We start from the raw sequence: 72089 nt of genomic DNA, 5'->3' as shown, positions 1-72089 counted from the left end.
CCTATTATATGCTTCGGTTCTGTCCTATGTACAGATAGACAGGAAATGCATCTGAAAAGGGAATTTAGAGCCGAAGATTTAAGAAGTCCTTGCAGAAAGTTTTGTAGGCTAACTATTCCAGGCAGAGGGGTAATAAGTAGGTGCAGAAACTGAGTTGGGAAAGTTTAGCATCTTGGAGGAACTACAGAAAAATGAAGTGTGAGTGGTGGACTAGGAGGAGTGTGTGTGAAGAGGTGAGTGCAGAATGGAATGATAGATGGACCAGAACAGGACCATGGTTTGAATTTTATTCTATGAGATTCATTGAGGACTTTGAGCTGGTGAGTTATATACTGTTTATGATTTTTTAAAGCTCATTCTAAGTTGTGTGAAGGTGATGGGTTGGTGGATAGTATAGGGACTAGTTATAAGGCAAGAATTTGGCTCAAAACAACTTGAGAATAACTGGTATTATGAATTACTGTGACTGGACGATCCCTGGTGTAGTTAGGTGATGCCAGCCCTCTAATATAAGCATGGTAAAAGGCAGGAAAAGATTCAAAAGTTTAACTTCTTGTTTTTTACACATGGTTTAGTCCATACTCAATCTGTAAGACTCATTTAGAAAATGTGATACTGAGTACTAAGGTTTTAAAGAAAAAACTTAAGTCTTTATTTGTAGAGCCTAAGGATAAATGCTAACATGAAGAAAAATCCCCCAATGGAAGTCGTTTGGAGGGAGGTGGCCATCTACTGTTGTGAGGGAAAGGTGGCATTCAAACTAGGTCTTGAAGGATTGCTTGGATTTGAACAATTTGGAAAAAGAGGAAAGACTTGGAAAACAGTATAGAGTTATGTGAATAAAAGTAAAGAATAGAGATAACATAATTTCAGGCTAACATGTAAAGGTCCTTGAATACCACATTAGGGATACACATTTTCTCTAGGAATTGGAGTGCCTTTGATTTTTTAGCTGCAATTTTGCACTCCATACATCTTCAGGAAGTACTCAAAATTTGTATTGGCCGTACTAGAGACTGCCACTGTTTTTCCTCGTCAATATTAATTTGGTGATATGGAGGGATATTAGGATCCAGAACCATAATTGGTCCCGATTGCTCTTCGATTTGTTAAAATCGAAGTTAAAACCAGAATTTGTTAAAATCAAGTTAAAACCAGAATTCTTTCTGTTCACCAGGGCTAGCTTAAAATATTTTTGAAAACCCTCTATCTCAGACCTTTATTTTCCTTGGTCACCTTCCTGTAAATATCTCAATATTTTCTATTTTCTCCCAATTGTAAGACATTGCTCCTCTCCCTCAAAAACTTGTTATGCCCATGTTTTCATGTCACTGAATTCTGTATTCATCAAGACTTAAAACCTGATTCTCCACAAAGGTAGTTTCTGTAGTTGTCCGAAGTGAGTGTGGTGTTCATTCTTCCAGATTATTTGTACCTGGAGTTTGAATCAGTTTGAGAGCTGTTCATTAAAAAGCAATTTGTAAATACTTTTGCTACATTTGGCCTCATGATATCTTTTACCCCTCTGCTTTAATCTATTGACTCCTGGAAGTTCTCTTCATGAAAGTCTTTGGCACATTACTTAAGTAGTAGGTGCTAAATAAATTGAGTGATTATTTTTTCTCTCTGAAAAATAATGGTTTTAGAGCCATACTACTAAAGACAGTTATACAACCTTGCAAATTGGTATCTCTAACTGTAATCATACCCTGTAGATGTATAACATTTCCATGTTTCAGCCCTTGTTGGGTTCATGATGTTGCAACGCAGATCTTAAGTATAGTCACCCTTTCCACTCATTTGTTCCAAATCTCTTCAAATCTTTGTTCACTTTCATCACTCCCTGCTACCACTACACATGCACTTGTCTTGATGTCTGCTTTCTAATTTATGAAGATAGTAAAAGCCAAGGCCTTTAACTTTCAGATACCATATCTACAAACCTGTATTTACACTCCTACTTTGGATCTAACCCCTTTTACTACGTTCTGGAATCCCACCAATTCCTACCTTTTTTTTTTTTTTTGGAGTTTAAGAGCATACAGCAAATCAAGATGAAAGAATAGGGATTTTTCACATACTCTACCCCCACACAGGTATAGTCTCCTTGTATCAACATTCACCATAAAGGTTTTTTTTTTTAAACCAAGAATGAACATATATTGATATAATCACCCAAAGTCCATAGTTTATCTTAGTGTTCATTCTTGGTGGTGAATGTTCTACGGGTTTGGATAGAAGTATAATCACATAGTCATCACTATACAGAGTGTTTTCACTACCTTAAGAATCCTCTCTGTTCTACCTATTCATCTCCCACTCATGGCAAACACTATTTTCTCCATGGTATTAACTTTTCCAGAGTGCCACATTGTTGGAATCAGATAGTATATAACCTTTTCAGATTTGCTTTTTTTCACTTAGTAATATGCATTTAAATTTCCTCCAATGTCTTTTTATGTCTTGATAGCTTTTTTTTTTTAAACACTGGATAACATTCCATTGGATGTACCACAGTTTACCCATTCATCTACTAAAGGACATCTTGGTCATTTCCAGGTTTTGTTAATTATGAATAAAGTTCCTATAAACATCTGTGTGTAGATTTCTGTGTGGACACAAGTTTTAAACTCCTTTGAGTAAGTGCTGAGGAGTGTGATTGCTGGATTGTATGGTAAAAATATGTTTAATGTAAGAAATTGCCAGGCTGTCTTCCAAAATGGCTGTATCATTTTGAATTTCCACCAGTAACATGAGAGTTCTTGATACTCTACATCTTACCAGCATTTGGTGATGTTGGATTTTGGTCATTCTAATAGATGTGTAGTGGTGCCTTGTTTTAATTTGTTATTTCCCTGGGAACATAATATGGAGCATATTTTTATATATTTTCTTTGATAAAATATTAAGGTCTTTGGCCCAGTTTTTAATTGGGTTATTGTCTTGTTGAGCTTTAAGAGTTCTTTGTGTGTTTTGAGTATACAAAGTCTTATCAGATGTGTCTTGCAAGTATTTTCTCCTAATCTGTAGCTTGGCTTCTAATTTTCTTGATATCATTTTTATGAGAGCAACTCTTGGCCGCCTTATTGGTCTCTGGATTATTCCTTTTGGTGTTTCTTCAATTTCTTTTCCTGTTTCTTTCTTTTAATGACTCCTTTTCCCTCAGGATAAAACCTGAACGATTAGAAGTGGCATAAGGATTAGGAGTCAAGAATGACGATTTGGCTTCACTTCTCTATTTTGCTCAGAAGACCTTTCATAATCTGACCTTTTATTCACCCAGTTTCATTTCTTGCTGTTCCCTCATGGTCCTCAGCTCAAGCTCAAGCTCTCACATCTCTACCTGAACACCATATCTCCTTACTTTACCACTTTGATTTTGTTAACTTTTGCTGCTTCACGCTTAACAAATTTTAGTGTAGAGGTTATTTTCTTATACACACCCTTGAGCCTTCCACAATGACCTTCATATGTGCTTTCATTGCAGCAGATATTTAACCATTAATGTTACCTGTTTGTACTGGACTGCATCTTTGAAGGCAGGAGTGTGTGTTCAGTGCATTCCTGTAATGTAGCCTGCTACTGCATGGTAATTAAAAAGAGGCACTCAATAATTGCTGAATTCAGCTAATAATTTGTGAGTAGTAGGTTAATTGATTTCATCAAAACAGACTGAAGGTCTAGATAGGACATGTACCTTTATTTGAACGTGTGCAATTTAAATTTGATGCAATCATGCTGTTCTTTTGAGCATGATCTTTAGAAGGTACTTACTGATAAGCTAAAGAATAACCCTTTCCAACAGCAAAGATCTCCTGGGCAGAACCATTCTGAAAAACAAAGTAATTTGTGTTTTTCTAGGAAGATCAGAAGGATTTCTAAGAACTAGCTTTTCCTATGGGATGTCTGCCAGAATAAAAAGCTGTTTTATTCTGGAAGTTTAGCTCTCATGGTAAAAGATTAGCTCCAGTTAAGAATAGAAGTAGGCTAGACTAAGGATTTCAAACTAAAATACCTACAAGAATCAGATAGGCAATGGAAATGAGTGAAACAAGCCAATGGAGAGTGGTGAACTCATGACCCTTATAAACTAGGTTTATGCCATATGTAATGTTTGGTCAGGGTTGCCAGGTTTCATTTTTCTAGAGAAGTTGGAAATATTTACAAATTTGGTACAACAGTAGTTCTGTTTAAAAATTTAAGTTGGGACATTATGGGCCAACATATCTGCAGGCCAATTCTCCTGTGGGTTACTAGTTACCAACTTCTTGAATGGAAGCTGATATTAGTGGGAATTTTTCTAGCAGTTGTCAATAGCAGAAAACTGACATTCCCAGAGAGGAAGATTGCATACTAGACAAGAGGCAAATGATCTGTCATTGTGATGAAACATGATGTTGAGAAACAAGACTGCAGTTGAAGCAGCAATTGGCCACTATGATCTAGCTGCAGGTTGTAGGTTAGAATAAATACAGGAATTAGTGTCCAGCATCAGGATTTCAGTTCCCAGAAAGATTTTGGGGCAATTTAGTACACCAAGAGGATCGAGATCACAAAAGTAAAACTTTAGAACACAATGTGTTTGGGTGGGAAGAGCACATCTTGGAAATATTCAAAATAGGTGACTAAATTTATTATTCTGGTGCTTGAAACAGGTTATTCTACCTCTGATTCATAGTGCCTAGCACATAGTGGGCAATAAATGTTTGTTATAGTGAGTAGGTTCACCTCTATGATGTTAACCTCAAATCAAAAAAGGCTGTGATAACTGCCAAGATATTGACAAAGCATACCTCAATCCTGATTTTCATTTAGCAAATAGACAAAAAGGCAAAGTATTTAACCCCAGTAGTTCATAATTACTAAGAGCACATAATCTTTAACCTGGTACCTGGAAATTGCACAAAGTTTATATTCTTTGTTTTGTAAAAAGTAGATTTTTGTTTCAAATATTGCATATTGCCTTTAAAAATCTAATGTGGATCAAAAAAGCCATAGTCCCTCCTACCCTCATAGTCCCAAGGAAGAACTTTTTGTTTTTCGTTTGTTTCATTTTAAACAAGTTTGTTTAAACAGCAAAATGCATGACCTGAAGGGAAAACTAAGATTCATTTCTTTTAATTTATCCCTACTTAAAGATAGGTTGCCCTACATCTAATAGCTACATACAAAACAGTTATGAAATTGTCCTTGGATTTACAATGATAAATGAAAAACATTAAAATTCTCCAATGGAACAAAGTATGCAAGGATTTTTATGTTCTTTTTTAGGTTAAACAGTGAGCAAAATAACACTGGAATATAAAGATAAGAGCTGAATGAGCATACTGTTAATGGAGAAAAGGTTCTTCATAGAACCAGTATTTCCCCCATCCCATCTCCATTGGATATTGATGAAAACATATTATTGGCCATTTAGTTTAAAAAATGTAAATGCTCGTGCACATACATCAGTTAACTGTATAATAAAGGAACGAGGAAAGAATATGAAAGAATAGAGAAAAATAGAGTAAGTAGTCGGGGTGCGGTGGAACCAAATTGTGGTTTTCTAATTGAGAACATCTTGGTCTGGAGGAACACGTTCTAGAGTAAAGTAGCAGGTTCTCTTTTTAGTAGGCACCTCCTGTCTGCTGCTGGTACACATCAATTGTATTGTCCTCCTCCATGTCCAGCTATGCAGGTGTGCCTGTTTCATCGATTAAGCCTTGTCTATTAAATTGGAATCTGATCTGCCTCATTGACAAACTCTGCCATTCACAACAGGCTTTCATTAGTTTACTATTAATCTTAAACTCCACCATAGAGCCATCCTGCTCTGCCACTTTCACAATCGTTCTCAGTCTTGACTGGGCCTCTTTCCTTGAATTTTTCGTTGGCCATGGTGAGCACTGGAGTCTCCTCAACTGCCATTTCATAAAAGAGAGACGAGGTCTGCACCAAATAAGCACAAGGAAGAATTTTTAACAGTCTTTTCTTTGGGCTTCACTTCACTGTATTTAAATAGTATCCTTCCATTATTATAAATATTAACATCTACTGATTTCCACTATCTTAGGTAAGGATTTAACTTACTCCATTTTTATGAGTCCGTCCTTCTTTATTTAATTATATTTTTCCTCACTGTGTGTTACCTCTGTAAGTTATATTTTTATTCCTTGTTCCATCAGTTAAAGATAGTATTTCAACTCCTCACTTGATAAATTAAAGATGGCATTCATTACTCTGTACTACTTTCTCCACTTTTTCACTTTCTGCTTTGGACATTAATATTTTTTCAGTGTTGTGCCTGGGACATTTGCATTCTTTTTAGTAAACATGTTTATATATAGATTGATTTTAAAATTGGAAATTGACAGATTTCTTATGACTGTAAATATTACTCAGAAGGCTGAGAAGTGTGATGTGATTATATTTCCTTTCCAGTAAAGCTTTTTGTTTTTTCCTGGAGTTAGTCTCTTTCTCTCCTCTATCTTTCTCTCTTTGCATAGTTTATTACATCCTTTAGTTCTGATAACAAAAATCCATCATGTAATGTTACAGAAGTTTGTTTGTGAATCCTAGGTGCTTTCAGAAAGATGTCTCCATATTCAGAACTGAGAATTATGTTCCCAGTTTCCTCTCACATGACAGATACTGTAAAAAACATGTTAACCTCCTAGTTTGGCAGTTAAGAAAACAGATTAGCCCACAATGGTAAGGTTAAGTCAGAAAGAAATTTGCAGTGTGTGTGTGTGTATATATATATATGTGTGTGTATATACATCCAGAATATTTACAGCTTTTAGTTGACCAGAGAAGTACAGTCCAGTGGGAAAATGGGCAAAGGGTATCATCTGGCAATTCACAAAAAAGACTAGAATGGTTAATAAATATGAAATGAAAAGATGACTCAGTTTCACATAGGAACATGCAAGTTAAAACAATGGGATACCATTCCAAAAGCCTATCAATTTGGCAGAAATTAAAGTGATGATAAAACACCTTGGCAAAGTTGTGGAACAACATACACATACACTGTCAGTGGGGTTGTGTTTTTGTTAGGATACATGTTCTGGCTGTTAAAAACTCAACTATGGTTTAATGAGGTGGAAGTTTTTCTCGTAGCAGTCCAAACATAGGGCCAAAGCCATGTTTGTGACACAAATTTCTTTTAATTTTTTGATCTGTCAACTTTAATAGTCACTTTATTCTCTAGTTTCATAACAACTATTCCATCTACCATCATATCCACATACAAACCAAGAGGAAGGGGAGGATCCATCTTAGGTTTTAAAGGTATAACCTAAAAGTGGCCCGATTATTTCTACATGTACCATTGGCCAGAACTTAGGCACGCGGCTATAAATAGTTACAAGAAATGATGATAAATGGTATTATATATTCTAGTTAGCTATGTGCCCATCTAAAATTTGGAGGATCTATTATTAATGACAGAAGGAGAGAATATTTTGGAACTCAGCAGATACTGCCACATAGAGTAAATCAGTTCAATCACTTGGGAGAGCAGTTTGGCAAAATTCAGTAAAGTTGGAGGTACGTATATCTCTAAACACACCAGTTCCACTTCTGGAAATAGAGAAACCAGATATGTGCACATTGTGGCATTAGTTTTGACCAGAAAATTGGAAACAACCAAAATGTTCATTCAGATATGTATAGATAAAATACAGAAAAATACAGCAATTAAAATGAATACAGTTACATGTATCAACTTGGATACAAGCAAATAACATTGTACAATAAAAGCAAGTTGTGTAAAGGTATGTATATTGCATTTAAAGAATGTTGGACAATATGCAACACAGTAGTTATATGCATAAATGTGTATATAACAAAAGTATGAAGACTTAAATGGGGATGATACCAAATTTAGGTTAGTAGCTAAATTTGAGATACATTAATATTTTTTCAGTGTTTATCAGCCCCCTCTTTGGCGGGGGTGATAAAGTGCTTCAGTTGTATCTCATGTTTTATTTCTTAAATATCTATAACAAATACAGCAAACTGTTAAAGCTCGGTGTTGGGTATATGGATATACTATATATGTTTGCAATATTTTATAATTAAGAAAATACCACATATTCCTATGGAGCATACAGTCCACTGGAAAAGACAGACAAAGGTTTAACAATGTAAAATGGAGTATAATAGAGGGGTGTGCAAAGGGATGTGAAAGTAGAAGCGGGGCACTTCTTAACTCTGGTGATGATAGATTGAAGAGAGAAGACTTTAGAAGTGATTACATGAGTCTTGGAGAGTGAGTTGGAGTTTGTTGAGCAGGCAGGTAGTGGATGGAATGCGAGAAAGGTAATCCATTTCAGAGAGAACAGCATATAGTAAAGGCCAGTGTTTGCACGGCAAACATCCTCTGTCCAAATGAATAAAGCCAACCGATCTAATCAAGTTGCAGCTGTCTGTCTAGATAATCCAGTCAACCATCTAGCATGAAAGGTGAACTTGAGAAATACTAAAATTTCAGAGGCAGGAGTCTCCCTCTTAATAGAAAGCATTGGGCAAACAGATACCAGAATTAACTGTTAGATACAGAGTCCTTTGGGATTTAGCCTAGTTTCAAACCTAAGAGTAAAGAAAGGATAACAGGTCTCACTGGATTCTTATCCAGTTTGTTTTTATAAGCGGGGCGTGTCTAAAGTATAGCTAATCCACCAAAACTAGAGATATCAGATTGACTTGTAGGTGCTGCTTCTGCTTATGTGTTTCTTGATTAGAACACCAGTAGAACACGCTGGGACTGTGCAGTCTTGATTAGCACCTGGGTTATATCTTAACCGGAATAATATAGCACATTATAAATGCTGAAATATTTTAAAGTAAATTAAAGATATTTTTTCTTAACTTCATCTCGGCATCTTCAATTTTTTAAAGTTAAGTGTAAGGTACCAAGAATATCAATAACTGAATTTATTATTGATCAGTATCAATAATATATTACCAAGTATATTTCAATACTCTAAGTGCTTCCTTGAGAAATTCATTCTGGTTAAATGAGTGAATGGATAAAGAATATTGGTACTTGTCTCATATCTTCTAGTTTTTTCAGTCATTAAAAATTTGAATTTTTGCTGGAAAGTGTTCTTAAGAAATATGAGACAGTCTCACTCTGGAGTTGAAACTCGGTGAAAAAATTACGTAACAATTTATTATATTAATATAGTACAAGTAGTGAAGCTTTGCCTTGACACAAGATATTTTTGAAATTTAGGATTTTATTTTCAGTGTACATATCTATTCCCAAAAGCACATCACAAATTGAAATTGAAATATATTGTGTATAGTTGACTTAAAAATGTAGTATGCTCATCAAATTGGTGATACAGAAAGATACTTCCTCTGTAATAGATACCATGTATCACCTCATTCATATAAATATCATCAAACATGTTTTTAGATAAAAATCCGTATAAATTCTAGACCAGTATATCATTGGTCAACTGCCTTCAGGCCGCTTGTCTTACTGAAATTTTTTTTTTTTTTTAAAGATCTCCATTTTAGGAATATAGGCAGAATTCTGATTTTCATTTAAAAATATTTAAGATCTTTTTTTATGCAGTTTAAAAACAATTTGAAATGTTTCATTTTCACTTAAAGACACTGAGCAGGAAATATTTTAAAAGGATAAAAATATTAGGAGACTTGATATCTACAATATAAAATCTTTGTTAGAGAATTTACTTGGATGTTTTTCCAGATTGCCTTTGTTTTGCTCTTGTCTCTCTGGTCCTCTTCGCTCATGACCTGCTTGGATTGCTTCTCTGATTCAGCCTTGAGATTTTCTCTCTCCAATGAGGCACTGCTAAGAAGCACTATACTAGTGGTGGGAAAACCCTAGTCCTGGGGAAAACCATAACACCTGAACTGATTCTTTCCAACTCTCCACCAGGTGAGAGAGACATGTGTAGCTTGTATTTTTGGTTTTACCCTAGCAGGGTTAAAGGTTTTATGTTTGAGATCAGAACTACTGTATCTGGTTTGAAGACTGGAATTTTTATTATCCTACTTAGAATTACTGTCTGATACCATTAGGGATTAGAACTAGAAGGCACCTTAAAGATCTAATCTAACCTCATTTTACAGAGACTCAGAGATTAACTGCTTGAAGCAGCTGCTTGAAACAGGTGTGGGATATAAGGCAAATTAGGACCTGTAACTCCAATTAGCAGCAAATGCTTAGTTCTTTAAAATTTGACATTTAAGGCTAGCATTCTTCAATTGTATGACTTTTCCCCCTGACTTGTAAACATAAAGATATATTTTATGTCTCTCAATTTTTGGTCTTGTTTACTTAATTCTTTTTAGAATTGATGGATATGGGGTCCCCATGGTGATATGACATTTTTCATCTTTATACTGGAAATTAGTAATGCAAATTCTAAAATATTTAATCACAAAGACTTGATAATCCCCATTTCATTTTAGAAAGTCTTCCTAAAATTTTTGCGCATTAGAATTTTATCAAGAATTTTCTGCCTTCCTGAAAATAAACTCTTACTTTGCCGATTTATTATGCTGTTTCACATACCTTCAACTCTTTCACTAGTAAGCTTTATGTGCAACTAACTGGCATTGAGTAACTCCTTTTTTTCTCTCCCAATTCAATATGATCCATATCTTCTCCAACACTTAGGGTTCTCACATTTTTACTTTTTTTTGCCAGTTAAGTGTGCATTAAATGATATTATGGTCTCATCTTTCACTTTTTCAACTTATTTTCTTTTCTCAAATGAAAATGGCTTTTTTTGTGTGTTCTGATTACAGAACATGCATGTTCATTTTTTCAACAAATATTATTTGCCAAGGTGAGCTTCAATGTTGTTCTAGTGTGGGAGAATAACAATATGCAAAGAAAAAAATCAGGATAATTTTCAACTTCACATACTGATAAAATGCAATGAACACAGTAAAAAAGTAAAATGGTAGTGGTTGGTGGGATGGGACTGCTCTAGATTAGATGATAAAAGATCTTTTTGAGGAAATGAATTGTATGTGAGCTCTAAGTAATGGGAAGGAAATAGCCATCTGGAGAAGGAGGTAGCCATGTGAGGAAGAGAGGCTAACTGTTTCAGGCAGTAGGAGCAGCAAGTTCTAAGGCCATGAAGTGGGGAACAAACTCTGGCAACTTAAAGAATAAGAAGAAAGCAGAACTTACCCTCATTCCAATCAATCATTCAGAGATAATGTGTTAACATTTTGATGTATTTTTTTCTGATATTTCTTTATGTATTTTTGGTATTTCCCCATCTTCTGGTAAATGGTAGACCCTCTTTTTATTGGTGGTTACTTTTTTGTGTCTTTAAATAATATTCATATATATATTTCTTGATTCATCAAGAATGAAATTGATTGATTTATTATATTAAATGTGAGGAAATATTTCTTTCCATTCTACTACCTAACCTCTGTTGTTGCTTTCCATTTTTTTAGTGTTCACATTTTACTTAAAATTATTGCAACTTTATTCGTGAATTGTAGCATATTTACATTCTGCTTTTTGTGAGCCATAATTACTAATTTAAGTTTAATTATTAACTGTTAGTCCTTTTATATCACAGATTCCAAATCAAAAGTGTTTTCTCATTATTGGTTGGCTGGATGATATCTTAAGGTGCTTTTTTGAGAAGAGGTGTATATAGTTGCTATATTTCTTGACTCTGCATATTTCAGAATACTTTTCTGTCTTCAGACTTGATCACCAATTAGGCTCAATAAAAAATTCCCGTAAATATTCTGTAATTTTTTTCCCTACTGATATCTAATGTTACTAAGAAGGAGACCAAAGCCAGCTCTTCACCCCCTTTTATAGATAAACTGACTTTTGTCTATATTTTTATGATTTATTTTTAATCTTTGAAGTTCACTCCCTTAAACAGGAACTACTTTCTTCTTTGTCAGTTTTTTTTCCCCCCTTGGTATAAGAAGACCTGTGACATACTTAAACACATACAAAAGGAAGTTAAAATGATCAGAGTTCTGTATAAACCTTGAAGCACTTTTAAAATTTTTTTAAATTAGTTTCAAGTGTACAGTACATTGGTTAGATATCTATATAGTTCATAAAACAATCCCCTTAATTGCTTCCTCCCTCCCCTGACCCTCCATCTAGCCAACATATTAATGCTAACTGCATTCCCTATGCTGTGCTCCCCATCCCTGTGACCATCCATCAGCTACTAATTTGTACTTCTTTAACCCTTCACCTCATTCTCCTATCCTTCCCAACCCCCTTCCCCTCTGTCCGTCACCAAATTGTCCACTATATTTGTGTCTGTTTTTGATTAGTTCGTTCTTTTTATTCCTTAGATTCCTCAAATAAGTGAAATAGTGTTTATCTTTCTCTATCTGACTTAAATACCTTCTAGGTCCATCAAAACAATATCTTTTTCCATCCCTTTCCTTTTCATATGTAGGGGTCTTGTTTTCTTATCCTTTCAACCACTCTATGTTTTGGTTGGAGCACTTAATTCTTTTCCATTTAAGGTACTTATTGATAAGAATGTAGTTGTTACCATTCTTTATTTCTGGTTTGATACATGTTTTTTCTTCTTAAAGAAGTCCCTCCAACATTTCCTGTAATACTGGCTTGGTGGTGATAAATTCCTTTAGCTTATTTTTGTCTGGGAAGCTCTTTATCTGTCCTTCAGCTCTAAATGATAGCTTCGTTGGATAAAATATCCTTGGTCGTAGATCCTGTATCTTCATCACATTGAATATTTTGTGCCAAGCTCTTCTGTTCTGCATAGTATCTTTTAAGAAATCAGCTGCAAGTTTTATGGATGCTCCCTTGTAGGTAACTACCTGCTTTTCTCTTGCTGCTTTTAATATTCTTCCTTTGTATTTAACCTTTGACATTTTAATTATGATGTGTCTTGGTGTGGACCTCTTTTTTTTTTTTTTTTTAACGCACAGCACCTTGTATTCCAAGGTTCCAAGGTGGTCTCCCATCTAAGAACTAACCAGGCTCGACCCTGCTTACCTTCTGAGATCAGATGATATCGGGCACGTTCATGGTGGCATGGCTGTAGGCTATGTGGGCCTCTTTAGATCCCTGTTTTTTGGGATTCTCTGAGCTTCCTGGGGTTTTATGTCCATTTCCTTCACCATGTTACAAAAGTTTTCCATCATTATTTCTTCAAATAGCTGTTCAACATCTTGTTTTCCTTCAGGTACGCCAATCAGACGGCTATTTTGACCTTTAATAGTGTCTCATATGCTCCTTAAGTTATCTTTATAGTCTTGGCATCTTATCTCTTGCCATTCTGATTGAGTGTCCTTGGCTTTCCTGCCCTCTAGATAGGACATTTGATCCTTTTTTTTTATTCACTTTGTTTAATCTTTTGTTTATTCCATTTAATATACCTCTCATCTCAGATAATGCTTTCTTTATTTTAGACTGGTTCCCTTTAATAATTTCCATTTCCATTTTTCTGTTTTTTTTTTTTATTTTTTATTTTTTATATCTTTATTGAAGTTCTCACTGAATTTAATCAAAAGTTCATCGAGCACCTTTATAACCAGTATTTTGAACTCTGCATCTGTTAGATTGATTACTTGACTCCATTATATCTGGATCTCTGTTCTGTTCTCTCATATGGTTTCTTCTACTTTGTCTTCCCTTTTTGGCTGCCTTTCTATGCTTGTTTCTATGTATTAAGCAAAGCTCCTAAGTCTCCCGGTTTTATTAGTGTGGATTTGTGAAGTAGGTGTCCAGTGGCACAGTCCTGAGAGGGGTTCAGCTGCAGGCCAAACTTAGCCCAAGCCTCTACCCCTCTGGGGCCACCTGTTAAGATTCAGCAAGCAATCCACAGATGCTGTGCTTATAGTTGCCTCAAAAAACCACACCAGAAACTGAGGCCAGATGCCTCCAGTGTGAGTCTAGGCGCTGCTCGGCAAGGAGCACTTGACTTGCCGAGGACACACATGGATGTGGCTTGGGTGGGAGACAGGGTTTCAGGGAATCCTATGGGCAGAGTGGCCTCTGTTATCCAGTTTGATGATGTCATGGCTATGGTGGCGCTGTATCCTCACACTGGAAGTGGGGAGGGCTCAACAGCGAACAATGGATATCGCCAGCACCTCTGTACAGAGTGAGTCTCGCCTAAGTCCTCATTCCAACAATGTCTCCCTGTAAGTCCCCGGTCCCCCCTACACGGAGCCGAACCAGCACTAGTGCTCAGAGGGAGCAGGTCCGTCACCGTGAAAATCTGCTTGCTGACAGGCCCCTTTAAGAGGAGTCTGCCTCTGCTGCAGCCTCCATCTTATTCAGCCCCTCGAGACTGGGCAGCCCTGCATCCTTGCCTTGTCCTACCTTCTGCTATTGCAGGGCGATTTCTTGGATTTCTCCCTAGTTGTATGACTTGTTCATCTAGATCTTTGCTGCTTGCTCCTTGTTTCCATCACAACTTTGATTTGGTCGCCAGAGGGATGAACAGAGCCTCTATCATCTACGCCATTTTTCCCCCCAATCTCTGGAGCACTTTTTAGCTAGATTGAAGAGGTGGGTCCTGGTCCTAAGACTCAAGAGTAGGGAGAATGGCAAATCTCTGCAGTTAGGGTCTGCTTGTTTCCTGGAGGGCTATGTTGAGAAGTATTTTGAGACCAACTAGGCTTATTGGGAAAGACTACTGTAATCGATTAGTGATGTCTGCCTCAGCTGAGGGAGAGAGTATAGTAGTATCTAATATGCCAGGTAACTGACATCTCTGCTATCCCCTAAAGGTTACCTTACATTGTCCTCATGAGATGATTAGGAGCATAACTGGAGACCAGTGAGGGTCCTTTACATCCAGTGATGCCAGCCAAAAGCAGCAGAAGCCTCAAGGCTGCTAAGACCCCAGAGAGCTGGTGGTGCTCTCGCTATGTTACTTTAGCTCAGAAGCCATAGATAACCCCAGTGGCCTACAACATAATGTTTAAACCCCTCCTTAGCCTGTGATGGCCTTCTTGCTCTCTTTGATATATCCTAAGGTGCAGTTGGCCCAAACTAATTGCTATTTCTTGTTCATTTCTATAATCTTTTCTTAGCATTTGTCTACTTTGCCATGGTATGTGAAATGCATTTAAGGAATCAGAATGTTAAATTGGAAAGAAATCTTAGCTATCTTGTCAGTGATTCCCAATCCTGGGTATACTTGAGTGTCACTTGGAAAGCTGTTAAAAATACATATTTTCAGGTCTCATCCCTAGAGATTTTTACTTCAAGAGGTCTGGGGAACAGATTTGGCATGTATATTTTTTTTTATTTTTCAAATTTTATTTCTTCCTTTGCTCATATTTATATTTGTGTATAATAGTGCACAGGTTTATAATTGGCTGTTACATTTTCTATGTTGCTACAGAAAGGCTGCATAACAATTTGAGTTATTGATAACTTGTTTCCTAGATTTTGCTTTTATAAATGATTATACTGTGACTATCTTCCTGCATATAGCATATGTATATTTTTTTTAAAAATGAACCAAACTGGACATTTTACATAAGTATAAACTGAAGCCTAGAGAGGTAAGTGGCTTGCTTCATGGAGGAGTAAAGCTTGATCTCGATCTTCCAACTACTGATGCAATGCACTTCCACCACTTATCCTTCTCACACCTGGCCTTCATATCCTTTCTACAACCAGCTCCTACCCATCCTATAATAATTCATGTGAGTATAACTTGCTTTACAAAGCCATTCCTCACTCATTCACTTGGAAGAAATTTATCTTCTTGAATGTCCTCACGTATCTCCAGCTCTTTTTTTCCTTTTTCACTTTTGACCTTATATGATAATTACACTTTTATGTCTTGGCTCCCTTACTAGAGTCAGTATGCATAGTGATTAGGATTTTGGGCTCTGGAACAGTTTGGAGTTCTAATTTCAGCATCACATCCCAGCTCTGTGAACTAGGGTGTGTTACTCAACCTCTTAGGCTGAGTTTTCTCACCTTTAAAATGGGATTAAGTGAGATACTAAGTGTAAAGCACAGCACAATGTCTGGCACACAGCATGCAATTTATAATTGTTTTTATTAATGTAACTTTTGGCATACTTCTTGAGAGCTTGATACAATGTTTGGGTACGTGGTAGGGGCTCAATAAATATTTGATGAACAATAAAATTAATATTTAAGATATGCAATCTCCCCGGATACTTAAAATAATGATTGGTTTATAAGTGACCTTGGGTAAATGTTTATTATGACACTGCTTGTACTTCCATCAGGTACAAACTCACTTCGCTGGCAGCCATCCTAACTGGTATCTTGTCCATAGAGCTGAACCGCTCAGAACCCAGCAGTTTGGGATTATGTATATTCTAATTGGGCATTTCTGGTCCAGATGTAGGCTTTGTGAGGCCAACCTATGAAAATTTTATTTTTTGGAGTTGGAAGGAAGAAACTTATTTAAAAGTTGAGATTATTATACATGGAATTGTATTTGTAATTTAGTGACCAATCTTTTAGTTTTACTTGACCAAGAAATTTGGATCTGAAGTAAATTTTTCTGCTGTTTTTTGAAAAATTAATAGCTTTACCATTGAGTCTAGGGTACATACACTGTTTTAAAGTTTTAATATTTTAAAGATAATGACAACTAGGAGAGAAAGAAATTAATTTGTCTTTAATAATATCTTGAATTTATATTCATATCTCTATGTAAATTGCTCCTTTCTTGACGAATTAGGCAGGTTTCTATAGTTTGCTGTTTGTGAATTAATAATGTCCACTTCTAATATTAAAAAATAGACCTAGAGCATAGTGCTAAAACCTCTAGTTTTAAATTCATGGATCTTCATCCATGTTGGTGGTAGGGTCTAATGCTCTGAATGTACGGGTTTATGTGTGTGGCTTCCTATCTGGCCTGGGTCCCTAATCTCCACTGCTAACCTCAGGCTTAGGACTTTCTCCTTTTCCTTAGCTGTCGAACTCATTCTGACTTGAGTGTAATTTTGGTGTCTGAGCCATGTTTTATTTCCACCTTCTCTGTCATATTCCAGCTTTCAGAAGTGACCCTCTTTCTGATGTCAAGTACATTGGGGACTGCTGTGTTCTCACTGGTGCTGTCACTGAGCACCCAGGCCAGCTGTTGCCTCCGCATCTGCTGCCAGATCTGTCTTATAATTCTTAACGAACTGCTAAACTGCCTCAGTTCCATCTAAGACAAAAGACAGGGCAGACCAAAGAGACATAGACTGAAGCAAACTAAAGTTGGTATTTGTGCATCTCCCCAACAGGACTGCCCCCACTGTACTACTTCAGGAGAACAGATGCCCTTTCATCTGTGATGAGACCTTTCTACCAAGTATTGCATCACTGATCTTTTCTCACAAGCTCATTAGATGTGACCAAATATTTGTTTCACTTCCCTTCCAGTTCCAGTGGATCCATAGAATATTTTAGGATGCTGGGTAATAAGAGATTAAAATGTGAAGTGTTTTCCAGTTCCCTCTGTCAGAATGTGGCTCTTTCTCCTCTTTTATCCATATCCCATTATTTATTTGTCTCTATTATAGTAAATATATAGGAAATGTTAAATATAGAGTAAATGTTAAAATTTTCTTTAAACTTGATTTTTTCTGATTACATGATACATTCTCACTTTTAAAAATGTAAAAATAAGGTATAACTTCTGATTGAGATATTAAAGTGAGTTTATGCTTCAATTCCTCTTTCTTAAATATGTAGCAATAACAGATAAAATGGTTAAAGGAAAAGCAGATGTATTTATGTGACTAAAAATGGAAAAGAAAGCCATAGTGGTGAGTGGGGCTCTCAGGATCTGGGTCTAGAGCCAAGGTGGCTGGAACTATGGCTTCCATTGGTAAAACAGACTTCCTTGAGAGCTCCATGACTGAGGCAGATGAGCTTAGGAATAGGCATGGGATGAGTGTCAGCTTCTGAAAGTAGGCTGATAAAATTGTTGACTCTCTGCTTGGGACTGTTGCTTTGTGAAAAACTGGGCCCGGTGAGTGTGAATGAGAAAAACATGGCTTTCCTTTTTTTTTTTTCTTTTAACCAAAAGCAGCCAATTAGTCTGTTGGCTCAGTGACTGGATCTGTGATAAAAGGATATTGGTAGGCTCTAAACACTATTTAAGACCTAGTTCTAGATTGGGGTTCTGGGAGAACAGGACAACTGCAAACCTTCCAGGTAGAGTAGGGTAAGAAAAAGAAAGAGAGATTTTAAAAACAAGCACTTAAAACCTTAACCTTAAGATAAACTTTTCATTCAAAGATACTGAGAAATTTAATGCTAAGGGCAGCACCCTCACCCAAATAAATAATGATAATCTGGTACCGGTTCATGGCCTGTTAGGAACTGAGCTGCACAGCAGGGGAGATCGGCAGGAGAGTGAGCGAAGCTTTATCTGTATGTGCATCCGCTCCCCAGCGCTAGCATCACTGCCTCAGCTCCACCTCAGATCATCTGGGATTAGATTCTCATAGGAGCACCAGTCCCTGGTACCAAAAAGGTTGGGAACTGCTGATTTAGAACATGATTTATACCAGCTGAAAATAATTTATAGGATAATACAATGTATGCCCAAAGAGTTAAAGAATAACATCCATTTAAAATGAATAAAAATTATGAAGCAAAATAGGCAGTAATAAAATAAATGCTTACAAAAAAGCCTAACAGGAATTTTGGATATGGGAAATGTGATTATTGAAATAGAGCAGAGAAACTTTTAACATGGCATGTTGTAAAGAAAATCAGTAAATTGGGAGATACTAAAGAATTTTCCAGAGGACAAAGTTATGAAGTGCTAGAGGATTAATTGAAAAGCCTCCAGCATGTACCTAATGGGATTTCTAGAGCAGGATTTCTGAGTCTCAATTATAAAAATTGACATTTTGGGCCAAATAATTCTTCGTCGTGGCAACCTGCCAATTCTGACCACCAAAAGTGTCTCCAGACATGTTTTTCATCCCTGGTTGAAAACCACTATTCTAGAGGAATAGTGTGGAGCAAATGACAGACAAGTAATATTTGAGAAGACAACCACTGAAAATCTAGAATTTAAAAAAATACATTAGTTTTCAGATTAGGTGTGCATCCTGAGGACCAGGAAGGATAAACGATAAATCCATCACCAGACACATCATTGTGAAACTGTGGGACCTCTGGATAAAGATAACAAGAGAGAAGACATTATCTACAAAGGGCCACCAATTACACTGTCAGCTGACTTCTCACCAGCAACAACGGAGGCCAAAAAACAAGGAGGTAATCTCTCTCAAATGCTAAGGGAAAATATGTCAACCTAGAACTTTATCTACAAACTAACATTAAAGAATGAATGCAAATTATAAACATTTTTAGGCATGAGTTTAATACCCTCACTTAAAAGTTATTAAAAGATATACCTTGGGGGTGGCTCCATAGTGTAGTGGTTAGCACATCTGCTTTACACGTAGAAGGTCCTGGGTTCACGCCCCAGGTGGAGCCACGGACCATACCCCAGGTGCTCCAGGCCCCCCCCACCCCAGTGCATCGGGGGCACCGGCCTGGTGGACACTGTGAGCATGTGGGAGGATACGCCCTGCCTTCAGAGATCCAGTTCTTAAGGGGAAATGGCAATATCCATAGGTCAGGGATGGAAGTAGGGGAAGGGGTGGAATTAAAGAAGGGAAAAATTAAAAAAAAAAAAAATATACTTCTACAGAAGAAAGTTGAATCCATAGGGAAGATGTTAGGAATCAAAAAGCAAAGGTAGTTTTTATAAAGGAGAAGTGGTGGCTAAAAAATAATCTCTACACAAATTGATTTAACAGTTCAGTCCATTTAAATTGACTACTGATGGATTTTGTTAACCAATGTCATGAAAAAAATTATTTTAATATGAAAAATAAATAAATAAATAAATAAATTGACTACCGAATGTAAACACTTTTGTGTTACAGAAAGCTGAAATAAAAATTGAAAACCCACAGTTTTTAGATGTGTTGGTCTTAGGATCCATTTCTACTCTTAAAAATTATTGAGTGCCCAAAGAGCTTTTGTTAGTGGATTATATCAGTATTTACTATATTAAAAATTAAAAACTAACATTTAAAAATATTTCATTTACAAATAATAAACCCATTACAAGTTAATATTTCTATGAAAAGTAATTATTTCCAAGACAAACATATGAGTGGTATTATTTATATGTTTCTGCAAATCTCTTTAATGTTTAGCTTAATAGAAGATAACTGGATTCTTATAAATGAATCATATATTCATCTTCATATATATATATTCCTATATATGAATCATTCATAAATCCTTATTTCTGAATTGAAATACTTAGAGAAAATTCATCTTCACACAGATATGCAGTTGGAAAAAGGGAGAAATTTAATAGCCTTTTTGCTTAAAAGCTTAAATTTCTTTTGTTGCAACAAATACTGAGTTGTTTTCCTTGAAGTGACAGGCTCACTTCATTTTCAAGGAAATGTCTGTCACATACCCACATCTGTAGAACCATGGCTTGTCTGTCAGTTGTTCTTTCAAATAAAAATGTTCTTTGAAAAAAGTGGCTAGTTAAGCTCAATTCAGGCAGTCACACACAAGCTCTTTTTCATGAGACAGCCATGGTATTTTCGTGTGCAGCAGAAGTGCTTTCTACGTGCTTCTCCTATTGTCACTCAGAATTTTAAAAAGGCTTGTATTCATGGGTCAAAATTTAATAAAATTTACAATTTTTACTGCCTCATCAAAGGCATTCTTAAGTGTGACTGTCTTCCCACCTCCCCCATCCTTGTGAGTGCAAGACAATGCAGAATACAGTGATGACAGGGACAGTTTGGTACAACTGCCTTCATTCATACTAAGGCACCAGCTGTTTTACCCACCATTGCTTTTGCAGATGGATGTCAACAGTGGAAAAAAACAATATCTTGGTATTATTATAAAAATAGCTTTAACCTTGCAGATGCCTGAAAGGGTCTTGTGAAACACATTCTGAGAACTGCTGCTCTAAATAGTAATAATGAGAGAGGACTTCTTTATGTCCAGGAAGAAGACAAACATAACTGCAGAACATTTAGAATAAATGCAAAGTATGTCTTTTAAAATCAAGAGTAACTGCTAAAAGAAAAAAAAGACACATCTATAGTTTCCAAACAAACAGAGCTACAAAAGAGAATGTAGAAATCTATTAATTCAGTAGAAGGCAGGAAAAAAAGAGAAAGAATCAGAAAAAGAGATAATAGAAATATATTTTTAAAAAAACTACATAATATGGGAAAAGAAGTCCAGCTATATCAGTAGTCACAATACATGTGAATTGATTTACCTCCTCTGTAAAAGATTAGTTTGTCGTATTGGATTTTTAAAATCCATCTATATGCTGCTTAAAGAGACAGCTAAAACTACTTATTAAAACTGTTGAAAATAAAGGAGGAAACAATTCAGGTAAGTACTAACTAAAAGCTTGTATTAACCAATGTTACTTCAATGTTAATTTTTAAAAACTTGTGCAGCAATATTATTATTAGGCAAAATAACATTTAAGGCAAAATCATTCATTGTGATAAGGGAAGACATTATCTAGTGCTAAAAGAAATGTTCTATTAAAAAATATAATAAAAAGCTATGCATCTTCTATCGTATTCACTGACAGTTACAAAGAAATTGACATATTCCCTTGCCGTGGTGGAAAATTTTGATGCTGCCCTCTCAGAAATTGGTATAGCAGACTAAAGAAAAAATCAGCTTACAAAAAACAAAAGCATTCTTATAAACAAGTTAAATTTAGTATATGTAAATGAAAAAATTATAATAGTGACCAACTCATCTCACGACTCTTGTTGCAAGATTGCAACTTTAAGAATGAACGAGGGGAGTTCAAGAAAGAAAATTAGAAACCAGTGTACTAAAATAATAAATAACGGATGAGGATTTATTCTGGAAATGCAAGAGTTTAAATATTTTTTTAAAACAGATTTATCACTCTTCTGCTCAAAAGTTTTTAGTGGCAGACTACAAAGTTCTGTCCCAGGGTCTTTGCACCTTCAGACTAGGCATGGGGTATCTTGGATCTTAACTATCTCTTCAGTGAGCACTGCCCTGACGATCCTACTTAAATTTCGTTTTCTAGCTAACATTCTTTATCCTCCTGCTCTTCCTTGTTTTTTTCCAGAGCATTTATCATGACCTGTTATATTCTGTATTTTATTTTCTTGTTTATTGTTTGTCTCCCCAACTAGAATTTAAGCTTCATGAGAGCAGGGATTTTTGTCTGTCTCTTCCCTGTTGCTTTCTCTTTCACAGTACCTGGCACATCGCAGCCACTCAATATTTTTTGAATGAATAAATGATGAATGGTTCAACATCAGAAAATCTACCAGCCGATAAAAAGAAAATTCATGTGATAATCGCATATGTGGAAGAAGAATTTGATAAAATTTATCATTTACTTATGATAAAAACTCTTAGCAAGAAGAGAATTTTTTTAACTTGCTAACCATCAAAAACCTGGAGTTAAAATCATACTCGATTGTGAAACTTTTGGAACATTTCCATTAAAGTCAGAGCCAAGGCAAGGAGTCCTTGCTGTCACCTATTCAATTGTGTGCTGAGGCAAGAAAAAGTGTTAAGAGATATAAAAATTGAGAAGTAGAAACAAAGCTGTCCTATTTGCAGAGGAGATCTACATTGAATATTCAAGAGAATCTATAAATTATTAAAACTATTAGCAAGTTCAGTGAGGTGACATAAAGATCAACATTCTTACAAGTAACAATTAGTACATATAATAAAGAAATGATCCAATTTATAATAGCAATCTACACTATAACCTACTCAGAAATCAATCTAATGAAAGATATGATAGTCCTTTATGGAAAAAATTATAAAATACTATTAGGGGACAAAAAAGTCTTTACTAAATGGAGACACATTCATAGATGGGAAGATATATCAGAAAAATGTCTATTCTCTTGAAATGAATCTATAAATTAAATTATAGGTTATAAATTAAAGCTATAGTTGCTGTCAAATCTAGTATAGTGGGTGACAGACAGTACTCAATATTTGCTAGGTGGATCTATTGTTGACTATGCTAGACTAATGCTTGGGGAACACACAGATATGCAAGGTAACCTGGGTCCTGCCTGACCTTATGTTACCTCTTCTCTGGGGTCAGGATTAACTGTGGAACTGGTTGGGGAACAGGAGGACTGAACCTGATGATGAGGGTGACTCAGACTGCAAGGACCATGGAAGGTTGGTTCTGACAAAGAGCAGCACAGAGAGCTGACTAATTTGTTTCATTAGTCTACAGATACTCTGATACCCTTAAGCGAACTTTATCTTGTACAAGTTGAGTATGTAGTTTGTATTTGCTTAAAATTTAGCAAGTCTTTAACAGGAATTTACTCTGTATTAAGGGTGGTATCTGTTTGGCTGAAGTGTAAGAAAATTTTTTTTCAATGAGAAAGAAGTTCATGATTTTTCTTGAACTATCTGTTGTGAAATTATGTTGGGAGGGTTGGTATTGCATACATACATGGTATGGAAACTATGAAAACATTCCACTGCATTGTGAATCAAAATATCATTACATTTTTTGCATTGTATTTTATTGTTACAGATTGTACAGAAAGTGTCTTTGCAAAAACACAGATGCAACTATTTTTAATTAGGAAATCATTTGGCAGATATGTAAACCATTTTGTTTGTAATTATTGATTTTTTTTAGCTTTAGTTATTTTGACTTTATGATTTAAATAATAGTATTTTAAGTTGGGAACATTTCATTGTTTGGGAAAGAGGTTGAATATTATGGAGTTAAATTTCACCATATATGATATGGACCTTAGTGATATTCTAATTTATATGTGCCAGTAATATGCCTTACAGAGATGTCAGCAATAGTAAGCTGTTCTCTCTGGTAGCACTCTGATAATAACTAACTCTTGTATGGAACATTCCAAAGTACTTTTTAATTTTTAAAAATTCTTTAGGAATAAGTTTTTTGTGGTACAATATCCATAACTTAAAATTTACCAACTTTACCATTTTTAAGTGTACAGTTCAGTGGTGTTAAATACATTAATAATGTGCAAGCATCACCACCATCCATTCATGGAACTCTTTTCATTTGTAAAACTGAAACTCTATGCCCATTAAACAATAAACTCCCATTTCCTCTACCCTGTAGCCCCTGACAACCGCAATTCTACTTTCTATCTCTATGATTTGGATCAAGCACCTCATGTAAGTGGAATCATACAGTATTTGTCTGTCTTTGACTGGTTTATTTTACTTAACATGATATCTTCAAGATTCATTCACGTTGTAGCATATTTCAGGATTTCCTTAATTTTTAAGGCTGAATAAATTCTATTTTATGAATATACCATATTTTGCTTATCTTTTCATCCATTGATGGAGACTATAGTGCTTCCATGTTTTTTTAGCTATTGTAAATAATGCTATGAATATGAATGTACAAATATCTGTTAGACACTGCTTTCAATTTTGGGGGGGTATATACCTAGAAGTGGACTTGATGGATCATATGGTAATTCTATGATAATTTTTTGATGGACCACCATATTGTTTTCCACAGCAGCTGCTCCATTTTATGTTCCCACCAACAGTTCACAAGGGTTCTGATTTCTTCCCATCCTTGTCAACATTTATTTATTTATTTATTTTGATATCGGCCATCCTAATGTGTGTGAAGTGGTATCTCATTGCAGTTTTGATTTGCATCTCCCTAATAATTAGTAATGTTGAGCATCTTTTCATGTGCTTATGGACTATATATCCTCTATAGAGAAATGTCTATTTAAGTCTTTTGCCTATATTTGAATCACATTGTTCTCTTGTCATTGAGCTTTAGGAGTTCTCTATATATTCTGGATTAATGTCCCTTATCAGATATGTGATATGCGAATATTTTCTCCCATTTTGTGGGCTGCATTTTTACTCTATTGAAAGTATCTTGATGCAAAAAAATTTTCAAATTTTTATGAAATCCAGTTTGTCTGTTTTTTCTTTTGTTGCCTGTGCCTTTGGTATCATATCCAGTAAATCATTGACAAATCTAATATCATATCCAGGTATACTTTTGCATACCTTATTTAATTTGTGCCTCAAAGATATGTAAAAGAAGTTTATTTTCAATTCTATGATTATTTATAGAGCAGGTTTTATACTACATCTTGGGAATCCAAAGATAAGGACCCTGATCTCGAATAACGTAGACAGATGACATTGGGATATATGACTTGAAGTGTAAGTATGAAAATAGTGGTTGAGGGGAAACACAGGTTATTAGGTTGTGGTCATGACAGATAGTGATGGCATACATAGTCTGTCTTCGTTATACATTTTTTCCTTTTTCTTTCCAGCATAACATTGTATAAGCTTAAGGTATACAATGTTTTGATTTGATATGGTACCTTTTTTTCTTTCAAGGAAAAATTGATGTTTTTCACACAATTTTGAAATTTCACAATTTATATAGCCGATTTGATGTGTTTTTGAAAATTATATTACATTTTATGCAGTTATAATTTTTTTTCCTCTGAAAAATCTGAGTGATATATTAGAATATTCAGCCTGGGCCACCCTCCTTGATGTCATGTTTGTGGAAAGAGTGATTAGTTTATGCGTATAATTTGGTCCCTTGCATACAAAATATAATTTTGTTTATTAGAATATTTTAGATAATTAAAGCTTTGTAGGTTCATGTTATTTTTAGCTCTGAAAAAGATGAAGAGAAATAAAATGAGACAAGTCTAGTGGCTGAAGTATGTGAAACAAATTGAACATCAACAACAACAGCAACAAAAAACTTTTGAGATGAACAGAAAATCTATGATCATTATCATTGTTAGCTCCACAGTGCTACTGAAGTGATCAGGGTATCAATAATATAATTAAGTGGAAATGTATTTTTTAAATTTAGAGAAACTGTTGTTTTGGGGCATGTCTCTTATATGCTCAGTAAAGTTTGTTTTTTTTTTTTCATTTAAGCATTATTGATATTAATTACACTGATACCATTATAGACCAAAGAAAAGTGTCCCAATTTGTTGCCTATTCTTTTGTGGGTTGTGTAGAATTCCTTACTCCATGTGAAAGTGACTCTGTAACCACTATAACAAAAGCTTTTTTAGGGATTGGTTTACATTTGTAATGAGATCTCTTTATTCTGATAATTAATTCTGATAGAAGACCTCTACCCAGTAATGGAATTATTTTGAGCAATGCTATATCTAATTAGGGAAAGTGACCCTTCAGGGTGATCTTTAGGTTCTGCTATCTCCTTACCAAAGCCAAGTCAAGATTTTCCACCAGGACTGTTCTTTGGATGACAGATTTGCTCCATAACAATACCTGGAAGGAAGCATGTGTTAAAATTGCCTACTGATCTTCTCTGGTTGCTTTTGTGGAACTTGGATGCAAATTTTATCAGTGACTAACCATGATCCCACATGTGGGGACTTTGTGAGATAATTAATTGATAACTTTTGGGGAAATCTCACGTTGGTTCCATAATTCGACCTCCTCTTTTGTGTAGGATTTGGAGATGAAAGTGGCATTCTGTGGTTGAAAGAAAAGAAATTTTGTTGTCAGAGTGATTTGGGTTCACACTCAGGCTCTGACTAGCAATATAACTCTGGGCAAATAACCTCTCTGAATCTTAATTTCTTCATTTGTATAAAAGACTAATATTACTTTTAGAGTTTGAAGAAAATTAAATAAACTCTTAGCATAATTCCTAGCATATAGTGAGTACAGTTATTCCACTATCAATAATGCAGATAATTTAGGGCAATATTTGACACATTATATTTGTACCTCAAAGGTATGCAAAATCATTAAAGCTGAGTTCCCTTCTAATATTAACTTTGCATTGTTAATACAGAGACATTTCAGTAAAAACGTTATCAAAATCGTGTGTCTTTAACATTTGGTAATCAAAGGAAAAGTAAGCAGTATTGCATTTTGGTTTTTAGTTTTGTCGTTAGATTTTTTTATTCAGTTTGTATTGATTAAGCAAATGCATCCTTGTTGTATTGCTTTTAGCTTTTAGACTCAAAAATGCTTATTGAGGAGGAGTCACGACCAGGCCATATTTATAGGGGTCGTGAAGAAGTCTTATGAAGTGTAAACTACGATTAGGCAATATTAGGTAGATGAATCAGAATGCCTGGGATGAGTAGAATATGGAGTGCTGTTCAAAAGCCTTATACCTCAGAGCTAATTGGCTATTTTTAAACAAGGATAACCCCAGGTGTCCCGAAAAAATTATTAAGGGTAGTTTGGTTTGGAATAGAGCTCACAAATCATTTGCAGATAGAATAGAAAGAATTCTGAAGATGAACAGTGCTCCGAAGTACTGAGGAATTTTCAAGAGTGCAATAGTATGAGGGATGGTCCTTGTGAATCTGCATGGGAAATTTACTGCATGGCTACATTTTCAGGACCTGTTGACATTTTATTCATCCTTGAAGGTCTCTTTCAGCTGCCATTTCCTCCCTCAAGTCTACCCCAGTCTTTCTACTAGCTAATAAGAATATTTTCTCCTTATATTAGATAAAAAGAACTGTGGGTTTTAGGTAACATTTTATTTATTCTTCTCTATGAAAACTTATGTTACAGTTGTATCATTGTTATATAAAATGTGTCTGTCTCTTAAATCATGGTCGGATAGGAAGGACATGAGTATTTAGGTTGGAAATATCTGTATTTGAATACTAGCTTTGATCTTTTTTAGCAATATGTCTTTTTGTTACATAATATCTATTTCCATAAAGTTGTTGGGAGGATTAAATGGAATAATACATTTAAAGTACCTTTTATTACCTGCCAGTCTGCAGGCTACAGTCTAATAGCATAGAATTTCTATTCTTTGCTCTCTTCTAAGGATTCTAAAGAGGTGGTTTGAAAAGGGAAATTTATAGATACCAGATAGAATCAAAACCCCAAGTGTACAAGGAATCAGTCATATATAAGATCTCTGTTTTTTAATCTGACTGATTAAACTAATCACCAAGGAGAAACTTTGTGATATCAGGAAAAGCTGTCATTAGTTACTCAGGTTATAAATACATTTATGATATACATCATACAATGGAAATGCTACCACCATTTGTACTAGAAACAATTTCCACTAGGAAAATTCATTTTAACAACACAAAATCCTTGTTCAAAATTTGTGCAGGTATCTGTAATATTGAATTAGGCAAGTGTGAAGAGAAACATTCTAAAAAATGTAGCTTGTGATTTACCTGACTTAATGAGACTGCTTATTTGCCTAGTAACCATGCAGCTCTATCAAGATTTTGCACATGATATGTCAGAATCATCTATATAAGATGCAGTGTGGATTAATGCAAAGTGAACCTGGGCCAGAAGTCAGAAGAACTGGATGCAGGTTCTGATATTATCTGAGAATGGATCTCTGTTACATAGATTTTGTTACTGTGGCAAAGACAGTGGTAAAATATAGGCTAGTCACAATAAAACCTTGCAACTCTGTATGTATCAGTGTGGTGGGAGGAAAGAGGGTTGAGTTACTAAAGATAGCTAACACTGACTAAAGCAGTAACCTCTAATCTATATTTAAAAAGCAGACTCCGTATAATTCCTTGAAATAAACATGGGTTTGAGAGACTTCCCTGAGATATGTAATACCCTGACTAGACTTCACAGATCTAATGATATGCTGGTAATTCTGTGTTGACACATCTTGAAGAAATGTTCAGCAAGTCCTGAGAAGCAAAGAAAGGTTAAGAAGTCCTTGGAATTTACTAGCTTGTGCCAGAACCTCAGGTAAAGATAGGAAAATTATTTGACTGAAAAGATTCTTCAAAAAGGGACAATGAAATGCTCTTCAAATGAATGCAGGTAATGAAATGTTGAGGAAAAATTGTCTCTGAAAAACAAATCAAGGAGAATGTGAGTTCCAGAAAACATAAAACTACCAAATACTCGTGTATGGAGATGGCTGCCAAGAACATAGGCATTGAATGGTGATATCTGAGTGAGTGGCTTTGTTGGAGTTGTCCTCAGGGAGGTAAGTTTATATCTTCTCACTCTCTTTAATCTTTGTGTAATTCCCTGGTGTCTTACACTGACTCCAAGGCTTTCTAATTGTGGATTCTTGGCAAGTTTGTCAGCTTCTCTAAGCTAGCCTCAGTTTCCTCATCTGTAAAACACACATCTATAGTACCTGCTATCAAAGATTGTTTTAAGAATTAAGCGAAGTAATTATGTGAAAGTTTCACTATCAGTTACTTGATAAGCTTCTTGTGCTAAGGAGCTCTTAAGATACTAGAGCATAAAGTCGCTTCACTGCTGGGCTTTAGCAACAATAACACTAGCGTTTTGAGTCCAGTTCTTACTTGTAATCTTTATTTTTAATTTGACTTCAACCAAGTGGAGGAAAAACAAATTGTGGACATCATGAAGCCCTTTATAAATGGTCGTGATGCTAATAACGCCTCAGTTCTTGCACAGAATGGATATCCAAATGAGCCTTCCTAGTACAGAGTTATAATTTAAGAAGCCCAAGGAAAAGGTGAATGCTTTCACAAAGAGGCAGATGTGTAAACAACCAGTTTCTTCTTCTTTTTAAACAGCATTTTTGAAATATAATTTACATACCCTACAATTCACTCACTTAAAGTATAAAATGTTTTTTAGTATATTTACAAAGTTGTGCAGCTATCACAACAATCAGTTTTAGAATATTTTTATATCTCCCAGAGAAACTCCACGCTCATTGTCAGTCACCCCCCATTTTCCTCCAGTGCCCTCTAGCCCTAGGCAACGATGAATCTACTTTTTGTATGGGTTTGTCTAGTCTGGACATTTCGCATAAATGGAATCATAAATTATATGGTCTTTTGTGGTTTGCTACTTTAATTTAGTGTAATGTCAAGGTTAATCTATGTTATAGCATATATCGATACTTCATTTTTATTTCCAAATAGTATTCCATTTTATGGATAGACCACATTTTATTTATTCATCAGTTGTTCGTCATTTGAATCAGTTCATTCTGAACTTTCTTCTTTCCATTTGGTCTTCATAGAGAAGAGACTTTTAGAAGAGTGACCTGTCTTCACTTAGAACTCTACTGTGAAAGCCCTGATATTGATGTTTCCTGTCTACATATGACTTAATCAATATCATTATCTAAACTAAAATATGAATACTCAAACCAGTCCTATTTGAAAATAGCAATACTCCTCAACTCTTCTAGTATATTTAGTGATACTATTGAACTATTTGCTGGTCTTGGTGTCCCCCAATTTCGAATTAATCACCTTTTGAACTTTTTCTTTAAAATATAACAAAAATACAGGTACTCTGTTGAACTTGAGAAACGCCGATGGGCAAAATGAAAAATTACCTATAATCCCAACACTCAAAGACAACTAACTTTAACATGCTTTTAAAAATGAATTTATTAGTAAAAACGATACATATTTATCATGAATTTAGGAAATGCAGCAAAGTACAAATTAGAAAGGAGGTCACTCAAAATCCCACTGCCCAGAAATAATTATTTTAAGATTAAGTTAAAAACATTCTAGACATCTCTTTATGTATATACACAGATAGAAGGACAGATGGATGAACAAATAGAAAATCTATAAATGAAATATACATGGTGATTTTTAATAAAAATAATATTTTACTTGAATTTTACAAAAGAATTTCTAGTCCAAAATGGTGAAGTGAGCACATCCCACACTTCTGTCCTTTTCCCAAAAACAGAAATAATAGAAAACAACTTTATTTAATGAATTCATAGATGTACTCTGAAACATGAAGAATTCTCAGAGATTGTGAGAAATTCCCAACTAAAATCTGATGAGATTGAATTGAAGAGGGTAATGGCAGTCCAGTGTGCATGTGGAAATCCAACATATAGTACTATGACAAGATGTGGGAGCTCCATTCTCAGATAGGAGATGGGGAAGTTGGCAGCAGAAAGATGCCTAGCAATGGGAGCTGCGTAGTACAGTGGTAGCTTCCAGGCCTATCCTTCCTACATCCCATTCCATCCTCCTTTCTTTAGATCATGCAATTGCAACCACTGTCTTCAGATAGGAGCAGTGTTTCAGAACTAGGGCAATGTCTCAAGTAGTTGGCAGTATCAAGGAGAAAAGAGGAGAACTTAAGCCCAAAAAGTAATTGCTGAAGCATCTTTTCTCATAGGATATTCCACTCATCTTTCAATCTCACTGAAAAGCACATAGGGCATAAACTTCCAACAGTTGAATCTGCACCTCCCTCAACTACAACGTCAGCTGCTCAAGTAGAGAAAATTTCGGTTTAGTAGGAATCTCAGTTAAAAAAAGATGGACCCATGATAAAGAATCTCCAGTACTTGAGTAGCCCCTTGAAATAGAGTAAAAAACAAACAAACAAACAAAAACAAGAACTCACTTGAGAGAATATAGCTAATAGAATTGAGAGAAAACTTTGGAACAAATATAATTAATATCATCAGAGATGCAAGGATATTCCATCCATGAAACAAGAACAGGTATTATAAAAATGAATAAATTGGACATCATGACAGTACAAACATGTTTGAAATAAAACACTAAAATGGTTGAATGACAGAATGGATATACTGAAGAATGAATATTGTGCTGGAGAAATTGTCTCAGAATGCAGTAAGAAAAGAAAATAGAAGTATGAAAGACATAGAAGGTATATCAAGAAGTGCTAACATCAGTCTAATATCAGGAGTGACAGGAGAAAGTGGAAACATGGAAGGGAGATATGGCAGTGTTCTTTGTTATTTCAGCAACTCTGGTTCTCTAAACCTTCTCCACTGCTGGCCAGGCTATCTACCACTATGGAGGATGAAAATGACCACAAATTGCTCTTCTAGCCACCCTTGCAGCTGGAGCATGGATGTATGACTCAGTCTTGAGCACTGGGACCTGACAAGAGTTCTTCTAGGAGACTTTCTAGCAGAAAGATATTTCTCCACTATACCAAGAGATGCACAGGGAAAAACTGCTTTCCTGTGTTTGGATGCAATTGTGTGAGAATAAACTATCTGGAGTTACAGTGGCCATCTTATAACCACATAGAGACAAAAGCAATGCTGAGAATGACTGAGCAGAAAGACGACCCCCGAGACCTTGTGTACTTCAGGTGCTAATTCCCTATATGTTTTAGACATTGCAAATACCTTCTTCCATTCTATAACCTGTCTGTTAATTTTGTGTATGGGGTATCCTTCACGGATAGAAATAATTTTGATGTGATCAACTCTTGTTTGTTTTCCTGTATGGTTTGTGCTTTTGAATTTTTGTTTAAGTTCCTCCTTGTCTCTAGGTCACAAAGTTCATCCTACATTTTATATAGTTACTTTATAGTTTGCTTTTTCACATTTATTTTCTTAACTCATCTGGAGTTGATCCTTACAATGATGTTAGATAGTGATCCAGTTTTATTTTTCTCCATATAGTGAACCAGTTTTTCAACTTTACCTAGTAACTGATCTCTTCTATACCCATTAATTTGCGATGCCTCCTTTATTGTATATAAAGTCCCCATATATAAATAGGCCCTTCTTAGAGTTTTCTACTTTGTTTCATTTGTCTTTTACAAATTATGACCTTGTAATATGTCTTAATATCTGATAGAGTAAGCCTCCTTTTCTTCATTTACTTTTCTTTTTTAAGGTTATTTAAGGCATTTGTGGACCTATTACCTTCATATAAATTTTAGAGCATTTTTATTATTGTTATTTAAAAAACTTGAATTTCATTTGTAATTTATAGATTTGGAGACAAGTGCTGAATAGAATAAATAAAAAAAAGCCTGTACAAAGTTATGTAATAATGGCATTTCAGAGCATCAAAAATAAAAAGAACATTCTTAAAGTTATCAGAGAGAAAAAGGAGATTACTGAGAAAAGAATAAGATTGGCATCTGACTTTCATCAGCAACATCAGACACAAGAAATAGTAGAACATGTGGAAAAAACAGCATTGTAGTGTGTTCCTTTTTTCTTTTTCAGAAAAGTCTTGATATACCTTTAAACTCAAGTTTTATAGCACAGGGAGACCAGAAAACTAAACTGCTGTTGCTGCCTAGAAGTTTTACAAATTATCTATACAGTTGGCCTTCCACTTAGTATCTGGGTGGTTCACAAGTTTTTTTTTTCCCCCTAGAAAAGCTCTTTGTCTTATATTTCCTGATTTTTTTTCATGTTGAAAATATCTGTTTCTCTTATATTTGAGAAGTATTTTGACTGAGTATAGGTTCTTAGACAGTATTTTCTTTCTCAAATATGTGGCAATATTTTATGGTCTTCTGGAGTTGAATCTGGCCTTAGGTCTGAGACAAGCATGATTCCCAGCTCCACTTCATTCTTTTTGATCAACTTGCTTTGTTTCTCTGGTTGTCAAAAGAATTATTTCTTTAACTTTGATGTTTACTAACAACAGGGATAGAGATCTGTGTCTACCATTCTCTGTCAGTTTTTTTTTTCTTCCTAGAACATGGTTTGTTGTTTCTATTTGTAACTGATTTCTTCATTCGTAAAAGAGAAATTTTCAAAAATTATTTCTTTTACTGTTTTATTAGGTTCTTAACTTCAGGGACATTAGTTATTTTTATGGTTGATGCCTTTCTTCTTCACACCCATTATTATTTTACAGTCTAGAAATTCCTCAAAGTCTATAAACTAACATAAACTACAGTCATGAAACAGTGCTATTGGGATGAGTTGGCAGAAGCAAACTCAACCCAGATTGAGTTTAAGGAATAACTAAGATAAAAAACCATCTGAAGATTAGCTCACAATCTAAATCTAAAATCTAAAATCCAGGAAGGAGAAGCAGCAGACACAACAAACTGTGGGATTAGACCCCTAAGCACATCAAATAACGATTAAATACAAATTATAGACTTTGGTTGAAATGATTAAGAACATAAAAGAAGGAACCTGAACATAAGAAAACAATATAATACTTTGAAAAAAAGGACAGTGTTGGGAAAAAAATCCCAAATCTCATAGAAATGGAAATATGTATTTTAATTTGATTAAAATTAAATCAATATATGGATTAAATAGCACATTATAATTGGCTGATTATATAATCAGTGAACTATTAAATAAGTATTTAAAAGATACCTAGAATGTAGCACAGCGAGATAAGGAGATGAAAAAGGTAAGAAATATGATAAAAAGGAGCAGATAGTCAAATACTGTGCTGTCTAGTAGAAATATAATGTGAGATATATATGTAATTTAAAATTTTCTAGTACCAACATTAAAGAAAGTAAAATGGATGAAATTGCTATAGAATGTTATCATTTCAACATGTAATCAATTTAAAAATTATGAATGGGACATTTTACATCTTTTTTTCTCCATACTGTCTTTAAAACCCCATCTGTATTTTGTACTTACACCACAGCTCAGTTTGGATTAACCACATTTCAGGTGCTCAGTAGCCACACGTGGCTAGTGACTGCTATATTAGACAATGGAGCTCTACCTTACATCCAAAAGGTCTTCCAGAAGAGAAGAGAGATAGAGTAGGCGATATTTGAAGAAATAATGGTTGAGAAATTTCCACGATTAAAGTAAGGCATGAATCCTAAAGATTCAGAAAGCACAATGAGTCTTCATCAGACTGTAAATATTTTGTAGTGAAACTGTAAAAGTTGTTAAAATTAACTAGAGAGAAAAGACAGATTACCTACAAAGGATCTTCAGTTAGTCTGAAACTGTCATCTTTAATATCTTTAAAATGCTGAGTAAAAATATGTTGATGTAAGAATTTTATACCCATTTGAACTATCAATTAAGAATGAGAGTAAAATAAAGACATTTTCAGTCAAAGACAAAGTTTATCACTAATAGACTGAAGGAGAACCTTAATAACACTCAAATATATAATAAGGCATCTGGGGAGAGATGGCAGTGTGAGAGAGAAAGATTTCCAAAGAGAGATGAAAAAGTAATGACATACTTTGTGTACTTTTTAGTTTTTTTCTCTAGAGCTTCAGTGGTAGCCAGTGTGCAGAGTTGAGGAGTCAATACTAGCTTAGAATTGCTAACCTTAGCTCCCTGTCTCTCTGCTGCACAGAGTATGATGGAGAGAAGAATGAGATATTCTCTTGTATTAGCAGAGTAGTACACTAAAGCATTCCCCTATTTGCTCAACTATGGGATACAAAACATTTTTAGAAACTCAGGGAAAAAATAAGAATTATATAGAGGAAATAAATAGTTTTGGAATGTAGGGTATTATGGGAAAGATTAGGGCTGTGTAGTGTGTTTGGGAGTAGGGTAAGGAAAGAAGAAGCTGGATGGAAAGGGGAGGAAGGCAAGACAAAGTGAGGAAGTCTAAGATGGGAAATAGAACTGACAATCGATTGTCACTTTATTGTTGTAAAAATCACCAATCGAAGATTCATTTAGCCCTTCAAGGGAACTCCCTGAGGAAGGGGAGTATTAGATGCTAATCAACTAATTTAATTAGCAACTTAATTATAATTTTAATAGCTGCCCTTTATTGAGCACTTATATGTGTCATAGTGCTGAAGTATTCTAGTGCCTTTAAAAACTTAATATTCAAAAAATTCTGTGGAGATTTTCTTTCTCCTTTACTGTAGGTAAAATATACATAAAATTTACAATTTTAACCATTTTAAGTGTACGGTTCTGTGGTATTAAGTACATTCACGTTGTTGTGCAACCACCGAGTGAAGTAGATTTTTAAAATAATATTTCTGATGACTAAACTCGGTCTCAGAGAGCTTAAGTAATTTGACTCTTGGTTGGTAATACAGTGAAGATTTGAGCTCCATGTTTGTCTGACTTCAAATTCCATACTCTTTTTCTACGGCATGTAGTGCCTTTGCCAGAAGTAACTTTAAAAGCATCTTTAAAGATTGTAAATCTAAGGCAAGAATCTGAAGGACTTGCTGGTCTTCCAGTTAGAGATGTGATGGATGAAAAGAAGGGTAATGGAGTTATATGATTGGCTAGATAGTGATAGCGAAACCAGGATGTTTTCTGAAGGAAACAATCATTTGCTTATCATACATGTTCCTGATTTTTTCCATGCCTGTATACTATGTATGTATTGCTATTTAAATTTATCCATTTTGTTTTTTATTGTAACTATGTGTCTCTACCTTTAATGGAAAATCAGTAGTATTATTGGCTATTCTTAGAACGTATCCATAAAAATAAAGACAAAGACACTGAAACTCCATCTAGATATTGTTGCCTCCTCTCACTTTTTTAAAAAGGAAGAGAATATTAGGGAGCCATTAAAAACATAATGACACCACACTGAACTTTTCTTCTAAACATAGTAAGAATAATTGAAAGATATTTGGTTGAGAAACATGTCACAATATTCCAAGAATGGGGACCATGATATGGGTGGGCCTCATGGGATTGGAACTAGAAAGTAGAAAGTTTTTGGGAACTGAAGTGGCATTCTCTGGAGGTATTATTCCTTTTTCTCCCCACTCATTTGCTGAGTCTTCTTTCTGCCAACTTGATTCTGGGTGGTTCTAAGTGACAAATTTTGAATTCAGTCCTCTTGGCTAATTGGCGCAGTCTCTAAATTCTCCGATTTCTGAGAGAGGAATTGGATTGGTCTACCTAATCTTTTCAAGCTAGGCCCTTTAAACCCTAGGACATTGGCTAATCTATGACAGCCCCTTCACGCCTACCTCCATCCAATCAGCAATAGCTGAGATGAACAGAGTCACGGAGAGTAGGACATGGACCTTTAGGAAAACAGAAGGTTGTGGCAGACAGATTCTAGCATTCAGTGTCCAACAAATCTTTATTGAGTGTTCACTATAGGTGCAAGCCGCTGTTGTAGGAACTGAGACTATGGCTATGGACAAGATTTACAAGGTCCCTGAAACTTTGTGGAGGGAGATGAGCTTTAAACAAGTGAAGTAATACAATTAAAGACTGTGTTAAATCCTAGGAAGGAAATAACCAGAGTGATCTGATGGTTACTGGATTGAAGGTATAGAAGATTACTTTTAATGAGATGGTACGGAAAGAAATGATCTTTGAAATGAAACACGAGGAAGGAATGTAAAGGCTTTGAGGTGGTAAAGAACTTGACAAGTTTAAGGAAAAAAGAAAAGAACAAAATAAAGGAGCCATCTGAGCAGAGCCAGTAAGGGGCAAAATATTAAGAGTTGAAGTTGATGAAATAGCCAGATTATGCAACACTTTGTGGACCCCCAATAAAGGAGATGCTAACCAGACCCTCACAAGGCCCAGAACATCAGATACATGCAGAGAAGGAACAAAGAAGCTCAACAAGAAGGAGTGGAGAAGAATGGCACAACTGCAAGAGGTTGAATGGGAGCTTTTGATGACATTGAGAATGTCACATTCCTGAAAATGACATATTTATAATACTACTTAAGTTTAGGAACACTGGTTATCTCTCAGTGTAGTCAATAAAAGGTGACTAATAAGCAGTAGCTAGTGATCCCTGTGATAAGTTACTTCTCAGCGTTATGTAATGCAGATGTGATAAGGAAAGAAAAGGACATTTATTCAACATGTCCCCATATTATCTCCTATCCTTACAACAACTTTGAGAACTAGGTTTTATTATCCTTGTTTTCCAGACAGGAAACCAAAAATCAAAGACATTTTATACATGTTAAAATTACTAGCTACTAAGTGGCTGGCCTGGAATTTGAAAGCAAGTGTGCGATTCCTAAATTTGTGGTCCTTTTATTGCATTTTCTGCTTGAAAATACAGTTTGAAAGATTAGGAAAATGGTACAACTTAGTTTTTGAGATCACTCTCCTGGACTTGATGTGAAAAAGAGAACATCAGTGGTGACTAGTTTAATAAACCAGTCCTGTATACCTGTTGCATTTCCCAGAGATCTCTGTGTAGCTTCAAATAGCAGGAACCATACAAGTTCTTGTGTGTGTGTGCGTGTGTGTGTGTGCGTAAAATAATCATTCAAAAATCCTAAAAAATGTTAGAGAAGATAATGAGAAACTAGTAACGAATATTTTCGGGAGAATAACTAGAGGTAATAATTAGCTGTAGTGGCAGCGGTTGAAGAAAACAGAGGAATCAGTTTAGGTACCTAGGAAATTGAATAAATGATGGCACTGTAATAGATGTGCTGAAGGACTTGATGTGGGTACAAACTATATTAATTCTCTGCGTGATCTTCTCCTAGATGACAGACATTTCAGGCAAATTTCTCAACTTTTAGATCATTTGTAATGATTAAAAGTCCAGTCTATCTCTACTTTCTGCTCAATTTTGCTCTCAAAAAATAAGATTTATTAACAAAAAAGTCCAGGCTAGCCTAAATCAAAGCTTCAATTTCATGTCTAATTTAAAGCTTCACCCCTTTCTGACTCTCAGTTGAAATTTGTGTTTTGCCTATACTTTCACTCTTTTCTTTCTCCTCCCTCTCTCACTTGGATGTGTCTGGATCTCCTCCAGCATGCAGGGGTGGGGTGAGTTTGGGGAGAGCAGGAGAGTAGGAGAGATTACAAGAGAAGAGTTAAAAGTCTTTTACATGCCTAATGCCATCAGAGGCAGAGCCCCAGGTGCTGATTCTCTTATGTTGGAGCATTTATGGGTTTTTTGAAGGGTCTACTTATGGACCTCAAGATCCTCTTTCAGTGACTGCCTCCTGAAGTCCATCCTTCCAACCTCTAGGAAGGTCTCCTTACTCTGGCAGGTGGTCCTATTGAGTAGGTCCTTTTGAGACGGTCCTGGATAATCAACCTTTGCACCATCCACTTGGCCCATGCCGAACACATGTAGTGGAGGCTGTCCCATTGCTTCCCTTTCTCCTTGTCCTATTGTGGAGTGTATCTGCCAGCTTCCTTAATTTAGAATTCTGCAGGCCAAAAATGAGTAACCATCTTCATGAATGTGCAAATTCCTGGAGAGACATGTCCGGTTCACTTCAAAACTCTTACCGTGGTGGTTGCATAGAGATGGTCTGATAAGTTCCTACAGCGAGCAAGACTCATCAGCTTGGGAGAAAGATCTGGCAGACACCATCAGTCTTTTGTAGTATCTGTCAATTACTATATGAGCTTCACTGAGCCACCTAAAACTCTGTTTCCTTATCTATGAAAAGAGTGTAAATAATATCTTCTTCACAGAACATTGCTAGAAGGATAAAAAGAGATAGTTATATAAGTTGCCTTACTTAGATACAGAGGATTTCAATATTGGTTCCCTTTAAAGGTCCCTTTAGGGGACAGACAGCATATTCCATTTTTGGGTTGTCTTCGTCCGGAGAAAGATCTTCCTTCATACTGAATTACCTCTATACATTTTTAGCACTCTCTTTAAGATCTAATCTCAGTGGTCACATAGAATGTGAAGGCTTTCAGATATCTGTGATTTTAGTTGAATGAACTGGAGATATCGGGGGGGAAATCCATTTTTTTCTGTTTTGAGTTGCAGAGTTTGAGTATCTGTCAGACTTTTGTGTGACCCCAAAGAGAGATTTATTGAGTGCATGGAACAAAAATAATATTTCACTTTCTAACATCATTTTTCTTGGACACTGGTGGGTTTAATCACAGGCTGGTTGGGATTCTGTAGGATTCTAGCTTGGAAAGAGGGTGTGTGTGTGTGTGTGTGTGTGTGTGTGTGTGTGTGTGTTCATTTGAATGGTGCTATTCTTTGCACCATAGTAAGCACTTTATATAAGATCGTTTACTGCCCTGAACGAATGGTTAAACGCAGAAGCTACAAAGAAAGCCGAAGAAATTTTAATGAATACCTAGACTGGTGCTCAAATACTCCTCTTAAGAACAAGGGAGGGGAGTCAGGGTTGAGACTTTTTTTGGCGTGATTGGGGACTAGCCTTAGGCTATTAGACACCGCCTCTTTCACTCGCGGGAAGGCCGCTAGGGGATGCTAGGGAGCTTGCGGCCTACGAGAGAGGCACCCCAGCTCTCACCCACACCCATCAGCCACCTCGCCGGGCGGAGAGACTACAACTCCCGTGGTGCTCTGAGAGCGGAGGCGGGGGGACCTGGGGGCGTGGAGGGACAAGAGGGCGGGCCTTCCGGGCGTGTGCTTCCGGCGTCGGCGGCCGCGGCCGGGGACTGTGTGAAAGCGGTAAGATGGCGGCGGCGGCGGTGGTGGAGTTCCAGAGAGCCCAGTCTCTACTGAGCACCGACCGGGAGGCCTCCATTGACATCCTCCACTCCATCGGTAAAGTTCGCCGCGCCCCCACCCAAGCCCCGCTGGCCCAGCTCGGCCTGTGTTGGTCGGCGGCGGCGGAGCGGGGCCGGGCTAGCCGGCTCTGGTGCTGCTGACTCACTGTGTGTGAGAGGGGGGCCGGGCTAGGGGCACAGGCCGCTCGCAGCTTCCTGGAGCCCCCTGGGTCCCACCCAGTGGGAAGCCCCGAAGCAACCCCGGCGTCCACCCGCCGGCTGCTGACTCATGGTGGGCTCAACGTGGGGTGGGAGAGTGGGCCGAGCCGGGGCCCCCTCCACTCCCTAGCCTGTCTCCCGCTCTGGCCCATGCGAGCTGGCCCGGGACTGGGAGCAGTGCCGGCCGGCGTGCTTATTGCGAACGGGTCTGAGAACCTGAAGTTGAAGGCGAAACCCTCTCTGGACAGGCATTTCCCGCCGTTGTTATCAGCACAGCCTGCTCGGGGTGGGAACGCGAGCGCTGGCTTTTCTCTTGGCGTTTCCTTCCACGGGACACTGGAAGCTGCTACTTCTCCCCAGCCCCACAGCGGAAGGCTCCACTAAAGAGGAGTCTTCTTTCTGAATGTGGAAATACCGAGAGGACACACAGCCCAGATTGGCATTTGGTTTGAGGAGGTGGCCTAGATGTTTCTTCGACCCGTGTAGGGTGTAAGAGTGAGATGTTGGGGCGGGACCGCCCGGCTGGAGTGGGCGACTAATCGTCCTAGACTCCCCTGTAAAGGTTGGAAGTGAGTTCGGGAGTTAGTTGTCAGCCTCGGAGTTCAGGGAACTCTTTGGAACTGTCCGGCTGCACATTGCTGGGAAAATTAAAGCAAATTTTCTTAACACTGTAGTATGACTTTCTTACTTTACACCATGCACACAACAGGAATACTGAAATGGGAGCCCTAGCCATTCTCTTCCGATAGCTTCCGACTGGGATTCAGGTGTGAACAGAAATAAATTTATGACAGAGAAGGCTTTAAATGTTCAGCCATAAAGTGTTCAAATAGGGCTAGCTTTTCACTGGCACATGTAGTAATGTGATCTTTTTAACGTAGCTTGAGGGGATTTGGATTAGATCAACAAGTAGTATGAGAATTCACGTGTATGTGGGATCTCCAGGATGCTGGCTGTTATGTTTACTTACTAGTCTTTTGCATTTTGGTACTCCTGACTTGCAGGAAGGAAGGACAGTGACAAGATCTTGATGTCTTTATCTCTGGGGTACCAGAGAAATGAGGTGGGGATTAAGATGCATCTGTGAATGGTAAATAATGGGTGATTTATTTTGAAGTTCCGATCTTGACTTCAGTCAGTTACAGTTACAGAACCAGAGTCATCTCAAACACATATGTATTTTTATTCTGTGAATACACTAATATTTAGAACTACTGTGAGAAGCATATATTTTATTTTTTTCATGTCTAATGCCCAATATTTTGTCTTTCATTAAGTGGGAATTATAGTAAGCATTATAGAGTATTTCTTGCTTGCCTACTATACTAGGAATGAGTTCCCTGTTAGAGCATTCCTGTTAGAGCAAGCTTGAGTCATGGTGGTTGACAGCCCTACTTTTTCCAGACTCCATTATGGAATATCAGAGTCTTGGTTTTTGTCAAGTCATGATGATGCTTTGTCAGAGAAGTGATAACTAGTGATGATCACTAAAATTATCACTACAGATTTGAAGAGGGTATTCAGTGTTCCAGTGGTAGAATAGTTATTAACAGTGGGACAGATAGCACAAAGTTATTTTAACAGGTCTTAAGTCCATTATAAAGCAGCAGTCCCTTCTAAGGATCACAGTAGAACTTTGATAGGGTTGTTTTTCCCAAATGGCTTTGTAGAACACCTTTTCCCTAACATGCCTATCAGCTGAGGCTTTCCAGAGGCCTAAAGCTTATTGAAAGACTTTTGACTTAATAGTTATTAGTAACTTGGCCATTTGGTTTTAGTTTGTGGCAGGTTTTAAATGCACAGATATGTTTAATATTTTCACATAATAGTGCTTAGCTTAGGGCTTACCATCACATGTATGAAGACCTTGTTTTGTTTGCATTTTGCTTTAACCAAATGACTGCAACAGAAATCTCAGTGTATGTAGGTGAGGGAAATTCTAATTGATAGAATGAAAAGACACATTTAAAATCTGAGAAGAATATGTTTTTATGATTTACATGGGTCATGTCCGATATGATTATTTTACTTTTTTTTTTTTTAAGCTTTCTAGAATCTGCCTTTTGGTAACTGTTTTGAGTTTGTAACTGGTGTTGTGAGGGTGAAATTTCCTTCAGTCTTTATTTTTTTGTCAGAATTTTAAGAGGGTTTACATTTTCCTCTCCCAGTGAAGCGTGACATTCAGGAGAATGATGAGGAGGCAGTACAGGTCAAAGAGCAGAGCATCCTGGAACTGGGGTCTCTCCTGGCGAAGACTGGACAAGCTGCAGGTAAGTGCTGCAAATGGATTGCTTTCTCTTTTACGTGAAATGCTGGGTGAAGTTTCAGTTTTTTATTGGCGTGAAGGAACATTGTAGAATAGCCTCACAGTTCCATTTTTTGCCAACTTGTTGAGCTTCAGTTTTTTAAGTAGGAAGTTAAGTTGCCTTTAAACTCAGTTCTTTCATGGAAGAGTTTTGTTCTGCAGGTGCCGGAAAATCCTGTTGCTGTTGAGTATAATAATCTGTGATTTGTTTCTGGTTTGAATATTTAGTGCATTCCCTCACGTATGGGCAGCAGCAATAGCAGCAGTCTTCAGTGATTTTACTGAGAAGTTCTGATGTATTTAAGGTGGATAGTGACTTTATGCTCCCAGCGTGAAAATGACTAGGGATTTCGCATCTAAGTAAGTAACTTGCTGTCTTTTTTTCCTGACACAGAATGAGTCAGACATTAGATGAGAAGAGACTTCCCAAGATTTCTCCATTGGTACCCAGGACTTTGTTCATGTCATTGCCCAAGCATTCTAGTTGTAATTGACCATTGACTTTCTAGGCTCAAGATGATGATGGGTGTGTTCTTGAAATGAGAGTGTCCTGTTGACCAGGAAGGACCTTTGAGTAATAGTAGAGAGGAGCCTGCTTAAACTTAAAAACGGATGATTTTTTTTGTCAGCCTTAAAGTGAATTTAGAGTTTATCTGATTAGAATGGATTAAGCTCTGGTAAGTGACCTCGTGAATTACTTTCCTCCAAGTTATGTTGTTATCCAAGAGAATGATATATGTAAGTTAGCAGAACTTGAACTTGAGAACCAAAATCTTTGCCAATTAAGGATGACTAAATTATTAGGTTTAATCAGTAGAAAGCTGAGTAAAGATGTATGAAACTGAGAGGATGTCTTTATATCGGTCTTGTATTTTGTTTAAAATATCTATAAGAAAAACAGTTTTTGAGTGTTTGCTATGAACTAGTTACTGTTTTAAGCACAAACATGGTTTAGCTTATTGAATCCTTGAAACAATTCAATAAGGTAGATGCTATTATCCATTTACACCTGAGGAAATTGAGCACAGAAAATTTAACTATCTCACCCAGGGTCGCTCAGCTAGTTCATGAGAGAGCCAGAATTTGCACCCATATAGTCCTGCTTCAGAGCTTATGGCTTCATGATACAGTGGTTATTGCTTTCTATAGTTACCACTATGGATTATCAGTGGTGGGTGATTTTTTTTCATTTTAGGCTGACTTTCCTCTTATTTAACATGTCTGTGGATTCCTTTTGCCTGTCAGTTAATGTGAGTTTGAGGGTTAGAAAAGTTTGTTGTTGTTGTTACATAAATTAACCCATTTATTATAGGTTAGCAATGTTTCAAATTGTGGAGCTTCTCCTGATCTTTCAAATCTTTCAGTCTTCTGATGGCAGACTTTACTGTGATGGCAGAAGTGGTGTTGTAGGTCCAGGCACCATCAGCTACTGTTTTCATGCAGGAACCACAGTGCCAGATCCCCATAGCTCTTCTCTTTTTCTTGGTTTTGCCACAGAAGGAGCAAGTGTACTTGGTGTGCTGGCTGATTTCAATTTTCTTCACCATTTTCTTGAGGGAGGCACTATAACGGGTCTTGTACTTACCAACAATTCCGACCTTCTTGGTGCATTTAGCTATGTCACCGCCAACTAGGTTGAAACCCAGAGAGCAGAAAACAGTTTTGATAATTAGTCCATACAAAATATAATTAATAAGGTAATTTTCTTGAAAGAATTAGAAAGCCAGGTGAAATAATTTAGATTTTTTCTGTTGAAACAGCCAAATGTCTTTTTTCCTCTAGTAGCATGGATAATTAGAAACAGCATGCATTATATTAAACGGTTCAGAAAATTTATCCCAAAACGTTAGTTTTGCTTGAAATTCCTTTTTCATGCTTTACACTCTCCTTATTCCTTGCCCTCCCTTCCTCTTGATCTATACCTGAGAACTTTAGAAGTGTACTGCTAAACCTGTTAGAATTTAACTAGTGAATCATAAGGACTTTTAAAAACTTGTTTTCTAATAGTTCGATGAATACAGGTGTATACAATAGAAACACTAAGGAGATCTTGGGGTCTGTGTTCATTTACCTTACTGAGCTATTATTAATTGATAGGTTTATGTTTTCTTTGATTTTGGGTTTTCTGAAAACAGAAACTATGTTCCATTAATTTTTAATTTTTATGCATTTACTTTATGGCTAACACTCTGCTAAGTACTCTGTACTCAAAAAGTTTTAAGATAATGTCCCTGACTGACAGCAGTCATTTGGGAATTAGTGAATACGACAATGTCTGGTGTATAATAGTGATTGAGAATTGTGCTGAGCATCATCAGACATGTTGCCTTGGTTCAGGGTCTGCAGGTTTTATAGCCTGAGATTCAAAAGGATCATTTTGAGTTCTGTGAGGTTCCGAATAGGAAATTCTGGTCATGTAATTGCAAATAATCTCAGTAAGGATAGGAGGAAGAAGTCAGTATGATTCTATGGGAATTAAAAAAAATAAATTCAGTATGTATGAAAATGGAAAGAAACAGGGAATATAACTGAGAATGAATAAGAAATAGTAGACTACAATGAAAAATGAATTGAGTCTTTTGGCATCTAAGAGGTCATTTGTTTCTCTTGTCAGGGTGAGAAGAATAACACTCAGTGCTTGGAGAAAATACTGTAATGCTAGCAGGTGCTAGAGAGAAGGCAGACTGTTTAGCTCATGTTTCGCTTCTGCCTTTTCTAGGAAGGAAAATGATTTTCAAAAAGAAAAAGATAGAAATAACATCAGAAAGAGAGAATTAAAGCCAAGGTAGGTGAGAGAAGAGAGAGCAGATAGTCTCTTTAAGTAAGTTCTAATCTCTATGCTCTGACAATTTCTGTCTTTTAATATCAAAAGAATAGTTTTAACAGATATAGAGCCACTGTTCTGAGAAAAGTCAAGGAAGATGGAGAGGGATAAGAAAACTGAGGATGGGCAAATATTATTCCACTTTTCAAAAAGGTAATGAACATAATAAATTCTAGACACTATAAACTGGTAATCATCAGTAAAGTTCTGGGACAGATTATTTGATAAGTTGGTTTTAATCACTTAAAACAGTGGTTAAAGAAAAGATTATTCCAGACTCACCTTTGCTCTCTTTGGTGTTAGCCTTATCAGACTAGTAGATATGCAGAGCTCCACAGACAATGTATAGCCAGCTGTTCTTGTAAATAAAATTTTGTTGAAACATAGCCACACCCATTTATTTACAAATTGACTATGATTGCTGTACACTACAGTGGCTGAATTGAGTACCTGCCACTGAGACATTATAGCCAAAGCCAAAAATATTTACTATCTGTCCCATCGCAGAAAAAGTTTGCCAACCCCTGGGTTAGGAGAATGATAAAGACTACATATCTGACATAAGCAGAATATTTGAACATTTGCCATAATATTAATTACAGGTACAGGTTATGAATTTATGAAGACAAATGCATCATTTGTCAACTTGAAGGGAAGTCTCTAGCATCATGTCATAGAGATCTATGTTTTTGTTATTTTGGTCATCACCTGCTGTCATGGCTAAAGCCATTTCTTGTAGATGACTCAGTACAGTAGAGGACAGAATTAAGATTCAAAATTATTGCCAAAGCCAGCAAGATTAAATTCAGTGTGGTAAGTATAAAGTTATATACTTAAAGTATTTCTCAAAACCAGGGAAGGTAGAGAATTATCTGTCTCTACAAAAAAGTCCTTAATGGATTTAGTCTGAACTAAAGAGTGATATTAAAAAGGTAAAACATGCCATTTTGTGTTACACGCGGTGGCCAGATCAAAGGAATTAAGCTATGACACTACTAGAACTACTTGGAACACTTCTGGATACATTTGCAAATTAGAATTTATTCAGAGGAAGGCAACTAAGTAAAGAACCTGGAAACCAGAACATTGGAGGAACAGTTGAAATAGCTAAAGATGTTTAGCTTGGGGAAAGGAAAAGTTAGGGAGATAGTAAATGATAGTTATCGTCAAATCTCTGAAATCATGTTGAAGGAGGATATAGTCATGTTTCAAAAAAAGAACAATTTAGTTTGACCAACATCAGAATTTCCTGCTTTTTGAACATTTCTGTCACTAGAGGTTGTTCAGAATCATTCAAGCATAGTAAGACATGCTGTAAGAGAAGAGACATTGCACTAGACTACTTTTAAAAAGCTATGATTATATAATATAATTGAAATTTGCATAAATTCAAAAAGAACTTGAGGGAGAAACACATGTAACACAAAATGGCATGTTTTACCTTTTTAATATCACTCTTTAGTTCAGACTAAATCCATTAAGCCTGTAATTGGCATGGAAGACTCAATAGGACTTTAGCTGAACCTAGAAGGGTATCTTAGATTTACATAGGTCAAGAAAATGGGGAGAAATTCCAAATGGGAATGCAGCCTGAATGAGGCGTGTAAGCAGGAGTATGTATAATCTAATTTATATAGAGGTGAATGGGAAAAAAAATCTTAGTGGGAATCAAAGGTCAGTAGTGGGGAGTGAAGGGAAAGATGAACTTTTCCACTCTGTGTAAAGTTCCTTTTGTGTCTGACACAGTCCCATGCTTCCTGTGACTTTTCAGGCAGATGAAGATTTCAGGACCCTGAATTAGCATTCTCAGGAGGGTGAGGTTTGCTTGCCCTGAATTAGATTTCTCAGGAGGGTGAGTCTACAATTGGAGAATATTAAAGAGGCAGTAGCACTAAAGTAATTTTAACCTACATTCCAAAAATTCTTCCTTATTTGTTTAATTGAAATATTCTCTAATTTGTAGAAACTCTTGTTCCTAAAGTTGCTCCCTTAGAATTACTGTGTACCACCCTCTTTTCTTCTACAAGGGGATGAAAGTACATCTGTGGTAGATACCTTTTTTGGTCTTAATTTAAGACTCAGATTAATGAGGAATTTTTAAAAGATACAGTATAAGGGAAAAACACCTTAACTTTTATATGAAAAGTTTATTCAGAAGAGTGCCAGGGAAGTGATATTGCTAAAATGCTAAACTGGGGAGAATTTCAGGAAGGGAGGAAAAAGGGAACCTGGAATTGAAAACCTCTGTCTGTTCAAGGGGAACTACTAAGGCAGATTTGAAGATTAAAAAGCAAATAAACAAACTCCTATAACTTGATCAGATTTCTTAGTTGTGGGGAAGTGATTTTGTCCAAGGTCTCAGAAGCACAGCATATTTCATGTTCTAGAAAACTGCTCTCTGAGTATGAGTACTTTGGTGTTTATCTTTCATTATGATGAGAGATATGAGCTTTTCCCAGGGCCCTGATTGTAATCCAGTGGCTGAGTGGAGTATAGATAGCACAGATTTCATATATGTTAACTTAGTTTTGCTACCTTTACCTGCTAAGAATGCTGTAAATTCCTACTAAGTTTCATCTAGACTCATTCCATTGACAGAGTACTGATTTTATGATTTTGAGACATTTAAAAAATATTTTGTTCCTAATATTGATGTTTACTTTTTCCTTTCTGAATTGCTTTTCATACAGAGCTTGGAGGACTCCTGAAGTATGTACGACCCTTCTTGAATTCCATTAGCAAGGCTAAAGCAGCTCGTCTTGTTCGATCTCTTCTCGATCTGTTTCTTGATATGGAAGCAGCTACAGGGCAGGAGGTAAGCTACTTTAGTGACAGAAGGTAGACAGTATGAAAAAAAAGTCTGTTTCAGTGAAAAAATGCCTGCCTGCACTGTGGTACTGATGTGGAAGGGACAGCTGGAGGACAGCTCAGGATTTATCATGTCAGTTTCTCTTTGTTACAGGGCATTTGATACTTTGGGTCTGTTCCATGCTTTGCTTTGTAAGTGGAGATTGTCAGTGGTCCCTGGAATCCTCATTACATCAGGGTCACAAACTGATTCTTGTCTTTGAGGTATTGTATTGCCACACCTTTCTAATGTTTTCTGTGTCTGTGGTACCTTTCATTCTGTGTCACAAAGCTCCTTGTGAGCACTAATTGAGTCTTGTGGCATCCCTTCTTGGCATGTTTTGTACTGCTTATATGCCTTTATTGAGGAGCGAGCATCCATTTGTTTGTGTCTCATGTGTGCAGAAGTGACTCTGGTGTACCTGTACATGTTCTCTACCAGTTCAGACTGGACCCTGAGCTGTTCTGAAGAGTACTTCTTTGGAATCACTGAGCCTCTTCCAACCTTTCCAAAGATAGCCATATTTTCTGCAGTTCAGGAGAAAGACACTACCAAAGTTAAAACTCATTCTATAAAATGTGGCGGATTCAAGCAGGGTATATTGAGGTTGCTTGAATCTGTAGGAAGAATATAGTTGTTGTCTTTCTAGATTTATTGAACAGTACTCGCTGAGTGCCTGCTCTGTGTTGGGCACTGTTACAGGTATTAGGGATACATTTGTAAAAACACACAGCCACTGCTCTCATGATGATTATATTTTAGTATGAGAAGGCAGGCAGTAAACATATAAAATGTCAGCTAATATAAGGGCAGGAGTAGGAATTGTTACTTGGTTATATATCTAATTGTTTGCTGTAGCCTCTGAGTGTACAAGTTCAAGCATGAGTGGGCATAGTAACATATTGAGTAAATAATGAGGAACTCAGAAACCTAGGACATATGTATCCCACTTTGAAATCTTGTCTGTTATAAAATCTGGATTCTTGCCTTCATGATTCGTTGAGGCCTAGTTTAAACACCATAAACTAACTTTATTTGTGGAAAATTCATTTGTATAGAAGTCTTCAAATTCATTTGTTTCTGGCAGAACTATGTTTCATGATAATAGATCAAAAATAGATAATATTTAGATGGCTGTCTTTTGAACCAAAGCACTGGAATTATTTTTATGAATAATTTAAAAGAAAAAGTGGTTTTTAAAGGGGTGTTAGTCTTATCTAACCTTAACTTTTTTTTATTCTACTTTGTTCTCATGAAAAAGCGGCACCATTTTTTGTTTGGAATAGAGTGCCTTAGGATGGGCTGACCAAATAAATGCTAGTTTGAAACAGACTAATAAATGTTACTTGGAACTTTTTAGGCAGAAAAAATTAATTATCCAAGTTGCTCCCTTGTACACTGAAGTCTCAGGAATTTGTCCCTTCCGATAACACAGCTGCATCTGTTCAATTCTTCTACTCCTTTGTGGAAGTTTATCTAAATCATAATTTAGTGCTCACTTATTATTGGCTGGTGGGATTTACTAGCCTTCATCATTTACTAGCCTCCTTGTCTGGTTAGGCCCTCCCTTAACTATGTTTGTACATTGCTTTTGTTCATTGCATATTACATTTTTGTCAAGTAGAGCCCTTTCTTCCTTTTTCTGTGATGAAAGAAAACACTCTGAAGTATTATGTCATTTTACTGCTAAGTATAGGCTGGTCTTTTTTTTGATGGTGGGGGGATGATTATAAGTTTAGCTTTTTATCAAGAGCTAGTCTTAATCCATTTAGCAGGACTTTTTAGTAATTTTTGTGGATTATATGTTACTTGTTTGTTTTGAAACAAATTTATGAATCCACATTGTTTTACATGCACCTTAAACTCAACATAGCTGACTTACACATCTAACTTCTGTCACTGCAGTTCTCTTTTATATTTGTTTTCTCTTTACAACTGTCATCTAGTTTGCTTCCTAATTATTTCTTAGACTACTGCAAAAGCCTCATTTGACCCTGCATACCACCATTGTGAGAGAAATCCTAGCAAGTAGCCCTCTGAACGTTTTATTTCTCTCCCTGTTCACTCCCGACTAGAGCTTCCAGTGGGTCTTCATTGCCTGCAGAATTAGTTATTTCATGGTTTTCTACAATATAACCTACATCAGCAGCTTGATCTCCCAGAACTCTGTGATGTGTACTAAACATGTCAGCCGTATTAGGTGCCTGGCTCTTTGCTGAGCAAGCCGTGTGTGCTCCTCATGCTGTCTATATATACCCTTTCCCTTCCACAGTCCCATCTCAAGTTCCACCTCCTCTGAAATCTTTCCTTATCAACTTCAGTGTGATCTGAATTTTTTCTTTATTTTAATTTTTCGTTTTAAAAAATTTTTATTCTCAGATTGATCTTAATGCAATGATCCACATTATATTTCGTACGTGTTATATCTCTGCTTATTTTGTCTTGAACATTTACATGAACATTTACCTTATCTTTTTGCTTATAATATTATATCATTCACATGACGCCCTGTATACCTTACAGTACCACACTGTACCTTTCCCATTCCTGATAGAGGCATACCTTGTTTTAGTGCTGTGCTTCACAGATGTTGCATTTTTTACAAACTTAAGGCAAGACTCTTCACTGTCAAAAAGATTATGATTTGCTTTATTGCTGTACCTACTTTATTGTGGTGGTCTGGAACCAAACCTGCAATATATCTGAGGTATGCCTGTACGTGTCTGTTCCTTAACCATAGCTACCTCTTGCCTCACCCAATGTACTATTATCTCTCTCTCTCTCTCTCTCCCCTCCCCCTTCCGTCCCCCCTTCCTAGGCCCTCTCCCTCTTTAGACTACAAGTTCCATGAGGATAGCTACTTTGTCCTATTCACTGCTTTATCCTCTGCAGTAGTACAGTCGTTTGGTCCAGAGGAGCTGTGTAACTAGTGTTTGTTGAAGGAATGTATGGATAATGCCTTCCTCATGGTAGATGCTCAGGAGGTACTTTGTTGAATTAAGACTTAAGTCTATTGAACTGAGATATAAGTGTGGGGTGTTGTTACTAAATTTAAGTCACTCAAGGTCTCTGACTTGGGGATGTTGGATATAGTCTTCATCTTGGAAAGGGGGTTCCTTTAAAATTATTGGATCGAGTGATGGGAAAGGATAGAGGAGCAAGTCATAGGTAGTCACAGTCATAGTAGTATGGAGGCCTAAGGCAAAATACGAAGTTTTAGAACACTGTTGAGATAGCTAGGAATTTTATGTTGGGGAGTTTGGTACCAAGAGTATGGGGGAAAGGATTTCCCTTGCCTTTTTCTATTAAGGGACTAACTGTAAGTCAGTAGGTCTACAAAACAATTTCAGCTTGCTATATTCCGAAAGCTGATATGATTCAGGTTAGGATCAGGTCAGTTGCAGTACTAAGGGTTAGAGCCCAGAAAAATGAGGATATATGTGTGGGGTGTGGGGATGGGATGGAGTGGGGGCAGAGTGGTTGGCAAGGGGAGGGGAATGGAAAATTGGAGTGAGGAGGGGAGAAAGAAGACTGAACCAGATCCCTGCCAAATAGTGAACTGAAAGTTTAGAATTTACCTTACTTTCCAGGATGTCATTCCAGGAGCTGCCTGGCGAGAAGCCTTAGTATAGTCTATAACTGAAACACAATAGCACATTTTAAGAAACCTTATATTGAAAATCCTGTTATCGAAAGTTATTTCAATGGAAAAGAGGAGTTCATGCTAGAGAATTTCAGACTTAGAATACTAGTTATTTTTTCCCTTGGGAATTTAGTTAGCAAAAACATTTTTTAAAAAATAGTTAAGTGTATTGGTTAAAACTTAAATATCTAATTTTGACCACATCACGTTTTTGTACTCAAGTAAGGGCTTCCTCCTGAAGTAACTGCTTGTGTATTCTTATCCCCTTTATCAGTCATTGCTAGCATTAATGAAGCACAAAGCTTCTCAGGCAAAATAACTGTGTAGCTTGGGCGCGATAGCCTTTAAAATTTTTCCTTAGAACTGACATGCTGGTTTCACCAGTTACAGTCCTAAATAATGTAAATCATTTACCCTCTAATTGATAACAGATATGCAATTCATGTTGTAAAAATATCCTTGCTCTAGGAGAAACATCTGTTCTGACCTAAACTTATTGAGGCTAGTTTGAGGTAGAAAGAGCACTAGAGATAGAATCCAGTTCTAGTCCAGAGCTGATATATGACCCTGGGTGAGTCACTTAACATCTCTGGACTGTCAGGGAAATGGGGACAGGTGAGATGTTAAGAGTAGAATTCAGTGTTTCTTAACTAGGAATATACACCAGAGTTGCCAGGCTCTGTTCTAAACTACTGAATCAGGAACCTAGGCATTTATATTTTAATTGTTTGAGTTTGGCTTTTCAGAACATAACTCAAAAGTCAAAAATTGTGATTAGTATGCTTTTAGTTTTTTGTAGAATTTTTGAGGTCAGTTGTGTTTTTAGAGTTGGAGATTAAAGTAGCCAGCAGAGGGCTCCAGTGAACTATAAAGGTTTCATTGAATCTCTGTTGAATACCATTTAATGTATTTTCGTTACTGAACTTGGACTTAGGCAGAAGATAGGTCAGTTGGGATTATGTCTCTTTACTTTTCTCTCCTTACAACATCTCTTAAGAGAACTTTGTATTTACATAAAAACCTGTTGTATTAGCAATTAGTTCTCTGGAAAGCTCAGTTTCTTTTTATCTTATGCTCTGATTAGGAATCTTGATATAAAACTTGAAATAACAAAAGTGAGACAGTGATTAAGACCTGCAGTACTCAGTATGTACTTTGTCAAAGCTAATATGTCAAGGCTATGTGATGGCCTGTAGAACATCTAGCATAGGACACTACTTTAAATTAGTTACTTTGCACATTACGTCACTGCTTGGGTGACTGACAGTACTGAGGGTTTAGAGTGCATTTAAATTAAGCTTAAAAACCCTTTTAAGTGTTAGGTCAATTCTAATTTCTTTTTACTCTCTTTAATACAAGCTAAATTTGCCTTATCGTGATGAAGAATTAGTTGCACTCCTTAGAATCTGAAAGAGCCACCTGGGCCTTTTGAGTCTTACAAGCAGCTGGTAGGAACAAGGCATTTGTGCTTGGGTTGAGAATTTCTCCCCTTTATAACCAGTGTATTCACATTAACATATTTCTGTTACTATTTGCACCTGTTTAGGGAGAAATTTCTGCTTTAGAAGTTTCTGAGCCATCATGGAAACCTACATTCTAGGGCTACATATGTTAGAAGTTCTGGGTCCCTCCTGGGAAGGTAGAAGAGGTATCTCAAAAATGAAGTTCTTTTCCAAAAGAACACAATCTGAGCACAAAGATAGTTTGTGTCTAAAAACCTAGTTGGTCCTCCATTATGATATAACTATTACACATTGAGATACTGTGGATCAAGGCATGTCCCCTGAGACATTACATAGAGCAACATGGGTAATATATAAGGAGGGAATTAAAGCTGTTCTCCAAAGCAAGGTCCGTGAGAAGAATGTGAGGACATAATGTTGCATGTACTGTCTTTCCCTATTGCAGGTGGAGTTGTGTTTAGAGTGCATCGAATGGGCCAAATCAGAGAAAAGAACTTTCTTACGCCAAGCTTTGGAGGTATGTGCCTACATTAGTACTGATTTCAGGTCTCTAGGCATTAGACAGACTGTAAGTAACCATCCTGATCAAAAGTATTTTCAGCAACTTTGTATTATCTAGGCACCCAAAAATTTTTGATAGTAGTCCCACTCATGAGTATTGCTCTGGTTGAAGTTTTGAGAAAGACCTGCTAACTTGACTTTGAGAAGTAAGCAGCAACATGGTAAAGTTAAGTCAGTCATTGGTCATAATAAGTGATAATACCAGGGGCTAGATAAAAATTTTAAGGCTGAATTTGATGCTGTTATCATCAGGACTTGAATATTTAACAGTAACAATTCTGTGACTGTCAATCTTTGATGTCTTTCTTTGGCTTTTTTCCCCCTTTCCATCAATCAATGCCTTTTCTCTTTCCTAGGCAAGACTGGTGTCTTTGTACTTTGATACCAAGAGGTACCAGGAAGCATTGCATTTGGGTAAGTAAGCTGATAGAAATTAATAAGGCATCCTAGCTGGCTAAATGAATGTATTCTAGAACCTGATTACTCTTATTAGTTATGTGTTAATACTTTATATTCTTCCTACTTCTGAGAAAGATTTAAGGTGGCTCATATTTACTGAATGTATCATGGAAAAATGCCATTTGGAAGTTCTAAGAAACGAACTAGAATTAATTTTTTAAATTTAAGGAACAAAAGGGTCAAATTGCAAGTGTTTTACTGTCTTACCACACTCATTGTATTTGTTTACAATAATACTTAAAATCTATTTGAAAAAAGAGATTAAAAAAAATAATTGAGTGTGAATATATATAGAAGTGGACCACTAAAGACTTTCTCCTATATGGCCTTTAAACCCTGAAATCTTTGCCTGGTGCTTTTTTTTTTTAAATTAATGGGTAGCCCCTGGACTGCTTTTCCCAGATGGATGAACATGGCTTTTGTAATCTATTGAATTGAAAAAAATTGCTAATACTCGGTTTTTTATTCTGCAAAAATGGCAATTTCATATAGTTCAAACAAATAATAGCATTTAAAACATGTTTTATTGAGATACAATTCATGGACCATAAAATTTACCCTTTTTAAAGTATATAATTCAGTGGTTTTTAGTATATTCACAGAGTTGTCCAACCATTATCACTATCTGGTTTCTGAACATTTTCATCATCCCAGGAAGAAACCTTGTACCCAGTAGTTACTACTTAGGATAATATTTTCAAGGTTCATCCATGTTGTAACATATATCAGTACTTTTTATTGCTAAATAATATTTCACTGTATGGCTATACCACGTTTTATTTATCTGTTCATCAATTGATGGACATTTAGATTGTTTCCACTGTCTCTGCTGTGAACAGTATTTTTCTTTTGGAATACCCAGGAATGGATTTGCTGGGTCATATGGTAACTCTTTTTAGCTTTTGAGGAACTACTAAACTGATTTCCAAAGTGGTGGCACCATTTTACATTCTTACCAGCAACGTACGAGAGTTTCATTTTCTCCACATCTTCCCCAACAGTTGTTAATATCGTCTTTTTTATTTTAACCATCTTAGTGGGCATGAAGTGCCATCGTTGTAGTTTTGATTTGCTTTTTCCCAATGACTAATAATGTTGAGCATTTTTTTCATGTACTTATGGGCCATTTGTATGTCTTTGGAGAAATGCCTATTCAAATCCTTTGCTATTTTTTAATTGGGTTATTTGTGTTTTTATTTTTTTATTCTGGATACTAGGATACTTTTTTCATCCTGTGAGTTGCAAATACTTTTTTCATCCTGTAAGTTGTTTTTTCTTTCTTGCTGATGTCCTTGAAGCACATTTTAATTTTGATTAAATCCCATTTATCTATTTTTTTTTCTCTTGTTGCTTATACTTTTGGTGTCATATCTAAGAAATCATTGCCTAATCCAAGATCACAAAGACTTACTCCTATGTTTTATAGGTTTAGGTCTTACGTTTAGGTCTTTGATTCATTTTGAGTTAATTTTTGTATATGATGCAAGTTTGTTTGGATTTGATATTCTCATCTGAGATGAGGAAGGAGGTGTATTTGGAGAACATTGATATATCCAAAACTCTTTTATTCCTCCACTAGTGCTAGTGCCTGGACAGGAAGAGAGTGAGATCAGGTGCCTGTCTGAACTGGATAACTAGTTTCAGAGTTTTCTGGGTGGAGATTTCCATTGTATTCAAGTCTTAGAAATAAGCTTATAGGACTCTTGGCTCTAATTTTGTAGTTAGAATGCAGAAAACTTCAAAGATCTGTGTTTCCCCTTTTGAAGATAGCACTTCAAGCAGAAAATTTAATTCTTGTAAATAGATAACCTCTTTTTGCGTTCAGGTAGGTTTCTTTATCCTGAGTGTTCTTACGAAGGTGGGAGATGGAGCTGTTGTGGGATTAAAGTATTAAGATTATGACTAAGAAAATGGTATGTATTTTTTCCCTTTCCAGGTTCTCAGCTGTTGCGGGAATTGAAAAAGATGGATGACAAAGCCCTTTTGGTGGAAGTACAGCTTTTAGAAAGCAAAACATACCATGCCCTGAGCAATTTGCCGAAAGCCCGAGCTGCCTTAACCTCTGCTCGAACCACAGCAAATGCTATCTACTGCCCCCCTAAATTGCAGGCCACCTTGGATATGCAGTCAGGTAATACCTACCCATGGAATATGTTTTTAAAAGCTCATCTTATTTCCCAGATGGAAGGAGTAGGGGTTTGGGACTGGAGAATAAAATTGGCTGATTTGGCTTGAGCTTCCTCAGAGAAACCAGTTAGAAGTCTACCTTACTGACTTGCTGACTCCCTCCTATTAACTCGCTGTTAACTGCCTAAAATATATTAACAACATGCTTATCTGTGGTTGACCAGGCAACCTGATTTTTAAAGCCAAGAAGACCCTAGAGAGGTCTCACTTAGATTTAAAAAGCTCCCTTAATTTCCATCATAGTCACTACTCAGGATGGTAACAGTTTTTTCCAGGACTAACCCACATCTTTGTTACTTGGAGGTCTTTGTGAAGCATGTTGGACTTTCCCAAAGGGCCTCAGATCAAGGCTGAGGGAAGATCCCTCCCTAATTTCAGTTGAGCGTAGTGCTTAACTTTCTGAGGGAGTGTGTGACTATTGGAGATAGGACGCCATGGGCAGTAGAATACTTTTTCTCGTAGTCATCAGCTTTTATTAGTTTATTATCATTCTTGAAGGAGCGTTGAAATTGAAGGCAGAAACTAGTTTAAGTGCTGGTGTTATCTCTCTGTAGTCTGTTTCCACATCTGTAAAAGAGAGTTAATATCTGCCCTACATGCCTCTTGGGTGTTGTATCAGATGGCATGTTTTTATCATTCAGAGGTTAAGAGCAGTAGCTCTAGAAACTGACTTTACTAGGTTGAAATTTTGGTTCTGCTAATTTCTAGCTGTGTGACTTTGGGCAAGTTACTTAATTTATCTTTAGCTCATCTGTAAAATGGCGATAATAATTGTACCTCTTCATAGGATTGTGGTGGGGATTAAATGAGACGATGAATATGAAACATCACAGTGCCTAGCTTTGACCAACTCTTAGCACTTTCTTTAAGCCCCTACTCTTTAATTATGCCTTTCCTTCATGGTCAGGAGATGAAGGTGAATCTGGTTTCTCAATAGAGGCCATTTTTATGTGAACCCTCTTTAATTTCTCTTTTCTCTCCAGAATGAGTTTCACTATCCATTTTTACCCCTGATCAGGAGTGATCCTTCTATCTGTTCTTTTGTTCCATGTTTTGGCTGTAGTCTTTTTACTTGGATCTTCCTCTCATTCTTTGATCTGCCTCAGCTGAAAAAGCATAGCCTTTTCTCCTTTAAATTACTGTCTTCTCCTATTCTGTCAAGCTTCTTGAAAAAATTGAAAGAGTATTCTTACTTTGTTATCTCAGCTCCTTGAAAGAAGAAGTCAGTAACTCCTTATAACCTCTGACATTGGGAGCGGGGCAGATTTTGATCTTGTTGAACACTCCAGACTTTCCTTCTTTTTTTTTTTTTTTTAAATTTTTCTTTTTAGGCAAGGCAACCCTTGGTTGACCTCACAGATTGCAAGGATCTTGTCAGCTTACAATCCCTTATTTTTTACTTTTTATGCCTACAGCACCTGGTCTTCCCAGGTGGTCTCCCATCCAAGTACTAACCAGGCCTGACCCTGCTTAGCTTCCAAGATCGGATAGGATCGGCCTTGTTCAGACTCTAGACTTCTTTGACATCACTGTCTTCTTGGTTCTCCTCCCTTGACTGACTATCCTTGGTCACATTCGCTCTTTCCTCTTCCTTCTGACTGCCTCTTTTGTGTGGATGTTCTTCAGTGTTGTTTTCTTAGTTATTTTCTCTTCCTGTTCTCCCTGTTTCTTGTCTAATCCCATACTCTCCCATGGTTTTTTCTGCCATATAACACTTATGGTCTCCTCATCTAGATCTCTGGTAACTTTCCTCTCTCCTGAATTCCATATCCAGATTTTCAGCTGCTTAATGGATAGACACACCTAATAATGGGTATACACATCATATATACACCCATGGGTATCTCAATCTCAACATGTCTGAAACCAAAATTATTATCTCACTTCTCTCCCCTCAACTGTTCTTTTCTGCGTTTCCTACTTTTAGTTAACGATGTCGTTATTGACTTAGATGCTCAAGCTGTGTCTTTGGATTTATTTTGACTCCTTCATCTCCTTCACCTCTCATATCCAATCAATTGCCAGATCAGGTTGAGTCTGTCTCCAAATCTGCCCTTCTTTTTCCATCTCTGCGATCATCGCTCTAATTAATGCCTAGACCACTGGAGTCTTTTACTGATCTGACTGTCCTTAGTCACTTTTCCTAATCGATCTTCCTAATTCTAAAGTCATTTTTTTGAAACACAAATCTGATCATGTAACTCCTTTGTTTAAAATTGTCCCCAGACTGATTATTCTTTAACATGACATTCGAAAGAAAGGCATCCTTTCCTTCTCATTCTCATTGCGTTTTCATTCCTAGTCATTAAATGACATCATGTGTTCCTGCTTCTGGACCTTATATATTTTGTCATCTTTGTTTGGAAATCCCCCTTTTCATGTTGTTCGCTTGGCAAACTCCTGTGCATCCTTCCAAATCTAGTTCAGATGTCTCCTGTATAAACCCTCTTCAGTGCCTTCTTTGCTTTCAGACTTCCCTACTAAAGGTACATTATTTTGTATATATTGTACTGATCTCCTTGTTTCTGTTTTGGTAACCATCTTTCCCGCTGTGAGATTATGAGATCAGTGAGGGCCTTATTCATATATACTTCCTCTAGAGTAGCTGTATCAACTTTTGGCACATGGTAGGCCCTCATTAATATTTGTGTTGAATGGGTGACAGTCTTGTTTTTTTATTTTATTTTATTTTAAAACAATAAACCTCACGCCCAACCATGATGCTCATAGTTCATATGTGTCCCCTGTTTACTACTATGTTTGGGGAAAAAAATATACCATATTTTGGTGTGTGTGTGTGTGGGGGGTCTTATTTTTACCTTTTTTTTTTTTTTTAACTAGTCTCATTTTGGGTCTGGTCTAGTCTCTAGCTCTGGTTTGGGAGGTATGGAAAAATGGATATTTATCTCACCTAGTTTAGCATTGTTAATAGTTTGTTGGGTATTCTTGAAGGAACTCTCCTTGGCTGCAGAGAAAGGTGAGTTTTCACCAGGCCTCTATAGTTAAGAACAGTAGGAGGAGGATCTGATTCCTTCATCCTCACAGTGGGAGGCTTTTTGGGTAGAGGAAAAAAAGCACTGGGGTATGACACATGTCACTCACTAAATGGTTATTAAGTCAGAAGTTCCTAGCTGTTGTGCGAGACACACAGGTCTGTGATGGTTGGGATCATGCTTAAGCAGTTTCATTCTTTCACTCCAGTGTGTGAAAAACGTTGAGAAGCCCTGTGGTAAATGTGGATGGGGCTGAGGTCTGTCTGTAACCTCATAAGGGGCCGAGGAGAGTTAGAACTGATATACAGAATCTCAGGGTTTAGATGCCTCCCAAGCTAGAAAGAACTAATTTTCATGTTATCCCAAGTGAAAGCAGATTCACTCAAAGGTAGGCTCATTAAGAGCAACCCAACTGCTAAACAGTAGAGAATTGGTTAGATGAACAAACAGTGATACATCAGCCTATGGAAATACTGCTTAACTGTGTGTATTTAAGTTCATGGATTTGGCATTATGTGAAATCTGTATACTGATAAAAAAGCACATCAATAAATGACAGATATCTGAAATGAAAATATAAGAAGTTGGATTTTTTTTGTTTCCCATGAAAACTGTTTACATATAAAAATGTTAAGCTTGGAAAAGCTATTTTAAAGAAACAGTTAATGTTATTATAACAGGTTATTCAGGTAGTGCAGAAATGTTTGGGTCAACTTCCTGACCTGTGAAGGTGATTCAGTGGAGGGTAAACATGACCTTTTCTAGTGCCTTCAAAAGATAGTAGGATTGCAATAGGGGTGAGAAGCATGAGGAAAGATGTTACAGTATACAGTTTTCAGGATGCTCCTTTGAGTTGGGTCTTATCTTCTTTGGAATTTATATTGGCAAGATGACATTGAACTGGGAGGCCAAAGACCTAGGTTCAAATCCCAGCTTTGCCACTAGCTGGTAGTGACTTTGGACAGGTCTTTTATCTTTTCCTGATCTCATCAATAAGTAGATGGGGTTGGATAGATTTCTGAGGCCCTTCCCATTTCTGATAATTTATGGTTCTGTTATTTTTTATGGTCTTTACTCCTTTCTTTTCAATGCCCAGGTATTATCCATGCAGCAGAGGAAAAGGATTGGAAAACTGCATACTCATATTTCTATGAGGCGTTTGAGGGCTATGACTCCATCGATAGCCCCAAGGCCATCACATCTCTGAAGTACATGTTGCTGTGCAAAATCATGCTCAACACGTAGGTGCACATTAACTTTGGGATATGAGAACTCAAGTTCTTTAAGTTTTTCCGCTATGGCAGATATGGCTTGCTTGGGCAGGGAGTTTGGCTAGTTACAGAAGCAGCAGCAACTTCCTCTGGGGCTGGTTGAGGTAGAGTGGGAGGATGGAAGATAATCCAGAGCACTTTTGTTTGCTAGCCTTTCAGAGTCAGGGAGATAGATTTTAGAAGTCTCCTTCCCAGCCCCTTAGAGTGTTCTCCTTATCCTGCAATTATTCTATCCAGAGAGTTGCCGAACATAGGACAGAAGGCCAGGAAATAGCTTACAGATCAGTACCAGCCAACTGGGCCACCCAGAATAGGGATGGGTTAAGGAAGCGGTTAGGGAGAGGTTTTGAAAAAGGAAACGACAGCAAGTATGCCAGTTAGACCTTTTTATATAAAGAATTAATACAGAATTTATCCACATTGTTTTGGGAATAAATGAAATATTCACTGGGATTTTATTTAATCATTGGATTGCACAGAGATTTTAGTAAGACCTAATATATTGGGATTTGACTTATACTTATCATTTTGCTTGTTGTGTCTCTTGCTTTTGATAGATTGAATGTAGTTTTCTTTTTAATGTTGGAATTTTTCTGCTTTTAAGTGCTGCGTTTTGTCCCAGAGTGTATGTAGAAAGCCTGGCTTCTGCAGTGTGAGGGTCATATGGATGGATTTAGGGGTGGGGGCTGATTCTCATTGGAATTCTGAGAAAAATTCACATAAACTGATAAGTGTAACATCCCGGAGCAGTCGACCAAGTATGTCTTTTTTTTCTAGCCCAGAAGATGTCCAGGCTTTGGTGAGCGGGAAGCTTGCACTTCGGTATGCGGGAAGGCAGGTAGGGAATACTATGACGACAGTTCTGATCTCTGCTCTGAGGCTACCTTGTCAGACATGATGTTCGGTGGACCTCTTCAGGTCTCTTTTCTCCATTTCATTTTTTTTTTCTCCTTTCTCTTAAGCCCATTCAGTATATTTCCTCTACTGTTAAATTCTTGGCCTGAAAAGTCAGTGTTTGTGCTCTTATGGACATCGGGTGGTTTGAGGGACTTACAGAACTGAATTGTAGTGTTCGCATTGAGTTAGGTTGCATTTAGCTTTGACCAGAAAATTTATCTACCATGAGTCTGACTTGCAAATTTGACCTGTGCAGAATATGAAATTTTGGATTCTCTGAGTCTGAAGCCTGGTAAGGTTGGTTGCACATGGGCTTTAGGGAAGTCAGATTGCTTGGTGTAGAAACTAGGTTTTGATGACTCACTCGCATGCTTCTCATATTAGTACCTTTCCACTCATGTCCTGAGTTTTAAATGTGGTGCAGGAAGAAGCCTTTGGTGGTCGGTAACCCTTTCTGTGATACTTCTTGTGCCTGAGTACCTGAGTGTGATCTATGTAAAGATGGTGTCTCAGATGTTTGCACCATCCCTTCTTTGTACTTTGCTGATTATCACTACTAAAGTAAAAATAACCTTTGTAGAGTCAAGTGCAGTTGTCTCTAAATAACGGACACATTGGCTACCTCCCCATATCTTCAGAAGAATGGCCACAACAGATGATTTCTTCCTTCTCTACAAATGGCCCCAATTGCCTTTTCTTCAGAAAAAGTTTCAGATCAGCTCCTCGTTTTGACACCAAAAAATACTGGTTATTATTATAGTGAAAGACTCACAACCCTATTTAGAACTAGAGTTAAGGAGATGTGCTGAGAGAGGTCAGATGTCCAGGACAAAGTCAGGTAACTAGTAATGGTGGAGCTAGACTTTGGACATGGGTTACCTGGCTCTAAGTTTTAGGCTTTTCTCATTATGACATTTTCTATCTATAGGACAGATGCTGGAGACAAACTACATGAATGATTAGCTTTGCACCATTTTTAAAGTCTGCTTATAAAGACATACTATCCTTATTTAAGTATTTAGGCTGGTACAAGAGGAACTCCTGGTCCTGTGTTCCTTGATGACAGCTTTCAAGCAGGAGTCAGGCCGTTCTAGAAAGATGAATGTTGTAGATTTCTTGCTGATTAGTGTCTTGATAGCTTGGCCAGGTGCCTTTTATAACTAGGTTAGAAGTTGCCTTCAGCCACTGATTGTACCTTCATCACCTCTAAGGTTTAACATTCAGTGTAAAATGTAAAATTTTGATGCCTCAACCCTAATGAAAGTAAACCTTGGTCTGTGCACTGTCCCAAACCTAGCAGAATGATCAAGTCTCAGGACAGGAAGGAGTCAGGGGTGTGGGGATAGGGAGTTTTAGAGGCAGGGGAAAGAAATCACAGCTCTTGAGTCATTTTCTCTTTTAATTTATTATCTTTGGAGCATGCCATGTCAGGGTCTGTTTTTTGGGAAAACTTTCTATTTCCTGGTATATTTAAGTCACTTGAGATTTCAAAGGGGAAGTGGGTGGCACACAGTGATATTCTAGCTTTTTTCCCCATGCTTCTGAAGAAGAATAATGGTGGGGCAAGTTCTTCCTGCAGCCAGAAGTTGTTAGGATGTGGCATGCTGCTTCTGAGTTTTGTTTGGTGGGATGTGGGTGTGCAGAATAGATCATTTTTGCTATTTTTCTCCATTCTTAGACAGAAGCATTAAAATGTGTGGCCCAAGCTAGCAAGAACAGATCACTGGCAGATTTTGAAAAGGTAAGTATGGTATTGGGTTGGTCGGGAATGGGTGGAGGAGAGGGACATTTAACTACTTTAAAGAAAAACAAACATTTTTAAATAATTTTAAATAGTCTCTTAGCGAAGATAGTACAGAGTAATCCTGTGTTACCATTCACCCAGTTTTCCCCATTGGTTACATTTTAAAGTAGTACAGTATCAGAACCAGGAACTAGTTAAGTAAGCACTTCTGTACTATTTGTCGAGTTGTGATACCTCATTTATATGCAGTACCCTTTCAATTTCAAAAAGTTCTTTGTCTTTCCTTTTTCCCCACAAACCGATTATCTACATTTTTACGGTTGAGGAAGCTGGGATTCAAAGAGGATGCCTGAAGTCACACAGCTACCATGTCTCAGGGTTTAACTCCAGGCTTAGTGCTTGTTCCACACGGCACAGTCTTAGGTATTCTCTTCAGCTCCAGAAATGCCAGGGCTCTTTCTCTTCTGTGGATAACAGGGAAGTATTGATGTGTGCATCTGGACCGAAAGATACTTCCTCAGGATGACATCCTAGACTTGCTTTACCTCTTCTGCCTTTTACTCATTGTTCGCGAAGTTTTGAAAAGGGAGAAAAACTTGTCTAAGGAGTGGGATCAGACATGTTCTTTTCTGAACCTCTCTCCTCTTAGTCTGAGTATAATGACCAGCTTAATAAAAACAAACCTAAAAACTAGAAGAAAAACTTAGCTTGGACAGAGACTAGACCATGTCACTCTGTCACTAAGATTCATCATCTTCCTGGAGCTTTCTTGCCAGCTTTAGTTCCTTACTTGGCATGATTTCTTTGCTTCCCTTAACACTTTATCACATAGCTGACATGAGGCTGGGTTACTGAGGCTATCACTAAAATAAATCATGTACATGCATATAACAAAGGGTCTAGATTATTTTATCCCAAAGTTTGGAATGTTTGATGGAACACTTCTGAGGGGTTCCTTAGGAAAAAGGTCTGTGATCAGATATTTGGGAAATACTAGGGCCAAACATATTAGAAAGGTAGTGACTACAGTGCTGATACAGTGCTAATGTTCCTCGTAAAACTCCAAGAGTTAGCTGTGGAATCCAGCATTTTCCATTTAATTTCAGAATCCTGTTTTTCTCTCTCTCTCTTTTTTTTAATGGAGACCCTATTCTGTGAATACATTTTGAGAACTGCTTGTGTAGTTAATTTGGCATACAAGCTGAGACACTCTTGAGGCTTACATGGTTTGAACTATCAACATGAAGCTTTTGGAGGGAAAGATGGAGCAAAGGCTCCATCTTTTAGTTCTTGGTATTCCTTGTCTCCTGCCCTCTGTCATGGCTGTTCTTTCGTCTACACAAATCCTCCAGAATAGCAGTCAACCATGTAGTTACAAGAGCCAGTTGGCTACTTAGGAAGCTAGGACTAGCATGACTTTCAAGTGCGTGTCTGTGCCAATCTCTGTGACCGGCTCTTTTGGCAGGCCCTGACAGATTACCGGGCAGAGCTCCGGGATGACCCAATCATCAGCACACACTTGGCCAAGTTGTATGATAACTTACTGGAACAGAATCTGATCCGAGTCATTGAGCCTTTTTCCCGAGTACAGGTAATAATCTTCGTGGGGACTCTAGCCCTTTTCTGGTGGGCTAGGCATCCTCACTGCATCCCTGCCCTGCCCACCCATCCGCAGTGGGAACTCGCTTCCAGGGGGGTGTGTGGTGGGCAAGAGGCCACCAAGAGCTTGAGATATTCTTGACAGAGAACAAGAGTTGAGGAGAGATGCTGTGGGGTAGAGGTTGGTGAGATTGTCCTTGCTTGTATTCGGCGCAGTCTCTTCCTCACTTTTGTATTCACTATCCATGTGGTAAATGTTTTGTCTTCTGCGTATATGGTACAGGAATGTATTTATTGTCTGTAGTAATGAAGGCAGTTGGACAGAACACAAGAGAACCAAGCACAGCCAAGGAGAGTCTGGCCCTATAGGGATATTCAGCAGGATTTCAAGGGATACAGCTATCCCCATCCTTACCCCATCCCCCATATTAGAGGCAAAAGTAAAACTTTCAATGTTGGTGTCTCTCTGCCTTTCCTTTTAGATTGAACACATATCTAGCCTCATCAAACTCTCCAAGGTAAGGAGTCCTGAGCTTGTCTTGGTAGTAATGGGGAAGAGGGTATGTGGAGGGGCTGGTATTTACACCCAGTGGGCATTGTGGGAAAGCTCCCAAGCTTTTCAGTGGGGAATGGGGACCATGGGCTCAGAGCTGGAGTTGGCATTGTTGCTGTTTTGTTTTCAGTCCATTTGCCCTAAGACCCTTTTATACAAAGCTTTCATGTCAGTGTGATCTCTGACTAGTGAATATTGGTCCCTTTAATCATGTGCTTTGATTTTAGGCCGATGTGGAAAGGAAATTATCACAGATGATTCTTGACAAGAAATTTCATGGTGAGTAACAGTCATACAGGCAAGGGGGCTGGTGATGGTGATGAAATGGTTGAAGAGGTATCATGCTTTTTTTTATGCTGAAAGATGATATTCCATTTGTTTCACGTGGTGGTTCCCTGGGATCCTTGTCACTCGTACCCCTGGGATGAGAGTGTATAATAAACATACACAAATGGAACGGGTAGATGTGTTCTGTTTCCCCTCCTTTCTGGAGAAAGTGAGGCAGGTAGGGAGTGGGTGGGTCTCAAATGCGTTTGTATCTAATCTCTTCTTTTACGTGGGTTGCCCTTGTGTTTCCTGCAGGAATCTTGGACCAGGGGGAGGGTGTCTTGATTATTTTCGATGAACCCCCAGTAGATAAAACTTATGAAGCTGCTTTGGAAACAATTCAGAACATGAGTAAAGTAGTGGATTCTCTCTACAACAAAGCCAAGAAACTGACATAGGTGAGTGCTGGCTCCAGGACCCGGCCTGGGCAGCGCCATCTTCTGCCCATTGAGACTGAAAGCCTCCTGGAGGCCTCTCAGCTTCCCCGATTGACACTGCTCTGTCTTCTCTTACAGAGTTGGATCTGTAGCAGTCCTTTGGAGAGTGTGTGTGGCGGGAGAGTGAAACCTTTGGGGAAAATGCTAGGAGATTCTTTTTTCTTTTTGTTCTACTTTTCGCTCGGAAAGTTTTTAAATCCTCATTTGGTGCATCTGTATTCCAGCCGATAGGTGTGCCAGTTTTCATGTAATCTTTATTGGCCCAACTTGGGAGTGGGGACATTGCTTAAAAAAAAAGAAAAAGAAAAAAAAAGGTTATTCTAAATAAAAGGAAAAAGGCTTACACTACCTAAAGCTGTGCTCTCTGCCTCCTGGGAGAGGGCCACCAAGCCAGGTGCTCCGCCAGCCACTGGGGCTCCTAATCCACCCGCTGGGCGTCACCTCTCCTCTTCAGAATTGGGTGTTTGCCTGACCATCAAAACAACGACTTTTTATTCTGTTTGTACTGAACCAAAACAAACAACTGTGTATAGACTGCTACTTTCTTTTTTATTTGAAACGAGGCATTTCGGTGTTCTTTCCCCTGTCATACGGCCTGTCCACCCACCCTTCCCTCCAACAATGGCTCCAGCAGACTGGCCGAAGATCCCGCCGCCACCACCGCCACAGCAGCAGCAACACCTGCACGGCTCCGCTCCGACCTGTGAAGGAATGGGGACAAGGCCAACAGCTAGTGTCCACCATGGCCACACAGGGAGCAGTGTGGGCCCTCAGGGGGCCTGCTGTGCATGTGGCTCTTTTTAACACAATAAACTAGATTAGATGTCAGTGTTTTAATTGCCCCTCTCCTCTGCTCTTTCTCTCTTCTCTTTCCCCTCTCTCAGCCAGGAGACCATCACGTGTTTTTCTGCCTTCCGCCTTCTCCCCTGTCTGAAATCCATTCGCTTCTCTCCCTGTCCCACTCCTCCTCTCCTGCTGTCGGATGGATTTGTTCCTTTTTTAACAGTGAACATCGGAAATGAGACTGGGGGGGTGTGGGGTAATTTTTTGTTCTTTTTAAAAAATTTTTGTTGTTGGGTTTTCAAGCAACCTCCCCCTCCCAAGGAGTTTCTTTATTTACCTCTTAGAAATCGAATGATGGGAGGTAGAGCACTGTGTTTCAGCATACTTTATTTTATGATGTGATCACACAGCAAGGCTTTAATGCCATTGGGCAGGTAAGCTCCGCACCTGTTGTGCTCACCTGTATTTTCTTCCTCTCATCTCTTCTTTGTCTTCTCTTTTTCCCTCTCCCCCTCCTCCTACCTCCTTCCTGCTGGCCTCCTTTATCTTTCTTTCCCTTTCTCAGATTATCCTTCCAGGTTTTCGTAATAAATTTATATTTTGTAAAAGGATTTTGTTGTACCAGGTTTTACATCCTCAATGAATCTGACTGGCTTTTATTTTCCTCTCCAAAATCAGGTTTTTGTTCTCACCATCTCTCCCTGCCATGTCCAGTCACTGTTTTGGTTTTGGCACCATCAATATCAAATGTACAAACGGTTCTTGCTAACCAACACCAGGTATATCTGATGTTCAGATGAGTTCCAATAAAAACAATTTTTTTTTTCAGAAGAGTGTCCTTTCTTGAGTTATGGAAGGCTTCTCATTGATCTATACAGCTCTCTGTAGCACTTTGGAGCAGTCAGAGCTCTACTGTCTCATTTGCTTCACGGGAGACCTTTAGATCTGGGGTAAAGTGGAGGGCTTCGGGTCAGAGAGTTGGTCTGTGAGGACTTAAATGGTATTCAGATATATTTGTGTTTTTTCCAAGGCATCGTGGACACAGGGTGTGCGTGTGTGTGCATGCATGTGTGTATAATATCCTCTGAGCCTACTTTCTTCTGTTCAATAAGGATAGTGCTGCTTTGGTAGTTATGGTTTGATGGTTATATGAAATCGTGGGAATGCAAGTAACTGGAAACTCCTGACACTCAGATGTGGTTTAGTTTCCATTTAGAATCTTTAAAAGCAGATTGTCATACAGCCCCTCAGACCCCAAAAATGGTTCTTCTGAGCTGGCTCTGGGGCCACAGGGAGGAAGGGGGTGAGCTCTAGCTGCCAACTCTATAAAGTCTGAGCAACTCTGCTATTTGTTTTCAGTATTGTGTCCCTCCATAGTTTCACTTACAGGGAGTTTTGTTTCAATAAAGGAGTTTACAGAATATTCCAAAAGATCCAGAGCTGGCAGGGAGAGTGGAGGGGATGGGTTTCTAAGCCCAGGGTAGCCCCCAGGGAGCTCAGTCAGGCAGCAGCCCTTTCCTATGCTCCTTTGCAGATCTGACGACTTCCTCTAGACCTGTGCTGTCCAATGGGTAACCGAGCCACATGTGCCTGCTGAGCCCTTGAAATGTGGTTAGTTTGAACAGTGATGCACAGCAAATGTAAACACAAACCTGACTTTGAAGACTATGAAAAAATATAGAATAGCTCAACTTTGTGTTGAAATATTTTGAGTATTAGGTTAAATAAAATGTTAAAATTCACCGGTTTTTCACTTTTTAAATATAGCTACTGGAAAATATTAAATTACCTGCGGCTTGCATTTGTGGCTCACATATTTTTTTGGGCATCACTGCTCTAGACCTCCACGACTGCTTCACCTCCAGGCCTCAAATAAGCTGGGTCTAGGCACAGCTCAGGGTCAGCTCCCTCACCTAGGGACCCTTCTGGCACCAGCCTTTCTTGTGTGCCAGGGCTTTCTTGTGTGTTAGTGAGATTCTGATGGTGTTGGGAACAGAGGAGGTGAGGGCCTTGGCTCGAGTCCTGCTGCTTGCTAGAGTTTATGTAATCTGTGCTGCCCAGAAGGGCCACTAGATGCTGCTCTGTGATCCCTAGAAGAACAAAGCACCACTTCCTCAGGAGCCAGGGCTCAGCCTGGCTTTATTTGGAACCCTTTCTGGAAGCTAGCTGGCTGGGGCCTTGGCCTTCGGGGTGGAATGGGAAGGGTATGCAGTGGGCAGGTACTCTCTGCAATGCATGGGCAGCCCAGCCCTGCAGTGCAAATGACATGCAGGTTGGCCCTAGGATAAATAGGCTGATTGATGTGGTTGGGATTTGGAGATCTTCCCTGTAGTTCTCTGGAAGAAAAGAGCTCTGCATCATTCAGCTGGGTCTGCCTCCTGGGTCCTTGATTCTGCCATTTCTGGTGATGGGAGCTTGAGGATGGCGGTGGTGGGCTGAGTGAGCAGAGAAACTGTGTAGTGCCTTGAAACAGGCAGAGCAGGCAAAGCACTGGTGGATGGGGGTTCTAAACAGCCCCTTCCCTCAGTCACAACAGCAAGTGGGCTGGCAGCACCATCCTATTCATGCTCTGCTGCATACATGACTTTGCCTTTGACAAGTGTGAGGAGGTTGAGGGTAATTCTGCCAAGAGCTCTTTTTGAAGGTGCTGGGGAAGGGCTTGCTGGACAAAGGCAAGAGAGGAAACAGTGAAGTGGAGCTTAGTACTGGTACTGTCCACCATGAATTAGAATAGCTACAATTGAAATTTGTAGGTATAGGTAACAGGATGGGTCTCAATGGTTCTAAGGGGTGGATTACAGCCTAGTATCTAGGCATATTTTGGGAAATACTTTGGGAAAGCACTTAACTTTTGCTCGACACCAGAATCGGAAGGGGACCCTGAGACATAGAAAAGGCGATGTGGACATGGGCCAACGTGGGAGCTGGGCCTCTTCTCTAGGGGCTGGAGAAAAAAATGCCTGGGGGTTCACCTTCGTCTTAGGAAGTCACTGGGCTAGGGAACCCGAAGATTACTTCTGAGAGCTTCTTGCTATAGAAGAGGGTTGAGAAAAGCTCCATTTGAAGATCAGGTAGGGGTTGTACCCCGAGGAACATTCACAGGGAGGGGCACGCTGAGCTTAAGGCCTGCCTTCATCTTCCAAGTTAAGATGACAGCTGCTGTGGATGTTTCTGGAGCTGTGGAAGAAGTAGCCCTCTGGGTACAGAGCAGTGCGTTTTCCACCAAGGTCTCTAATGCTTTCAGTTGCCACTACTGATGGAGAAATCTCTGGGTCGTACACAGGCAAATTCTAGTACTTTCTGATGATAGTAGCATTGTTCTGAATGATACCAGATTTCTGTTCTGTTCTGCTTAGGGCAGTAGGCAGAGCTGGCACAGACTAACAGCCCGGTGAGCCGGAGTGGTCTGGGAATTGGGTATTTTCCTCGTCTCTGGATTGCCACTTCCTCATACCTAGGTCTACAGGTGATATCTTAAGATATGGTTTGAGTCTCCTGTTTCCCAGGTTTGCAGTCAAATCTAAGTCAACCTCCAAAACCAAACTAAAAAAGTAACGAATGAATGGCCTTTGTGAAGGATCTGGATTGTCTGTGAGAGGAGCAGTTATTAGAATCAGAATTTTACTCAGAATTTAATTTTTTAGCACCGAGTCTTCAAATTATACACGTTCGTATGAAAAACATTTAAAGAAGCGAGTCAGAGGCTGGTTGGAGGAGTTGCTTTAGTTTTATTCTAAGAGATAAGGCTGCGAGTGGAATTTTCGAGGTCACATTTGTGATGAGCTTAGTCTCTGGGGCAGAGGCCGAGCCAGGGTTCCTCAGGGCCCTGTCTCAGGTGTGGTGTGGGAAAGCCAGTTGCTGTTTGTGGAACGGCCCACAACTGCCCATGTTTCTCTAGCCTGGATTTCTGCGACCCACCCAGGCTGTGAGCATTTACCTGGGACAGGGAAACAGAAGTCCCGGAGGGGAAGGAGGCACTAAAGCCGATGGGACAGTCCACTCGGGATGCGCGAGGCAGTGAGGCAGCTTCAGCAGTCAGCTTTTCGCCGCCTTCCTCCCCGAGCTCCCAAGCTTCTTTCTCGGGGAACGAGGCTGGTAAATGGAAGGAGAGAGCCCGGGTCCCGGCCTCCATGGATGGCTTCTAGCGCGGCTCGGGCGGCAACCCTAGCCTGCGCGGGCCCCGCGTCGCCAGGGCCGAGCCGCGGCCGAGAGCGCCCCCGCCGCCTGCAGCTGCGGGCGCCGCGGCGGGAACAAAGGCAGCACGTGCCTGGGCGGGGCGGCGGGTGGGGTCGGGGCTCGGCCCCGCCCCGGCGCTCCCCACCGCCGGAGCTCGGCTGCGCCGGGCGCCCTGGGCTCTCACGCGGCCGGGTTGCTGCTGGCGCGGCGGCGCAGACCGGGCGGCGAGCGGTGCGGGAGGGGGCGGCCCCGGGGGCGGGGCGGCCGCCCGAGTCCCTGTCCTCGCTGAGGCGCGGCGAGTAGAGACGCCTCCGGCTCGCAGCCGCGTCTCTGTCCGCACCGCGCGCGGCTCGTGCTGAGGACCGCGGCGTCCCCGTCTCCCCCGCGACACCAGGCCCGCCCGCGCCGGCGCGTGAGCCGCGCGCGCTCCCGAGAGGGAGGCCTCTGTAGTGCGCGCCGGGGCGGGAGCGGGAGCGCGGCGACGGCGAAGGCGGCCGAGCGGGGGGCGGGGCCGCGCCGCCTGCAGAACCTTGGACAGAAGCTCCGGAGCCGCCGCCGCCGAGCGCGAGCCCCGCCGAGCCCCGCCGAGCGCCGCCGAGCGCCGGGACCGCGGCGCGCATTGCGGAGGGCGCGGAGCGCAGCAGCCACCGCCTGCAGGGTAAGCCGG

General features: G+C 38.2%; 3 protein-coding genes and 1 pseudogene across 3 annotated transcripts in view; 2 read left to right on the top strand and 2 right to left on the bottom strand.

The window, feature by feature from the left end:
• Positions 1–5609: 5609 nt before the first annotated feature.
• Positions 5610–5880, bottom strand: LOC120620919 (small ubiquitin-related modifier 2-like; annotated as a pseudogene).
• Positions 5881–40034: 34154 nt separating this feature from the next.
• On the top strand, positions 40035–68074 carry PSMD11 (proteasome 26S subunit, non-ATPase 11). Its single transcript, XM_039885995.1, has 14 exons — positions 40035–40191; positions 42521–42622; positions 48172–48296; positions 53881–53952; positions 54353–54410; positions 56392–56586; positions 60732–60876; positions 61684–61744; positions 63482–63544; positions 65013–65138; positions 65629–65664; positions 65927–65978; positions 66282–66424; positions 66542–68074. Exons 1-13 carry the CDS (start codon positions 40101–40103, stop codon positions 66422–66424), a joined length of 1269 nt encoding a protein of 422 aa, XP_039741929.1. The 5' UTR covers positions 40035–40100; the 3' UTR covers positions 66542–68074.
• LOC120621124 (60S ribosomal protein L37a-like) lies at positions 43971–44348 on the bottom strand (the record flags this gene model as incomplete). The annotated part of the gene is made up of 1 exon (XM_039886495.1): positions 43971–44348. A coding segment is annotated over one exon (378 nt), but the record flags the coding sequence as incomplete, so codon positions are not given.
• A 3566-nt stretch (positions 68075–71640) lies between the features above and the next one.
• Positions 71641–72089, top strand: part of CDK5R1 (cyclin dependent kinase 5 regulatory subunit 1) — a 2453-nt gene continuing 2004 nt past the window's right edge. Inside the window, exon 1 of the mRNA XM_039885994.1 lies at positions 71641–72080. The gene's annotated coding sequence lies outside the window, so the exon portion shown is untranslated. The remainder of the gene's footprint in view (positions 72081–72089) is intronic.

This window comes from Pteropus medius, unplaced genomic scaffold (genome assembly GCF_902729225.1).
Source record: "Pteropus medius unplaced genomic scaffold, Ma_sr-lr_union100, whole genome shotgun sequence".
NCBI lineage: Eukaryota > Metazoa > Chordata > Mammalia > Chiroptera > Pteropodidae > Pteropus > Pteropus medius.
Note: the sequence above shows the minus strand (reverse complement) of the source record. Positions and strands in the feature narration are given on the sequence as shown.

Excerpts from the sequence above, each read along its gene's own strand:
- PSMD11 (XM_039885995.1), top strand. The coding sequence starts at position 40,101 with ATGGCGGCGGCGGCGGTGGTGGAGTTCCAGAGAGCCCAGTCTCTACTG. Across the intron at positions 48,297-53,880 it reads AAGCAGCTACAGGGCAGGAG|GTGGAGTTGTGTTTAGAGTG; the intron begins GTAAGCTACTTT and ends TCCCTATTGCAG. Across the intron at positions 54,411-56,391 it reads CCAGGAAGCATTGCATTTGG|GTTCTCAGCTGTTGCGGGAA; the intron begins GTAAGTAAGCTG and ends TTCCCTTTCCAG.